Source organism: Rhopalosiphum padi, unplaced genomic scaffold (assembly GCF_020882245.1).
Source record: "Rhopalosiphum padi isolate XX-2018 unplaced genomic scaffold, ASM2088224v1 scaffold1, whole genome shotgun sequence".
Taxonomy (NCBI): Eukaryota; Metazoa; Arthropoda; class Insecta; order Hemiptera; family Aphididae; genus Rhopalosiphum; species Rhopalosiphum padi.
This window is the reverse complement of record NW_026869996.1, coordinates 4,009,858-4,081,946: the sequence shown is the minus strand read 5'-3', so window position 1 is coordinate 4,081,946 and position 72,089 is coordinate 4,009,858.

Genomic DNA, 72,089 nt, shown 5'->3' with positions numbered 1-72,089 from the left:
AACCATAAATTTCCTTAAAATTTATTCAAAAATCCATTAATTCATCAAAAAACCCCATAAAAATCAATTTAAATCCATCAAATAAATTAAATTTAACATTTTTCCTCAACAAAACCCCATAATAAATTATTAAAAACCAGAAATTTCCTTAAAATTTATTAAAAATACCATTAATTCATCAAAAAACCCCATAATAACCGATTTAAATCCATCAAATAATTTAAATTTAACATTTTTCCATACTAACCCCCATTATAAATTATTAAAAACTAGAAGTTTCCTTAAAATTTAATAAAAATCCTTAAAAATAACAATAATTCCTTAACAATCCCCGATAATAACCGATTTAAATCCAACTAATAAATTAAATTTAACATTTTTCCATAGTAACCCCCATTATAAATTATTAAAAACTAGAAGTTTCCTTAAAATTTATAAAAAAAACCATTAATTCATCAAAAAACCCCATAAAAACCGATTTAAATCCAACTAATAAATTAAATTTAACATTTTTCCATAGTAACCCCCATTATAAATTATTAAAAACTAGAAGTTTCCTTAAAATTTATAAAAAAAACCATTAATTCATCAAAAAACCCCATAAAAACCATTTTAAATCCATCAAATAAATTAAATTTAACATTTTTCCTTAACAAACCCCCATAATAAATTATTAAAAACCAGAAATTTCCTTAAAATTTATTAAAAAAACCATTATTTCATCAAAAAACCCCATAAAAACCAATTTAAATCCATCAAATAAATTAAATTTAACATTTTTCCTTAACAAAACCCCATAATAAATTATTAAAAACCAGAAATTTCCTTAAAATTTATTCAAAAAACCATTAATTCATCAAAAAACCCCATAAAAACCAATTTAAATCCATCAAATAAATTAAATTTAACATTTTTTCTCAACAAAACCCCATAATAAATTATTAAAAACCAGAAATTTCCTTAAAATTTATTAAAAATACTATTAATTCATCAAAAAACCCCATAATAACCGATGTAAATCCATCAAATAAATTAAATTTAACATTTTTCTATACTAACCCCCATAATAAATTATTAAAAAACAAGAAATTTCCTTAAAATTTATTAAAAAAACCATTATTTCATCAAAAAACCCCATAAAAACCAATTTAAATCAATCAAATAAATTAAATTTAACATTTTTCCTCAACAAAACCCCATAATAAATTATTAAAAACCAGAAATTTCCTTAAAATTTATTAAAAATACCATTAATTCATAAAAAAACCCCATAATAACCGATTTAAATCCATCAAATAAATTAAATTTAACATTTTTCATACTAACCCCCATTATAAATTATTAAAAACTAGAATTTTCCTTAAAATTTAATAAAAATCCTTAAAAATAACAATAATTCCTTAACAATCCCCCATAATGACCGATTTAAATCCAACTAATAAATTAAATTTAACATTTTTCCATAGTAACCGCCATTATAAATTATTAAAAACTAGAAGTTTCCTTAAAATTTATAAAAAAAACCATTAATTCATCAAAAAACCCCATAAAAACCAATTTAAATCCATCAAATAAATTAAATTTAACATTTTTCCTTAACAAACCCCCATAATAAATTATTAAAAACCATAAATTTCCTTAAAATTTATTCAAAAATCCATTAATTCATCAAAAAACCCCATAAAAATCAATTTAAATCCATCAAATAAATTAAATTTAACATTTTTCCTCAACAAAACCCCATAATAAATTATTAAAAACCAGAAATTTCCTTAAAATTTATTAAAAATACCATTAATTCATCAAAAAACCCCATAATAACCGATTTAAATCCATCAAATAATTTAAATTTAACATTTTTCCATACTAACCCCCATTATAAATTATTAAAAACTAGAAGTTTCCTTAAAATTTAATAAAAATCCTTAAAAATAACAATAATTCCTTAACAATCCCCGATAATAACCGATTTAAATCCAACTAATAAATTAAATTTAACATTTTTCCATAGTAACCCCCATTATAAATTATTAAAAACTAGAAGTTTCCTTAAAATTTATAAAAAAAAACCATTAATTCATCAAAAAACCCCATAAAAACCGATTTAAATCCAACTAATAAATTAAATTTAACATTTTTCCATAGTAACCCCCATTATAAATTATTAAAAACTAGAAGTTTCCTTAAAATTTATAAAAAAAAACCATTAATTCATCAAAAAACCCCATAAAAAACCATTTTAAATCCATCAAATAAATTAAATTTAACATTTTTCCTTAACAAACCCCCATAATAAATTATTAAAACCAGAAATTTCCTTAAAATTTATTAAAAATACTATTATTTCATCAAAAAACCCCATAAAAACCAATTTAAATCCATCAAATAAATTAAATTTAACATTTTTCCTTAACAAAACCCCATAATAAATTATTAAAAACCAGAAATTTCCTTAAAATTTATTCAAAAAACCATTAATTCATCAAAAAACCCCATAAAAACCAATTTAAATCCATCAAATAAATTAAATTTAACATTTTTTCTCAACAAAACCCCATAATAAATTATTAAAAACCAGAAATTTCCTTAAAATTTATTAAAAATACTATTAATTCATCAATAAACCCTATAATAACCGATTTAAATCCATCAAATAAATTAAATTTAACATTTTTCTATACTAACCCCCATAATAAATTATTAAAAAACAAGAAATTTCCTTAAAATTTATTAAAAAAACCATTATTTCATCAAAAAACCCCATAAAAACCAATTTAAATCCATCAAATAAATTAAATTTAACATTTTTCCTTAACAAAACCCCATAATAAATTATTAAAAACCAGAAATTTCCTTAAAATTTATTCAAAAAACCATTAATTCATCAAAAAACCCCATAAAAACCAATTTAAATCAATCAAATAAATTAAATTTAACATTTTTCCTCAACAAAACCCCATAATAAATTATTAAAAACCAGAAATTTCCTTAAAATTTATTAAAAATACCATTAATTCATAAAAAAACCCCATAATAACCGATTTAAATCCATCAAATAAATTAAATTTAACATTTTTCATACTAACCCCCATTATAAATTATTAAAAACTAGAATTTTCCTTAAAATTTAATAAAAATCCTTAAAAATAACAATAATTCCTTAACAATCCCCCATAATGACCGATTTAAATCCAACTAATAAATTAAATTTAACATTTTTCCATAGTAACCGCCATTATAAATTATTAAAAACTAGAAGTTTCCTTAAAATTTATAAAAAAAACCATTAATTCATCAAAAAACCCCATAAAAACCAATTTAAATCCATCAAATAAATTAAATTTAACATTTTTCCTTAACAAACCCCCATAATAAATTATTAAAAACCATAAATTTCCTTAAAATTTATTCAAAAATCCATTAATTCATCAAAAAACCCCATAAAAATCAATTTAAATCCATCAAATAAATTAAATTTAACATTTTTCCTCAACAAAACCCCATAATAAATTATTAAAAACCAGAAATTTCCTTAAAATTTATTAAAAATACCATTAATTCATCAAAAAACCCCATAATAACCGATTTAAATCCATCAAATAATTTAAATTTAACATTTTTCCATACTAACCCCCATTATAAATTATTAAAAACTAGAAGTTTCCTTAAAATTTAATAAAAATCCTTAAAAATAACAATAATTCCTTAACAATCCCCGATAATAACCGATTTAAATCCAACTAATAAATTAAATTTAACATTTTTCCATAGTAACCCCCATTATAAATTATTAAAAACTAGAAGTTTCCTTAAAATTTATAAAAAAAAACCATTAATTCATCAAAAAACCCCATAAAAACCGATTTAAATCCAACTAATAAATTAAATTTAACATTTTTCCATAGTAACCCCCATTATAAATTATTAAAAACTAGAAGTTTCCTTAAAATTTATAAAAAAAAACCATTAATTCATCAAAAAACCCCATAAAAACCATTTTAAATCCATCAAATAAATTAAATTTAACATTTTTCCTTAACAAAACCCTATACTAAATTATTAAAAACCAGAAATTTCCTTAAAATTTATTAAAAATACCATTAATTCATCAAAAAACCCCATAAAAACCAATTTAAATCCATCAAATAAATTAAATTTAACATTTTTCCTTAACAAACCCCCATAATAAATTATTAAAAACCATAAATGTCCTTAAAATTTATTCAAAAATCCATTAATTCATCAAAAAACCCCATAAAAATCAATTTAAATCCATCAAATAAATTAAATTTAACATTTTTTCTCAACAAAACCCCATAATAAATTATTAAATACCAGAAATTTCCTTAAAATTTATTAAAAATACTATTAATTCATCAAAAAACCCCATAATAACCGATTTAAATCCATCAAATAAATTAAATTTAACATTTTTCTATACTAACCCCCATAATAAATTATTAAAAAACAAGAAATTTCCTTAAAATTTATTAAAAAAACCATTATTTCATCAAAAAACCCCATAAAAACCAATTTAAATCCATCAAATAAATTAAATTTAACATTTTTCCTTAACAAAACCCCATAATAAATTATTAAAAACCAGAAATTTCCTTAAAATTTATTCAAAAAACCATTAATTCATCAAAAAACCCCATAAAAACCAATTTAAATCAATCAAATAAATTAAATTTAACATTTTTCCTCAACAAAACCCCATAATAAATTATTATAAACCAGAAATTTCCTTAAAATTTATTAAAAATACCATTAATTCATAAAAAAACCCCATAATAACCGATTTAAATCCATCAAATAAATTAAATTTAACATTTTTCATACTAACCCCCATTATAAATTATTAAAAACTAGAATTTTCCTTAAAATTTAATAAAAATCCTTAAAAATAACAATAATTCCTTAACAATCCCCCATAATGACCGATTTAAATCCAACTAATAAATTAAATTTAACATTTTTCCATAGTAACCGCCATTATAAATTATTAAAAACTAGAAGTTTCCTTAAAATTTATAAAAAAAAACCATTAATTCATCAAAAAACCCCATAAAAACCAATTTAAATCCATCAAATAAATTAAATTTAACATTTTTCCTTAACAAACCCCCATAATAAATTATTAAAAACCATAAATTTCCTTAAAATTTATTCAAAAATCCATTAATTCATCAAAAAACCCCATAAAAATCAATTTAAATCCATCAAATAAATTAAATTTAACATTTTTCCTCAACAAAACCCCATAATAAATTATTAAAAACCAGAAATTTCCTTAAAATTTATTAAAAATACCATTAATTCATCAAAAAACCCCATAATAACCGATTTAAATCCATCAAATAATTTAAATTTAACAATTTTCCATACTAACCCCCATTATAAATTATTAAAAACTAGAAGTTTCCTTAAAATTTAATAAAAATCCTTAAAAATAACAATAATTCCTTAACAATCCCCGATAATAACCGATTTAAATCCAACTAATAAATTAAATTTAACATTTTTCCATAGTAACCCCCATTATAAATTATTAAAAACTAGAAGTTTCCTTAAAATTTATAAAAAAAACCATTAATTCATCAAAAAACCCCATAAAAACCGATTTAAATCCAACTAATAAATTAAATTTAACATTTTTCCATAGTAACCCCCATTATAAATTATTAAAAACTAGAAGTTTCCTTAAAATTTTTAAAAAAAAACCATTAATTCATCAAAAAACCCCATAAAAAACCATTTTAAATCCATCAAATAAATTAAATTTAACATTTTTCCTTAACAAAACCCTATACTAAATTATTAAAAACCAGAAATTTCCTTAAAATTTATTAAAAATACCATTAATTCATCAAAAAACCCCATAAAAACCAATTTAAATCCATCAAATAAATTAAATTTAACATTTTTCCTTAACAAACCCCCATAATAAATTATTAAAAACCATAAATTTCCTTAAAATTTATTCAAAAATCCATTAATTCATCAAAAAACCCCATAAAAATCAATTTAAATCCATCAAATAAATTAAATTTAACATTTTTCCTCAACAAAACCCCATAATAAATTATTAAAAACCAGAAATTTCCTTAAAATTTATTAAAAAATCCATTATTTCGTCAAAAAACCCCATAAAAACCAATTTAAATCCATTAAATACATTAAATTTAACATTTTTCCATAGTAACCCCCATTATAAATTATTAAAAACTAGAAGTTTCCTTAAAATTTATAAAAAAAACCATTAATTCATCAAAAAAACCCCATAAAAAACCATTTTAAATCCATCAAATAAATTAAATTTAACATTATTCCTTAACATAACCCCATAATAAATTATTAAAAACCAGAAATTTCCTTAAAATTTATTAAAAAAACCATTATTTCTTAAAAAAACCCCATAAAAACCAATTTAAATCCATCAAATAAATTAAATTTAACATTTTTCCATAGTAACCCCCATTATAAATTATTAAAAACTAGAAGTTTCCTTAAAATTTATAAAAAAAAAAACCATTAATTCATCAAAAAACCCCATAAAAACCAATTTAAATCCATCAAATAAATTAAATTTACCATTTTTCCTTAACAAAACCCAATACTAAATTATTAAAAACCAGAAATTTCCTTAAAATTTATAAAAAATACCATTAATTCATCAAAAAACCCCATAAAAACCAATTTAAATCCATCAAATAAATTAAATTTAACATTTTTCCTTAACAAACCCCCAAAATAAATTATTAAAAAACCATAAATTTCCTTAAAATTTATTAAAAATACCATTAATTCATAAAAAAAAACCCCATAATAACCGATTTAAATCCATCAAATAATTGAAATTTAACATTTTTCCATAGTAACCGCCATTATAAATTATTAAAAACTAGAAGTTTCCTTAAAATTTATAAAAAAAAACCATTAATTCATCAAAAAACCCCATAATAACTGATTTAAATCCATCAAATAATTTAAATTTAACATTTTTTCCATACTAACCCCCATTATAAATTATTAAAAACTAGAAGTTTCCTTAAAATTTAATAAAAATCCTTATAAATAACAATAATTCCTTAACAATCCCCCATAATAACCGATTTAAATCCAACTAATAAATTAAATTTAACATTTTTCCATAGTAACCCCCATTATAAATTATTAAAAACTAGAAGTTTCCTTAAAATTTATAAAAAAAAACCATTATTTCTTCAAAAAACCCCATAAAAACCAATTTAAATCCATCAAATAAATTAAATTTAACATTTTTCCATACTAACCCCTATTATAAATTATTAAAAACTAGAAGTTTCCTTAAAATTTATAAAAAAAACCATTAATTCTTAAAAAAAAACCCATAAAAACCAATATAAATCCATTAAATAAATTAAATTTAACATTTTTCCTCAACAAAACCCCATAATAAATTATTAAAAACCAGAAATTTCCTTAAAATTTATTAAAAATACCATTAATTCATCAAAAAACCCCATAATAACCGATTTAAATCCATCAAATAATTTAAATTTAACATTTTTCCATACTAACCCCCCATTATAAATTATTAAAAACTAGAAGTTTCCTTAAAATTTAATAAAAATCCTTAAAAATAACAATAATTCCTTAACAATCCCCGATAATAACCGATTTAAATCCAACTAATAAATTAAATTTAACATTTTTCCATAGTAACCCCCATTATAAATTATTAAAAACTAGAAGTTTCCTTAAAATTTATAAAAAAAACCATTAATTCATCAAAAAACCCCATAAAAACCGATTTAAATCCAACTAATAAATTAAATTTAACATTTTTCCATAGTAACCCCCATTATAAATTATTAAAAACTAGAAGTTTCCTTAAAATTTATAAAAAAAAACCATTAATTCATCAAAAAACCCCATAAAAACCATTTTAAATCCATCAAATAAAAATAAATTTAACATTTTTCCTTAACAAAACCCTATACTAAATTATTAAAAACCATAAATTTCCTTAAAATTATTCAAAAATCATTAATTCATCAAAAAATCCCATAAAAACCAATTTAAATCCATCAAATAAATTAAATTTAACATTTTTCCATACTAACCCCCATTATAAATTATTAAAAACTAGAAGTTTCCTTTAAAATTTAATAAAAATCCTTAAAAATAACAATAATTCCTTAACAATCCCCCATAATAACCGATTTAAATCCAACTAATAAATTAAATTTAACATTTTTCCATAGTAACCCCCATTATAAATTATTAAAAACCAGAAATTTCCTTAAAATTTATAAAAAAAAACCATTAATTCATCAAAAAACCCCATAAAAACCAATTTAAAACCATCAAATAAATTAAATTTAACATTTTTCCTTAACAAACCCCCATAATAAATTATTAAAAACCATAAATTTCCTTAAAATTTATTCAAAAATCCATTAATTCATCAAAAAACCCCATAAAAACCAATTTAAATCCATCAAAAAAATTAAATTTAACATTTTTCCTTAACAAAACCCCATAATAAATTATTAAAAACCAGAAATTTCCTTAAAATTTATTCAAAAAACCATTAATTCATCAAAAAACCCCATAAAAACCAATTTAAATCCATCAAAAAAATTAAATTTAACATTTTTCCTTAACAAAACCCCATAATAAATTATTAAAAACCAGAAATTTCCTTAAAATTTATTAAAAAAACCATTATTTCATCAAAAAACCCCATAAAAACCAATTTAAATCCATCAAATAAATTAAATTTAACATTTTTCCTTAACAAAACCCCATAATAAATTATTAAAAACCAGAAATTTCCTTAAAATTTATTCAAAAAACCATTAATTCATCAAAAAACCCCATAAAAACCAATTTAAATCCATCAAATAAATTAAATTTAACATTTTTTCTCAACAAAACCCCATAATAAATTATTAAAAACCAGAAATTTCCTTAAAATTTATTAAAAATACTATTAATTCATCAAAAAACCCCATAATAACCGATTTAAATCCATCAAATAAATTATTTTAACATTTTTCTATACTAACCCCCATAATAAATTATTAAAAAACAAGAAATTTCCTTAAAATTTATTAAAAAAACCATTATTTCATCAAAAAACCCCATAAAAACCAATTTAAATCCATCAAATAAATTAAATTTAACATTTTTCCTTAACAAAACACCATAATAAATTATTAAAAACCAGAAATTTCCTTAAAATTTTTTCAAAAAACCATTAATTCATCAAAAAAACCCCATAAAAACCAATTTAAATCAATCAAATAAATTAAATTTAACATTTTTCCTCAACAAAACCCCATAATAAATTATTAAAAACCAGAAATTTCCTTAAAATTTATTAAAAATACCATTAATTCATAAAAAAAACCCCATAATAACCGATTTAAATCCATCAAATAAATTAAATTTAACATTTTTCCATACTAACCCCCATTATAAATTATTAAAAACTAGAATTTTCCTTAAAATTTAATAAAAATCCTTAAAAATAACAATAATTCCTTAACAATCCCCCATAATGACCGATTTAAATCCAACTAATAAATTAAATTTAACATTTTTCCATAGTAACCGCCATTATAAATTATTAAAAACTAGAAGTTTCCTTAAAATTTATAAAAAAAAACCATTAATTCATCAAAAAACCCCATAAAAACCAATTTAAATCCATCAAATAAATTAAATTTAACATTTTTCCTTAACAAACCCCCATAATAAATTATTAAAAACCATAAATTTCCTTAAAATTTATTCAAAAATCCATTAATTCATCAAAAAACCCCATAAAAATCAATTTAAATCCATCAAATAAATTAAATTTAACATTTTTCCTCAACAAAACCCCATAATAAATTATTAAAAACCAGAAATTTCCTTAAAATTTATTAAAAATACCATTAATTCATCAAAAAACCCCATAATAACCGATTTAAATCCATCAAATAATTTAAATTTAACATTTTTCCATACTAACCCCCATTATAAATTATTAAAAACTAGAAGTTTCCTTAAAATTTAATAAAAATCCTTAAAAATAACAATAATTCCTTAACAATCCCCGATAATAACCGATTTAAATCCAACTAATAAATTAAATTTAACATTTTTCCATAGTAACCCCCATTATAAATTATTAAAAACTAGAAGTTTCCTTAAAATTTATAAAAAAAACCATTAATTCATCAAAAAACCCCATAAAAACCATTTTAAATCCATCAAATAAATTAAATTTAACATTTTTCCTCAACAAAACCCCATATTAAATTATTAAAAACCAGAAATTTCCTTAAAATTTATTAAAAAAACCATTATTTCGTCAAAAAACCCCATAAAAACCAATTTAAATCCATCAAATAAATTAAATTTAACATTTTTCCTCAACAAAACCCCATAATAAATTATTAAAAACCAGAAATTTCCTTAAAATTTTTTAAAAATACCATTAATTCTTAAAAAAACCCCATAAAAACCAAGTTAAATCCATCAAATAAATTAAATTTAACATTTTTCCATACTAACCCCCATTATAAATTATTAAAAACTAGAAGTTTCCTTAAAATTTAATAAAAATCCTTAAAAATAACAATAATTCCTTAACAATCCCCCATAATGACCGATTTAAATCCAACTAATAAATTAAATTTAACATTTTTCCATAGTAACCGCCATTATAAATTATTAAAAACTAGAAGTTTCCTTAAAATTTATAAAAAAAAACCATTAATTCATCAAAAAACCCCATAAAAACCAATTTAAATCCATCAAATAAATTAAATTTAACATTTTTCCTTAACAAACCCCCATAATAAATTATTAAAAACCATAAATTTCCTTAAAATTTATTCAAAAATCCATTAATTCATCAAAAAACCCCATAATAACCGATTTAAATCCATCAAATAATTTAAATTTAACATTTTTCCATACTAACCCCCATTATAAATTATTAAAAACTAGAAGTTTCCTTAAAATTTAATAAAAATCCTTAAAAATAACAATAATTCCTTAACAATCCCCCATAATAACCGATTTAAATCCAACTAATAAATTAAATTTAACATTTTTCCATAGTAACCCCCATTATAAATTATTAAAAACTAGAAGTTTCCTTAAAATTTATAAAAAAAACCATTAATTCATCAAAAAACCCCATAAAAACCATTTTAATTCCATCAAATAAATTAAATTTAACATTTTTCCTTAACAAAACCCCATACTAAATTATTAAAAACCAGAAATTTCCATAAAATTTATTAAAAATACCATTAATTCATCAAAAAACCCCATAAAAACCAATTTAATCCATCAAATAAATTAAATTTAACATTTTTCCTTAACAAACCCCCATAATAAATTACTAAAAACCATAAATTTCCTTAAAATTTATTCAAAAATCCATTAATTCATCAAAAAACCCAATAAAAATCAATTTAAATCCATCAAATAAATTAAATTTAACATTTTTCCTTAACAAAACCCCATAATAAATTATTAAAAACCAGAAATTTCCTTAAAATTTATTAAAAATACCATTAATTCGTCAAAAAACCCTATAATAACCGATTTAAATCCATCAAATAATTTAAATTTAACATTTTTCCATAGTAACCCCCATTATAAATTATTAAAAACTAGAAGTTTCCTTAAAATTTATAAAAAAAAACCATTAATTCATCAAAAAACCCCATAAAAACCAATTTAAATCCATCAAATAAATTAAATTTAACATTTTTCCTTAACAAAACCCCATAATAAATTATTAAAAACCAGAAATTTCCTTAAAATTTATTAAAAAAACCATTATTTCTTCAAAAAACCCCATAAAAACCAATTTAAATCCATCAAATAAATTAAATTTAACATTTTTCCATAGTAACCCCCATTATAAATTATTAAAAACTAGAAGTTTCCTTAAAATTTATAAAAAAAAACCATTAATTCATCAAAAAACCCCATAAAAACCAATTTAAATCCATCAAATAAATTAAATTTACCATTTTTCCTTAACAAAACCCAATACTAAATTATTAAAAACCAGAAATTTCCTTAAAATTTATAAAAAATACCATTAATTCATCAAAAAACCCCATAAAAACCAATTTAAATCCATCAAATAAATTAAATTTAACATTTGTCCTTAACAAACCCCCATAATAAATTATTAAAAACCATAAATTTCCTTAAAATTTATTAAAAATACCATTAATTCATCAAAAAACCCCATAAAAATCAATTTAAATCCATCAAATAAATTAAATTTAACATTTTTCCTCAACAAAACCCCATAATAAATTATTAAAAACCAGAAATTTCCTTAAAATTTATTAAAAATACCATTAATTCATCAAAAAACCCCATAATAACCGATTTAAATCCATCAAATAATTTAAATTTAACATTTTTCCATACTAACCCCCATTATAAATTATTAAAAACTAGAAGTTTCCTTAAAATTTAATAAAAATCCTTAAAAATAACAATAATTCCTTAACAATCCCCCATAATAACCGATTTAAATCCAACTAATAAATTAAATTTAACATTTTTCCACAGTAACCGCCATAATAAATTATTAAAAACCATAAATTTCCTTAAAATTTATTAAAAATACCATTAATTCATAAAAAAACCCCATAATAACCGATTTAAATCCATCAAATAATTTAAATTTAACATTTTTCCATACTAACCCCCATTATAAATTATTAAAAACTAGAAGTTTCCTTAAAATTTAATAAAAATCCTTAAAAATAACAATAATTCCTTAACAATCCCCCATAATAACCGATTTAAATCCAACTAATAAATTAAATTTAACATTTTTCCACAGTAACCGCCATAATAAATTATTAAAAACCATAAATTTCCTTAAAATTTATTAAAAATACCATTAATTCATCAAAAAACCCCATAATAACCGATTTATATCCATCAAATAATTTAAATTTAACATTTTTCCATACTAACCCCCATTATAAATTATTAAAAACTAGAAGTTTCCTTAAAATTAATTAAAAATCCTTAAAAATAACAATAATTCCTTAACAATCCCCCATAATAACCGATTTAAATCCAACTAATAAATTAAATTTAACATTTTTCCATAGTAACCCCCATTATAAATTATTAAAAACTAGAAGTTTCCTTAAAATTTATATAAAAAAACCATTAATTCATCAAAAAACCCCATAAAAACCAATTTAAATCCATCAAATAAATTAAATTTAACATTTTTCCTTAACAAACCCCCATAATAAATTATTAAAAACCAGAAATTTCCTTAAAATTTATTAAAATTACCATTAATTCATCAAAAAACCCCATAATAACCGATTTAAATCATCAAATAATTTAAATTTAACATTTTTCATACTAACCCCCATTATAAATTATTAAAAACTAGACGTTTCCTTAAAATTTATTAAAAAAAACCATTAATTCATCAAAAAACCTCATAAAAACCAATTTAAATCCATCAAATAAATTAAATTTATCATTTTTCCATACTAACCCCCATTATAAATTATTAAAAACTAGAAGTTTCCTTAAAATTTAATAAAAATCCTTAAAAATAACAATTATTCCTTAACAATCCCCCATAATAACCGATTTAAATCCAACTAATAAATTAAATTTAACATTTTTCCTTAACAAACCCCCATAATAAATTATTAAAAACCATAAATTTCCTTAAAATTTATTAGAAAAACCATTACTTCATCAAAAAACCCCATAAAAACCAATTTAAATCCATCAAATAAATTAAATTTAACATTTTTTCCTTAACAAACCCCCATAATAAATTATTAAAAACCATAAATTTTCTTAAAATTTATTCAAAAAACCATAAATTCATCAAAAAACCCCATAAAAACCAATTTAAATCCATCAAATAAATTAAATTTAACATTTTTCCTTAACAAAACCCCATAATAAATTATTAAAAACCAGAAATTTCCTTAAAATTTATTAAAAATACCATTAATTTGTCAAAAAACCCTATAATAACCGATTTAAATCCATCAAATAATTTAAATTTAACATTTTTCCATAGTAACCCCCATTATAAATTATTAAAAACTAGAAGTTTCCTTAAAATTTATAAAAAAAAACCATTAATTCATCAAAAAACCCCATAAAAACCAATTTAAATCCATCAAATAAATTAAATTTAACATTTTTCCTTAACAAAACCCCATAATAAATTATTAAAAACCAGAAATTTCCTTAAAATTTATTAAAAAAACCATTATTTCTTCAAAAAACCCCATAAAAACCAATTTAAATCCATCAAATAAATTAAATTTAACATTTTTCCATAGTAACCCCCATTATAAATTATTAAAAACTAGAAGTTTCCTTAAAATTTATAAAAAAAAAAACCATTAATTCATCAAAAAACCCCATAAAAACCAATTTAAATCCATCAAATAAATTAAATTTACCATTTTTCCTTAACAAAACCCAATACTAAATTATTAAAAACCAGAAATTTCCTTAAAATTTATAAAAAATACCATTAATTCATCAAAAAACCCCATAAAAACCAATTTAAATCCATCAAATAAATTAAATTTAACATTTTTTCTTAACAAACCCCCATAATAAATTATTAAAAACCATAAATTTCCTTAAAATTTATTAAAAATACCATTAATTCATAATTAAACCCCATAATAACCGATTTAAATCCATCAAATAATTTAAATTTAACATTTTTCCATACTAACCCCCATTATAAATTATTAAAAACTAGAAGTTTCCTTAAAATTTAATAAAAATCCTTAAAAATAACAATAATTCCTTAACAATCCCCCATAATAACCGATTTAAATCCAACTAATAAATTAAATTTAACATTTTTCCACAGTAACCGCCATAATAAATTATTAAAAACCATAAATTTCCTTAAAATTTATTAAAAATACCATTAATTCATCAAAAAACCCCATAATAACCGATTTATATCCATCAAATAATTTAAATTTAACATTTTTCCATACTAACCCCCATTATAAATTATTAAAAACTAGAAGTTTCCTTAAAATTTAATAAAAATCCTTAAAAATAACAATAATTCCTTAACAATCCCCCATAATAACCGATTTAAATCCAACTAATAAATTAAATTTAACATTTTTCCATAGTAACCCCCATTATAAATTATTAAAAACTAGAAGTTTCCTTAAAATTTATAAAAAAAACCATTAATTCATCAAAAAACCCCATAAAAACCAATTTAAATCCATCAAATAAATTAAATTTAACATTTTTCCTTAACAAACCCCCATAATAAATTATTAAAAACCATAAATTTCCTTAAAATTTATTAGAAAAACCATTACTTCATCAAAAAACCCCATAAAAACCAATTTAAATCCATCAAATAAATTAAATTTAACATTTTTCCTTAACAAACCCCCATAATAAATTATTAAAAACCATAAATTTTCTTAAAATTTATTCAAAAAACCATAAATTCATCAAAAAACCCCATAAAAACCAATTTAAATCCATCAAATAAATTAAATTTAACATTTTTCCTTAACAAAACCCCATAATAAATTATTAAAAACCAGAAATTTCCTTAAAATTTATTAAAAATACCATTAATTCATCAAAAAACCCTATAATAACCGATTTAAATCCATCAAATAATTTAAATTTAACATTTTTCCATAGTAACCCCCATTATAAATTATTAAAAACTAGAAGTTTCCTTAAAATTTATAAAAAAAACCATTAATTCATCAAAAAACCCCATAAAAACCAATTTAAATCCATCAAATAAATTAAATTTAACATTTTTCCTTAACAAAACCCCATAATAAATTATTAAAAACCAGAAATTTCCTTAAAATTTATTAAAAAAAACCATTATTTCTTCAAAAAACCCCATAAAAACCAATTTAAATCCATCAAATAAATTAAATTTAACATTTTTCCATAGTAACCCTCATTATAAATTATTAAAAACTAGAAGTTTCCTTAAAATTTATAAAAAGAAAACCATTAATTCATCAAAAAACCCCATAAAAACCAATTTAAATCCATCAAATAAATTAAATTTACCATTTTTCCTTAACAAAACCCAATACTAAATTATTAAAAACCAGAAATTTCCTTAAAATTTATAAAAAAATACCATTAATTCATCAAAAAACCCCATAAAAACCAATTTAAAATCCATCAAATAAATTAAATTTAACATTTTTCCATAGTAACCGCCATTATAAATTATTAAAAACTAGAAGTTTCCTTAAAATTTATAAAAAAAACCATTAATTCATCAAAAAACCCCATAAAAAACCAATTTAAATCCATCAAATAAATTAAATTTAACATTTTTCCTTAACAAACCCCCATAATAAATTATTAAAAACCATAAATTTCCTTAAAATTTATTAAAAATACCATTAACTCATCAAAAAACCCCATAATAACCGATTTAAATCCATCAAATAATTTAAATTTAACATTTTTCCATACTAACCCCCATTATAAATTATTAAAAACTAGAAGTTTCCTTAAAATTTAATAAAAATCCTTAAAAATAACAATAATTCCTTAACAATCCCCCATAATAACCGATTTAAATCCAACTAATAAATTAAATTTAACATTTTTCCATAGTAACCCCCATTATAAATTATTAAAAACTAGAAGTTTCCTTAAAATTTATAAAAAAAACCATTAATTCATCAAAAAACCCCATAAAAACCAATTTAAATCCATCAAATAAATTAAATTTAACATCTTTCCTTAACAAACCCCCATAATAAATTATTAAAAACCATAAATTTCCTTAAAATTTATTCAAAAATCCATTAATTCATCAAAAAACCCCATAAAAATCAATTTAAATCCATCAAATAAATTAAATTTAACATTTTTCCATACTAACCCCCATTATAAATTATTAAAAACTAGAAGTTTCCTTAAAATTTATAAAAAAAACCATTAATTCATAAAAAAACCCCATAAAAACCAATTTAAATCCATCAAATAAATTAAATTTAACATTTTTCCATACTAACCCCCATTATAAATTATTAAAAACTAGAAGTTTCCTTAAAATTTAATAAAAATCCTTAAAAATAACAATAAATCCTTAACAATCCCCCATAATAACCGATTTAAATCCAACTAATAAATTAAATTTAACATTTTTCCATAGTAACCCCCATTATAAATTATTAAAAACTAGAAGTTTCCTTAAAATTTATAAAAAAAAACCATTAATTCATCAAAAAACCCCATAAAAACCATTTTAAAACCATCAAATAAATTAAATTTAACATTTTTCCTTAACAAAACCCCATACTAAATTATTAAAAACCAGAAATTTCCTTAAAATTTATTAAAAATACCATTAATTCATCAAAAAACCACATAAAAACCAATTTAAATCCATCAAATAAATTAAATTTAACATTTTTCCTTAACAAACCCCCATAATAAATTATTAAAAACCATAAATTTCCTTAAAATTTATTCAAAAATCTATTAATTCATCAAAAAACCCCATAAAAATCAATTTAAATCCATCAAATAAATTAAATTTAACATTTTTCCTTAACAAAACCCCATAATAAATTATTAAAAACCAGAAATTTCCTTAAAATTTATTAAAATTACCATTAATTCATCAAAAAACCCCATAATAACCGATTTAAATCATCAAATAATTTAAATTTAACATTTTTCATACTAACCCCCATTATAAATTATTAAAAACTAGACGTTTCCTTAAAATTTATTAAAAAAAACCATTAATTCATCAAAAAACCTCATAAAAACCAATTTAAATCCATCAAATAAATTAAATTTATCATTTTTCCATACTAACCCCCATTATAAATTATTAAAAACTAGAAGTTTCCTTAAAATTTAATAAAAATCCTTAAAAATAACAATTATTCCTTAACAATCCCCCATAATAACCGATTTAAATCCAACTAATAAATTAAATTTAACATTTTTCCTTAACAAACCCCCATAATAAATTATTAAAAACCATAAATTTCCTTAAAATTTATTAGAAAAACCATTACTTCATCAAAAAACCCCATAAAAACCAATTTAAATCCATCAAATAAATTAAATTTAACATTTTTCCTTAACAAAACCCCATAATAAATTATTAAAAACCAGAAATTTCCTTAAAATTTATTAAAAATACCATTAATTCATCAAAAAACCCTATAATAACCGATTTAAATCCATCAAATAATTTAAATTTAACATTTTTCCATAGTAACCCCCATTATAAATTATTAAAAACTAGAAGTTTCCTTAAAATTTATAAAAAAAACCATTAATTCATCAAAAAACCCCATAAAAACCAATTTAAATCCATCAAATAAATTAAATTTAACATTTTTCCTTAACAAAACCCCATAATAAATTATTAAAAACCAGAAATTTCCTTAAAATTTATTAAAAAAAACCATTATTTCTTCAAAAAACCCCATAAAAACCAATTTAAATCCATCAAATAAATTAAATTTAACATTTTTCCATAGTAACCCTCATTATAAATTATTAAAAACTAGAAGTTTCCTTAAAATTTATAAAAAGAAAACCATTAATTCATCAAAAAACCCCATAAAAACCAATTTAAATCCATCAAATAAATTAAATTTACCATTTTTCCTTAACAAAACCCAATACTAAATTATTAAAAACCAGAAATTTCCTTAAAATTTATAAAAAATACCATTAATTCATCAAAAAACCCCATAAAAACCAATTTAAATCCATCAAATAAATTAAATTTAACATTTTTCCATAGTAACCGCCATTATAAATTATTAAAAACTAGAAGTTTCCTTAAAATTTATAAAAAAAACCATTAATTCATCAAAAAACCCCATAAAAACCAATTTAAATCCATCAAATAAATTAAATTTAACATTTTTCCTTAACAAACCCCCATAATAAATTATTAAAAACCATAAATTTCCTTAAAATTTATTAAAAATACCATTAACTCATCAAAAAACCCCATAATAACCGATTTAAATCCATCAAATAATTTAAATTTAACATTTTTCCATACTAACCCCCATTATAAATTATTAAAAACTAGAAGTTTCCTTAAAATTTAATAAAAATCCTTAAAAATAACAATAATTCCTTAACAATCCCCCATAATAACCGATTTAAATCCAACTAATAAATTAAATTTAACATTTTTCCATAGTAACCCCCATTATAAATTATTAAAAACTAGAAGTTTCCTTAAAATTTATAAAAAAAACCATTAATTCATCAAAAAACCCCATAAAAACCAATTTAAATCCATCAAATAAATTAAATTTAACATCTTTACTTAACAAACCCCCATAATAAATTATTAAAAACCATAAATTTCCTTAAAATTTATTCAAAAATCCATTAATTCATCAAAAAACCCCATAAAAATCAATTTAAATCCATCAAATAAATTAAATTTAACATTTTTCCATACTAACCCCCATTATAAATTATTAAAAACTAGAAGTTTCCTTAAAATTTATAAAAAAAACCATTAATTCATCAAAAAACCCCATAAAAACCATTTTAAAACCATCAAATAAATTAAATTTAACATTTTTCCTTAACAAAACCCCATACTAAATTATTAAAAACCAGAAATTTCCTTAAAATTTATTAAAAATACCATTAATTCATCAAAAAACCACATAAAAACCAATTTAAATCCATCAAATAAATTAAATTTAACATTTTTCCTTAACAAACCCCCATAATAAATTATTAAAAACCATAAATTTCCTTAAAATTTATTCAAAAATCTATTAATTCATCAAAAAACCCCATAAAAATCAATTTAAATCCATCAAATAAATTAAATTTAACATTTTTCCTTAACAAAACCCCATAATAAATTATTAAAAACCAGAAATTTCCTTAAAATTTATTAAAATTACCATTAATTCATCAAAAAACCCCATAATAACCGATTTAAATCATCAAATAATTTAAATTTAACATTTTTCATACTAACCCCCATTATAAATTATTAAAAACTAGACGTTTCCTTAAAATTTATTAAAAAAAACCATTAATTCATCAAAAAACCTCATAAAAACCAATTTAAATCCATCAAATAAATTAAATTTATTATTTTTCCATACTAACCCCCATTATAAATTATTAAAAACTAGAAGTTTCCTTAAAATTTAATAAAAATCCTTAAAAATAACAATTATTCCTTAACAATCCCCCCATAATAACCGATTTAAATCCAACTAATAAATTAAATTTAACATTTTTCCTTAACAAACCCCCATAATAAATTATTAAAAACCATAAATTTCCTTAAAATTTATTAGAAAAACCATTACTTCATCAAAAAACCCCATAAAAACCAATTTAAATCCATCAAATAAATTAAATTTAACATTTTTCCTTAACAAACCCCCATAATAAATTATTAAAAACCAGAAATTTCCTTAAAATTTATTAAAAATACCATTAATTCATCAAAAAACCCTATAATAACCGATTTAAATCCATCAAATAATTTAAATTTAACATTTTTCCATAGTAACCCCCATTATAAATTATTAAAAACTAGAAGTTTCCTTAAAATTTATAAAAAAAACCATTAATTCATCAAAAAACCCCATAAAAACCAATTTAAATCCATCAAATAAATTAAATTTAACATTTTTCCTTAACAAAACCCCATAATAAATTATTAAAAACCAGAAATTTCCTTAAAATTTATTAAAAAAACCATTATTTCTTCAAAAAACCTCATAAAAACCAATTTAAATCCATCAAATAAATTAAATTTAACATTTTTCCATAGTAACCCTCATTATAAATTATTAAAAACTAGAAGTTTCCTTAAAATTTATAAAAAGAAAACCATTAATTCATCAAAAAACCCCATAAAAACCAATTTAAATCCATCAAATAAATTAAATTTACCATTTTTCCTTAACAAAACCCAATACTAAATTATTAAAAACCAGAAATTTCCTTAAAATTTATAAAAAATACCATTAATTCATCAAAAAAACCCCATAAAAACCAATTTAAATCCATCAAATAAATTAAATTTAACATTTTTCCATAGTAACCGCCATTATAAATTATTAAAAACTAGAAGTTTCCTTAAAATTTATAAAAAAAACCATTAATTCATCAAAAAACCCCATAAAAACCAATTTAAATCCATCAAATAAATTAAATTTAACATTTTTCCTTAACAAACCCCCATAATAAATTATTAAAAACCATAAATTTCCTTAAAATTTATTAAAAATACCATTAACTCATCAAAAAACCCCATAATAACCGATTTAAATCCATCAAATAATTTAAATTTAACATTTTTCCATACTAACCCCCATTATAAATTATTAAAAACTAGAAGTTTCCTTAAAATTTAATAAAAATCCTTAAAAATAACAATAATTCCTTAACAATCCCCCATAATAACCGATTTAAATCCAACTAATAAATTAAATTTAACATTTTTCCATAGTAACCCCCATTATAAATTATTAAAAACTAGAAGTTTCCTTAAAATTTATAAAAAAAACCATTAATTCATCAAAAAACCCCATAAAAACCAATTTAAATCCATCAAATAAATTAAATTTAACATCTTTCCTTAACAAACCCCCATAATAAATTATTAAAAACCATAAATTTCCTTAAAATTTATTCAAAAATCCATTAATTCATCAAAAAACCCCATAAAAATCAATTTAAATCCATCAAATAAATTAAATTTAACATTTTTCCATACTAACCCCCATTATAAATTATTAAAAACTAGAAGTTTCCTTAAAATTTATAAAAAAAAACCATTAATTCATCAAAAAACCCCATAAAAACCAATTTAAATCCATCAAATAAATTAAATTTAACATTTTTCCATACTAACCCCCATTATAAATTATTAAAAACTAGAAGTTTCCTTAAAATTTAATAAAAATCCTTAAAAATAACAATAAATCCTTAACAATCCCCCATAATAACCGATTTAAATCCAACTAATAAATTAAATTTAACATTTTTCCATAGTAACCCCCATTATAAATTATTAAAAACTAGAAGTTTCCTTAAAATTTATAAAAAAAACCATTAATTCATCAAAAAACCCCATAAAAACCATTTTAAAACCATCAAATAAATTAAATTTAACATTTTTCCTTAACAAAACCCCATACTAAATTATTAAAAACCAGAAATTTCCTTAAAATTTATTAAAAATACCATTAATTCATCAAAAAACCACATAAAAACCAATTTAAATCCATCAAATAAATTAAATTTAACATTTTTCCTTTACAAACCCCCATAATAAATTATTAAAAACCATAAATTTCCTTAAAATTTATTCAAAAATCTATTAATTCATCAAAAAACCCCATAAAAATCAATTTAAATCCATCAAATAAATTAAATTTAACATTTTTCCTTAACAAAACCCCATAATAAATTATTAAAAACCAGAAATTTCCTTAAAATTTATTAAAAATACCATTAATTCATCAAAAAACCCTATAATAACCGATTTAAATCCATCAAATAATTTAAATTTAACATTTTTCCAATAGTAACCCCCATTATAAATTATTAAAAACTAGAAGTTTCCTTAAAATTTATAAAAAAAACCATTAATTCATCAAAAAACCCCATAAAAACCAATTTAAATCCATCAAATAAATTAAATTTAACATTTTTCCTTAACAAAACCCCATAATAAATTATTAAAAACCAGAAATTTCCTTAAAATTTATTAAAAAAACCATTATTTCTTCAAAAAACCCCATAAAAACCAATTTAAATCCATCAAATAAATTAAATTTAACATTTTTCCTTAACAAAACCCAATACTAAATTATTAAAAACTAGAAGTTTCCTTAAAATTTATAAAAAAAAACCATTAATTCATCAAAAAACCCCATAAAAACCAATTTAAATCCATCAAATAAATTAAATTTAACATTTTTCCTTAACAAAACCCAATACTTAATTATTAAAAACCAGAAATTTCCTTAAAATTTATAAAAAAATACCATTAATTCATCAAAAAACCCCATAAAAACCAATTTAAACCCATCAAATAAATTAAATTTAACATTTTTCCTTAACAAACCCCCATAATAAATTATTAAAAACCATAAATTTCCTTAAAATTTATTAAAAATACCATTAATTCATAAAAAAACCCCATAATAACCGATTTAAATCCATCAAATAATTTAAATTTAACATTTTTCCATACTAACCCCCATTATAAATTATTAAAAACTAGAAGTTTCCTTAAAATTTAATAAAAATCCTTAAAAATAACAATAATTCCTTAACAATCCCCCATAATAACCGATTTAAATCCAACTAATAAATTAAATTTAACATTTTTCCATAGTAACCGCCATTATAAATTATTAAAAACTAGAAGTTTCCTTAAAATTTATAAAAAAAACCATTATTTCTTCAAAAAACCCCATAAAAACCAATTTAAATCCATCAAATAAATTAAATTTAACATTTTTCCATAGTAACCCCCATTATAAATTATTAAAAACTAGAAGTTTCCTTAAAATTTATAAAAAAAACCATTAATTTATCAAAAAACCCCATAAAAACCAATTTAAATCCATCAAATAAATTAAATTTAACATTTTTCCTTAACAAAACCCAATACTAAATTATTAAAAACCAGAAATTTCCTTAAAATTTATAAAAAATACCATTAATTCATCAAAAAAACCCCATAAAAACCAATTTAAATCCATCAAATAAATTAAATTTAACATTTTTCCTTAACAAACCCCCATAATAAATTATTAAAAACCATAAATTTCCTTAAAATTTATTAAAAATACCATTAATTCATAAAAAAAACCCCATAATAACCGATTTAAATCCATCAAATAATTTAAATTTAACATTTTTCCATACTAACCCCCATTATAAATTATTAAAAACTAGATGTTTCCTTAAAATTTATAAAAAAAACCATTAATTCATCAAAAAACCCCATAAAAACCAATTTAAATCCATCAAATAAATTAAATTTAACATTTTTCCTTAACAAACCCCCATAATAAATTATTAAAAACCATAAATTTCCTTAAAATTTATTCAAAAATCCATTAATTCATCAAAAAAACCCCATAAAAATCAATTTAAATCCATCAAATAAATTAAATTTAACATTTTTCCTCAACAAAACCCCATAATAAATTATTAAAAACCAGAAATTTCCTTAAAATTTATTAAAAATACCATTAATTCATCAAAAAACCCCATAATAACCGATTTAAATCCATCAAATAATTTAAATTTAACATTTTTCCATACTAACCCCCATTATAAATTATTAAAAACTAGAAGTTTCCTTAAAATTTAATAAAAATCCTTAAAAATAACAATAATTCCTTAACAATCCCCCATAATAACCGATTTAAATCCAACTAATAAATTAAATTTAACATTTTTCCATAGTAACCCCCATTATAAATTATTAAAAACTAGAAGTTTCCTTAAAATTTATAAAAAAAACCATTAATTCATCAAATAACCCCATAAAAACCATTTTAAATCCATCAAATAAATTAAATTTAACATTTTTCCTTAACAAAACCCCATACTAAATTATTAAAAACCAGAAATTTCCTTAAAATTTATTAAAAATACCATTAATTCATCAAAAAACCCCATAATAACCGATTTAAATCCATCAAATAATTTAAATTTAACATTTTTCCATACTAACCCCCATTATAAATTATTAAAAACTAGAAGTTTCCTTAAAATTTAATAAAAATCCTTAAAAATAACAATAATTCCTTAACAATCCCCCATAATAACCGATTTAAATCCAACTAATAAATTAAATTTAACATTTTTCCATAGTAACCCCCATTATAAATTATTAAAAACTAGAAGTTTCCTTAAAATTTATAAAAAAAAACCATTAATTCATCAAAAAACCCCATAAAAACCAATTTAAATCCATCAAATAAATTAAATTTAACATCTTTCCTTAACAAACCCCCATAATAAATTATTAAAAACCATAAATTTCCTTAAAATTTATTCAAAAATCCATTAATTCATCAAAAAACCCCATAAAAATCAATTTAAATCCATCAAATAAATTAAATTTAACATTTTTCCATACTAACCCCCATTATAAATTATTAAAAACTAGAAGTTTCCTTAAAATTTATAAAAAAAACCATTAATTCATCAAAAAACCCCATAAAAACCAATTTAAATCCATCAAATAAATTAAATTTAACATTTTTCCATACTAACCCCCATTATAAATTATTAAAAACTAGAAGTTTCCTTAAAATTTAATAAAAATCCTTAAAAATAACAATAAATCCTTAACAATCCCCCATAATAACCGATTTAAATCCAACTAATAAATTAAATTTAACATTTTTCCATAGTAACCCCCATTATAAATTATTAAAAACTAGAAGTTTCCTTAAAATTTATAAAAAAAACCATTAATTCATCAAAAAACCCCATAAAAACCATTTTAAAACCATCAAATAAATTAAATTTAACATTTTTCCTTAACAAAACCCCATACTAAATTATTAAAAACCAGAAATTTCCTTAAAATTTATTAAAAATACCATTAATTCATCAAAAAACCACATAAAAACCAATTTAAATCCATCAAATAAATTAAATTTAACATTTTTCCTTTACAAACCCCCATAATAAATTATTAAAAACCATAAATTTCCTTAAAATTTATTCAAAAATCTATTAATTCATCAAAAAACCCCATAAAAATCAATTTAAATCCATCAAATAAATTAAATTTAACATTTTTCCTTAACAAAACCCCATAATAAATTATTAAAAACCAGAAATTTCCTTAAAATTTATTAAAAATACCATTAATTCATCAAAAAACCCTATAATAACCGATTTAAATCCATCAAATAATTTAAATTTAACATTTTTCCATAGTAACCCCCATTATAAATTATTAAAAACTAGAAGTTTCCTTAAAATTTATAAAAAAAACCATTAATTCATCAAAAAACCCCATAAAAACCAATTTAAATCCATCAAATAAATTAAATTTAACATTTTTCCTTAACAAAACCCCATAATAAATTATTAAAAACCAGAAATTTCCTTAAAATTTATTAAAAAAAACCATTATTTCTTCAAAAAACCCCATAAAAACCAATTTAAATCCATCAAATAAATTAAATTTAACATTTTTCCTTAACAAAACCCAATACTAAATTATTAAAAACTAGAAGTTTCCTTAAAATTTATAAAAAAAAACCATTAATTCATCAAAAAACCCCATAAAAACCAATTTAAATCCATCAAATAAATTAAATTTAACATTTTTCCTTAACAAAACCCAATACTAAATTATTAAAAACCAGAAATTTCCTTAAAATTTATAAAAAAATACCATTAATTCATCAAAAAACCCCATAAAAACCAATTTAAATCCATCAAATAAATTAAATTTAACATTTTTCCTTAACAAACCCCCATAATAAATTATTAAAAACCATAAATTTCCTTAAAATTTATTAAAAATACCATTAATTCATAAAAAAACCCCATAATAACCGATTTAAATCCATCAAATAATTTAAATTTAACATTTTTCCATACTAACCCCCATTATAAATTATTAAAAACTAGAAGTTTCCTTAAAATTTAATAAAAATCCTTAAAAATAACAATAATTCCTTAACAATCCCCCATAATAACCGATTTAAATCCAACTAATAAATTAAATTTAACATTTTTCCATAGTAACCGCCATTATAAATTATTAAAAACTAGAAGTTTCCTTAAAATTTATAAAAAAAACCATTATTTCTTCAAAAAACCCCATAAAAACCAATTTAAATCCATCAAATAAATTAAATTTAACATTTTTCCATAGTAACCCCCATTATAAATTATTAAAAACTAGAAGTTTCCTTAAAATTTATAAAAAAAAACCATTAATTTATCAAAAAACCCCATAAAAACCAATTTAAATCCATCAAATAAATTAAATTTAACATTTTTCCTTAACAAAACCCAATACTAAATTATTAAAAACCAGAAATTTCCTTAAAATTTATAAAAAATACCATTAATTCATCAAAAAAACCCCATAAAAACCAATTTAAATCCATCAAATAAATTAAATTTAACATTTTTCCTTAACAAAACCCCATTATAAATTATTAAAAACTAGAAGTTTCCTTAAAATTTAATAAAAATCCTTAAAAATAACAATAATTCCTTAACAATCCCCCATAATAACCGATTTAAAATCCAACTAATAAATTAAATTTAACATTTTTTCCATAGTAACCCCCCATTATAAATTATTAAAAACTAGAAGTTTCCTTAAAAATTTATAAAAAAAAACCATTAATTCATCAAATAACCCCATAAAAACCATTTTAAATCCATCAAATAAATTAAATTTAACATTTTTTCCTTAACAAAACCCCATACTAAATTATTAAAAACCAGAAATTTCCTTAAAATTTATTAAAAAATACCATTAATTCATCAAAAAAACCCCATAATAAACCGATTTAAATCCATCAAATAATTTAAATTTAACATTTTTCCATACTAACCCCCATTATAAATTATTAAAAACTAGAAGTTTCCTTAAAATTTAATAAAAATCCTTAAAAATAACAATAATTCCTTAACAATCCCCCATAATAACCGATTTAAATCCAACTAATAAATTAAATTTAACATTTTTCCATAGTAACCCCCATTATAAATTATTAAAAACTAGAAGTTTCCTTAAAATTTATAAAAAAAACCATTAATTCATCAAAAAACCCCAAAAAAAAAACCATTTTAAATCCATCAAATAAATTAAATTTAACATTTTTCCTTAACAAACCCCCATAATAAATTATTAAAAACCATAAATTTCCTTAAAATTTAATAAAAAATCCTTAAAAATAACAATTATTCCATAACAAATCCCCCATAATAACCAATTTAAATCCATCAAATAAATTAAATTTAACATTTTTCCTTAACAAACCCCCATAATAAATTATTAAAAACCAGAAATTTCCTTAAAATTTATTAAAAATACCATTAATTCATCAAAAAACCCCATAATAACCGATTTAAATCCATCAAATAATTTAAATTTAACATTTTTCCATACTAACCCCCATTATAAATTATTAAAAACTAGAAGTTTCCTTAAAATTTAATAAAAATCCTTAAAAATAACAATAATTCCTTAACAATCCCCCATAATAACCGATTTAAATCCAACTAATAAATTAAATTTAACATTTTTCCATAGTAACCCCCATTATAAATTATTAAAAACTAGAAGTTTCCTTAAAATTTATAAAAAAAAACCATTAATTCATCAAAAAACCCCAAAAAAACCATTTTAAATCCATCAAATAAATTAAATTTAACATTTTTCCTTAACAAAACCCCATAATAAATTATTAAAAACCATAAATTTCCTTAAAATTTATTCAAAAATCCATTAATTCATCAAAAAACCCCATAAAAATCAATTTAAATCCATCAAATAAATTAAATTTAACATTTTTCCTCAACAAAACCCCATAATAAATTATTAAAAACCAGAAATTTCCTTAAAATTTATTAAAAAATCCATTATTTCGTCAAAAAACCCCATAAAAACCAATTTAAATCCATCAAATACATTAAATTTAACATTTTTCCATAGTAACCCCCATTATAAATTATTAAAAACTAGAAGTTTCCTTAAAATTTATAAAAAAAAACCATTAATTCATCAAAAAAACCCCATAAAAACCATTTTAAATCCATCAAATAAATTAAATTTAACATTATTCCTTAACAAAACCCCATAATAAATTATTAAAAACCAGAAATTTCCTTAAAATTTATTAAAAATACCATTAATTCATCAAAAAACCCCATAAAAACCAATTTAAATCCATCAAATAAATTAAATTTAACATTTTTCCTTAACAAACCCCCATAATAAATTATTAAAAACCATAAATTTCCTTAAAATTTAATAAAAATCCTTAAAAATAACAATTATTCCATAACAATCCCCCATAATAACCAATTTAAATCCATCAAATAAATTAAATTTAACATTTTTCCTTAACAAACCCCCATAATAAATTATTAAAAACCAGAAATATCCTTAAAATTTATTAAAATTACCATTAATTCATCAAAAAACCCTATAATAACCGATTTAAATCCATCAAATAAATTAAATTTAACATTTTTCCTTAACAAACCCCCATAATAAATTATTAAAAACCAGAAATTTACTTAAAATTTATTAAAATTACCATTAATTCATCAAAAAACCCCATAATAACCGATTTAAATCATCAAATAATTTAAATTTAACATTTTTCATACTAACCCCCATTATAAATTATTAAAAACTAGACGTTTCCTTAAAATTTATTAAAAAAAACCATTAATTCATCAAAAAACCTCATAAAAACCAATTTAAATCCATCAAATAAATTAAATTTATCATTTTTCCATACTAACCCCCATTATAAATTATTAAAAACTAGAAGTTTCCTTAAAATTTAATAAAAATCCTTAAAAATAACAATTATTCCTTAACAATCCCCCATAATAACCGATTTAAATCCAACTAATAAATTAAATTTAACATTTTTCCTTAACAAACCCCCATAATAAATTATTAAAAACTAAATTTTCCTTAAAATTTATTAGAAAAAACCATTACTTCATCAAAAAACCCCATAAAAACCAATTTAAATCCATCAAATAAATTAAATTTAACATTTTTCCTTAACAAACCCCCATTATAAATTATTAAAAACCAGAAATTTCCTTAAAATTTATTAAAAATACCATTAATTCATCAAAAAAACCCTATAATAACCGATTTAAATCCATCAAATAATTTAAATTTAACATTTTTCCATAGTAACCCCCATTATAAATTATTAAAAACTAGAAGTTTCCTTAAAATTTATAAAAAAAAAACCATTAATTCATCAAAAAAACCCCATAAAAACCGATTTAAATCCAACTAATAAATTAAATTTAACATTTTTCCATAGTAACCCCCATTATAAATTATTAAAAACTAGAAGTTTCCTTAAAATTTATTAAAAAAAACCATTATTTCATCAAAAAAACCCCATAAAAACCAATTTAAATCCATCAAATAAATTAAATTTAACATTTTTCCTTAACAAAACCCCATAATAAATTATTAAAAACCAGAAATTTCCTTAAAATTTATTAAAAATACCATTAATTCATCAAAAAAACCCTATAATAACCGATTTAAATCCATCAAATAATTTAAATTTAACATTTTTCCATAGTAACCCCCATTATAAATTATTAAAAACTAGAAATTTCCTTAAAATTTATAAAAAATACCATTAATTCATCAAAAAACCCCATAAAAACCAATTTAAATCCATCAAATAAATTAAATTTAACATTTTTCCTTAACAAAACCCCATTATAAATTATTAAAAACTAGAAGTTTCCTTAAAATTTAATAAAAATCCTTAAAAATAACAATAATTCCTTAACAATCCCCCATAATAACCGATTTAAATCCAACTAATAAATTAAATTTAACATTTTTCCATAGTAACCCCCATTATAAATTATTAAAAACTAGAAGTTTCCTTAAAATTTATAAAAAAAAACCATTAATTCATCAAATAACCCCATAAAAACCATTTTAAATCCATCAAATAAATTAAATTTAACATTTTTCCTTAACAAAACCCCATACTAAATTATTAAAAACCAGAAATTTCCTTAAAATTTATTAAAAATACCATTAATTCATCAAAAAACCCCATAATAACCGATTTAAATCCATCAAATAATTTAAATTTAACATTTTTCCATACTAACCCCCCATTATAAATTATTAAAAACTAGAAGTTTCCTTAAAATTTAATAAAAATCCTTAAAAATAACAATAATTCCTTAACAATCCCCCATAATAACCGATTTAAATCCAACTAATAAATTAAATTTAACATTTTTCCATAGTAACCCCCATTATAAATTATTAAAAACTAGAAGTTTCCTTAAAATTTATAAAAAAAAACCATTAATTCATCAAAAAACCCCAAAAAAAAACCATTTTAAATCCATCAAATAAATTAAATTTAACATTTTTCCTTAACAAACCCCCATAATAAATTATTAAAAACCATAAATTTCCTTAAAATTTAATAAAAATCCTTAAAAATAACAATTATTCCATAACAATCCCCCATAATAACCAATTTAAATCCATCAAATAAATTAAATTTAACATTTTTCCTTAACAAACCCCCATAATAAATTATTAAAAACCAGAAATTTCCTTAAAATTTATTAAAAATACCATTAATTCATCAAAAAACCCCATAATAACCGATTTAAATCCATCAAATAATTTAAATTTAACATTTTTCCATAGTAACCCCCATTATAAATTATTAAAAACTAGAAGTTTCCTTAAAATTTATAAAAAAAACCATTAATTCATCAAAAAACCCCAAAAAAAAACCATTTTAAATCCATCAAATAAATTAAATTTAACATTTTTCCTTAACAAAACCCCATAATAAATTATTAAAAACCATAAATTTCCTTAAAATTTATTCAAAAATCCATTAATTCATCAAAAAAACCCCATAAAAATCAATTTAAATCCATCAAATAAATTAAATTTAACATTTTTCCTCAACAAAACCCCATAATAAATTATTAAAAACCAGAAATTTCCTTAAAATTTATTAAAAAATCCATTATTTCGTCAAAAAACCCCATAAAAACCAATTTAAATCCATCAAATACATTAAATTTAACATTTTTCCATAGTAACCCCCCATTATAAATTATTAAAAACTAGAAGTTTCCTTAAAATTTATAAAAAAAAAACCATTAATTCATCAAAAAACCCCATAAAAACCATTTTAAATCCATCAAATAAATTAAATTTAACATTATTCCTTAACAAAACCCCATAATAAATTATTAAAAACCAGAAATTTCCTTAAAATTTATTAAAAATACCATTAATTCATCAAAAAACCCCATAAAAACCAATTTAAATCCATCAAATAAATTAAATTTAACATTTTTCCTTAACAAACCCCCATAATAAATTATTAAAAACCATAAATTTCCTTAAAATTTAATAAAAATCCTTAAAAATAACAATTATTCCATAACAATCCCCCATAATAACCAATTTAAATCCATCAAATAAATTAAATTTAACATTTTTCCTTAACAAACCCCCATAATAAATTATTAAAAACCAGAAATATCCTTAAAATTTATTAAAATTACCATTAATTCATCAAAAAACCCTATAATAACCGATTTAAATCCATCAAATAAATTAAATTTAACATTTTTCCTTAACAAACCCCCATAATAAATTATTAAAAACCAGAAATTTACTTAAAATTTATTAAAATTACCATTAATTCATCAAAAAACCCCATAATAACCGATTTAAATCATCAAATAATTTAAATTTAACATTTTTCATACTAACCCCCATTATAAATTATTAAAAACTAGACGTTTCCTTAAAATTTATTAAAAAAAAACCATTAATTCATCAAAAAACCTCATAAAAACCAATTTAAATCCATCAAATAAATTAAATTTATCATTTTTCCATACTAACCCCCATTATAAATTATTAAAAACTAGAAGTTTCCTTAAAATTTAATAAAAATCCTTAAAAATAACAATTATTCCTTAACAATCCCCCATAATAACCGATTTAAATCCAACTAATAAATTAAATTTAACATTTTTCCTTAACAAACCCCCATAATAAATTATTAAAAACCATAAATTTCCTTAAAATTTATTAGAAAAACCATTACTTCATCAAAAAAACCCCATAAAAACCAATTTAAATCCATCAAATAAATTAAATTTAACATTTTTCCTTAACAAACCCCCATAATAAATTATTAAAAACCATAAATTTTCTTAAAATTTATTCAAAAAACCATAAATTCATCAAAAAAACCCCATAAAAACCAATTTAAATCCATCAAATAAATTAAATTTAACATTTTTCCTTAACAAAACCCCATAATAAATTATTAAAAACCAGAAATTTCCTTAAAATTTATTAAAAATACCATTAATTCATCAAAAAACCCTATAATAACCGATTTAAATCCATCAAATAATTTAAATTTAACATTTTTCCATAGTAACCCCCCATTATAAATTATTAAAAACTAGAAGTTTCCTTAAAATTTATAAAAAAAACCATTAATTCATCAAAAAACCCCATAAAAACCGATTTAAATCCAACTAATAAATTAAATTTAACATTTTTCCATAGTAACCCCCATTATAAATTATTAAAAACTAGAAGTTTCCTTAAAATTTATTAAAAAAACCATTATTTCATCAAAAAACCCCATAAAAACCAATTTAAATCCATCAAATAAATTAAATTTAACATTTTTCCTTAACAAAACCCCATAATAAATTATTAAAAACCAGAAATTTCCTTAAAATTTAAAAAAAAAACCATTAATTCATCAAAAAACCCCATAAAAACCAATTTAAATCAATCAAATAAATTAAATTTAACATTTTTCCTCAACAAAACCCCATAATAAATTATTAAAAACCAGAAATTTCCTTAAAGTTTATTAAAAATACCATTAATTCATAAAAAAAACCCCATAATAACCGATTTAAATCCATCAAATAATTTAAATTTAACATTTTTCCATACTAACCCCCATTATAAATTATTAAAAACTAGAAGTTTCCTTAAAATTTAATAAAAATCCTTAAAAATAACAATAATTCCTTAACAATCCCCGATAATAACCGATTTAAATCCAACTAATAAATTAAATTTAACATTTTTCCATAGTAACCCCCATTATAAATTATTAAAAACTAGAAGTTTCCTTAAAATTTATAAAAAAAAACCATTAATTCATCAAAAAAACCCCATAAAAACCGATTTAAATCCAACTAATAAATTAAATTTAACATTTTTCCATAGTAACCCCCCATTATAAATTATTAAAAACTAGAAGTTTCCTTAAAATTTATAAAAAAAAACCATTAATTCATCAAAAAACCCCATAAAAAACCATTTTAAATCCATCAAATAAATTAAATTTAACATTTTTCCTTAACAAACCCCCATAATAAATTATTAAAAACCAGAAATTTAAAAATAACAATAATTCCTTAACAATCCCCCATAATAACCGATTTAAATCCAACTAATAAATTAAATTTAACATTTTTCCATAGTAACCCCCATTATAAATTATTAAAAACTAGAAGTTTCCTTAAAATTTATAAAAAAAAACCATTAATTCATCAAAAAACCCCATAAAAACCAATTTAAATCCATCAAATAAATTAAATTTAACATTTTTCCTTAACAAACCCCCATAATAAATTATTAAAAACCAGAAATATCCTTAAAATTTATTAAAATTACCATTAATTCATCAAAAAAACCCCATAATAACCGATTTAAATCATCAAATAATTTAAATTTAACATTTTTCATACTAACCCCCATTATAAATTATTAAAAACTAGACGTTTCCTTAAAATTTATTAAAAAAAAACCATTAATTCATCAAAAAACCTCATAAAAACCAATTTAAATCCATCAAATAAATTAAATTTATCATTTTTCCATACTAACCCCCATTATAAATTATTAAAAACTAGAAGTTTCCTTAAAATTTAATAAAAATCCTTAAAAATAACAATTATTCCTTAACAATCCCCCATAATAACCGATTTAAATCCAACTAATAAATTAAATTTAACATTTTTCCTTAACAAACCCCCATAATAAATTATTAAAAACCATAAATTTCCTTAAAATTTATTAGAAAAACCATTACTTCATCAAAAAACCCCATAAAAACCAATTTAAATCCATCAAATAAATTAAATTTAACATTTTTCCTTAACAAACCCCCATAATAAATTATTAAAAACCATAAATTTTCTTAAAATTTATTCAAAAAACCATAAATTCATCAAAAAACCCCATAAAAACCAATTTAAATCCATCAAATAAATTAAATTTAACATTTTTCCTTAACAAAACCCCATAATAAATTATTAAAAACCAGAAATTTCCTTAAAATTTATTAAAAATACCATTAATTCATCAAAAAACCCTATAATAACCGATTTAAATCCATCAAATAATTTAAATTTAACATTTTTCCATAGTAACCCCCATTATAAATTATTAAAAACTAGAAGTTTCCTTAAAATTTATAAAAAAAAACCATTAATTCATCAAAAAACCCCATAAAAACCAATTTAAATCCATCAAATAAATTAAATTTAACATTTTTCCTTAACAAAACCCCATAATAAATTATTAAAAACCAGAAATTTCCTTAAAATTTATTAAAAAAAACCATTATTTCTTCAAAAAAACCCCATAAAAACCAATTTAAATCCATCAAATAAATTAAATTTAACATTTTTCCATAGTAACCCTCATTATAAATTATTAAAAACTAGAAGTTTCCTTAAAATTTATAAAAAAAAACCATTAATTCATCAAAAAACCCCATAAAAACCAATTTAAATCCATCAAATAAATTAAATTTACCATTTTTCCTTAACAAAACCCAATACTAAATTATTAAAAACCAGAAATTTCCTTAAAATTTATAAAAAATACCATTAATTCATCAAAAAAACCCCATAAAAAACCAATTTAAATCCATCAAATAAATTAAATTTAACATTTTTCCATAGTAACCCGCCATTATAAATTATTAAAAACTAGAAGTTTCCTTAAAATTTATAAAAAAAAACCATTAATTCATCAAAAAAACCCCATAAAAACCAATTTAAATCCATCAAATAAATTAAATTTAACATTTTTCCTTAACAAACCCCCATAATAAATTATTAAAAACCATAAATTTCCTTAAAATTTATTAAAAATACCATTAACTCATCAAAAAACCCCATAATAACCGATTTAAATCCATCAAATAATTTAAATTTAACATTTTTCCATACTAACCCCCATTATAAATTATTAAAAACTAGAAGTTTCCTTAAAATTTAATAAAAATCCTTAAAAATAACAATAATTCCTTAACAATCCCCCATAATAACCGATTTAAATCCAACTAATAAATTAAATTTAACATTTTTCCATAGTAACCCCCCATTATAAATTATTAAAAACTAGAAGTTTCCTTAAAATTTAATAAAAATCCTTAAAAATAACAATAAATCCTTAACAATCCCCCATAATAACCGATTTAAATCCAACTAATAAATTAAATTTAACATTTTTCCATAGTAACCCCCATTATAAATTATTAAAAACTAGAAGTTTCCTTAAAATTTATAAAAAAAAACCATTAATTCATCAAAAAACCCCATAAAAACCATTTTAAAACCATCATATAAATTAAATTTAACATTTTTCCTTAACAAAACCCCATACTAAATTATTAAAAACCAGAAATTTCCTTAAAATTTATTAAAAATACCATTAATTCATCAAAAAAACCACATAAAAACCAATTTAAATCCATCAAATAAATTAAATTTAACATTTTTCCTTAACAAACCCCCATAATAAATTATTAAAAACCATAAATTTCCTTAAAATTTATTCAAAAATCTATTAATTCATCAAAAAACCCCATAAAAATCAATTTAAATCCATCAAATAAATTAAATTTAACATTTTTCCTTAACAAAACCCCATAATAAATTATTAAAAACCAGAAATTTCCTTAAAATTTATTAAAAATACCATTAATTCATCAAAAAACCCTATAATAACCGATTTAAATCCATCAAATAATTTAAATTTAACATTTTTCCATAGTAACCCCCATTATAAATTATTAAAAACTAGAAGTTTCCTTAAAATTTATAAAAAAAAACCATTAATTCATCAAAAAACCCCATAAAAACCAATTTAAATCCATCAAATAAATTAAATTTAACATTTTTCCTTAACAAAACCCCATAATAAATTATTAAAAACCAGAAATTTCCTTAAAATTTATTAAAAAAACCATTATTTCTTCAAAAAACCCCATAAAAACCAATTTAAATCCATCAAATAAATTAAATTTAACATTTTTCCATAGTAACCCTCATTATAAATTATTAAAAACTAGAAGTTTCCTTAAAATTTATAAAAAAAAAACCATTAATTCATCAAAAAACCCCATAAAAACCAATTTAAATCCATCAAATAAATTAAATTTACCATTTTTCCTTAACAAAACCCAATACTAAATTATTAAAAACCAGAAATTTCCTTAAAATTTATAAAAAATACCATTAATTCATCAAAAAAACCCCATAAAAACCAATTTAAATCCATCAAATAAATTAAATTTAACATTTTTCCATAGTAACCGCCATTATAAATTATTAAAAACTAGAAGTTTCCTTAAAATTTATAAAAAAAACCATTAATTCATCAAAAAACCCCATAAAAACCAATTTAAATCCATCAAATAAATTAAATTTAACATTTTTCCTTAACAAACCCCCATAATAAATTATTAAAAACCATAAATTTCCTTAAAATTTATTAAAAATACCATTAACTCATCAAAAAACCCCATAATAACCGATTTAAATCCATCAAATAATTTAAATTTAACATTTTTCCATACTAACCCCCATTATAAATTATTAAAAACTAGAAGTTTCCTTAAAATTTAATAAAAATCCTTAAAAATAACAATAATTCCTTAACAATCCCCCATAATAACCGATTTAAATCCAACTAATAAATTAAATTTAACATTTTTCCATAGTAACCCCCCATTATAAATTATTAAAAACTAGAAGTTTCCTTAAAATTTAATAAAAATCCTTAAAAATAACAATAAATCCTTAACAATCCCCCATAATAACCGATTTAAATCCAACTAATAAATTAAATTTAACATTTTTCCATAGTAACCCCCCATTATAAATTATTAAAAACTAGAAGTTTCCTTAAAATTTATAAAAAAAAACCATTAATTCATCAAAAAACCCCATAAAAACCATTTTAAAACCATCATATAAATTAAATTTAACATTTTTCCTTAACAAAACCCCATACTAAATTATTAAAAACCAGAAATTTCCTTAAAATTTATTAAAAATACCATTAATTCATCAAAAAACCACATAAAAACCAATTTAAATCCATCAAATAAATTAAATTTAACATTTTTCCTTAACAAACCCCCATAATAAATTATTAAAAACCATAAATTTCCTTAAAATTTATTCAAAAATCTATTAATTCATCAAAAAACCCCATAAAAATCAATTTAAATCCATCAAATAAATTAAATTTAACATTTTTCCTTAACAAAACCCCATAATAAATTATTAAAAACCAGAAATTTCCTTAAAATTTATTAAAAATACCATTAATTCATCAAAAAACCCTATAATAACCGATTTAAATCCATCAAATAATTTAAATTTAACATTTTTCCATAGTAACCCCCATTATAAATTATTAAAAACCAGAAATTTCCTTAAAATTTATTAAAAAAAACCATTATTTCTTCAAAAAAACCCCATAAAAACCAATTTAAATCCATCAAATAAATTAAATTTAACATTTTTCCTTAACAAAACCCAATACTAAATTATTAAAAACTAGAAGTTTCCTTAAAATTTATAAAAAAAAAACCATTAATTCATCAAAAAACCCCATAAAAACCAATTTAAATCCATCAAATAAATTAAATTTAACATTTTTCCTTAACAAAACCCAATACTAAATTATTAAAAACCAGAAATTTCCTTAAAATTTATAAAAAAATACCATTAATTCATCAAAAAAACCCCATAAAAACCAATTTAAATCCATCAAATAAATTAAATTTAACATTTTTCCTTAACAAACCCCCATAATAAATTATTAAAAACCATAAATTTCCTTAAAATTTATTAAAAATACCATTAATTCATAAAAAAAACCCCATAATAACCGATTTAAATCCATCAAATAATTTAAATTTAACATTTTTCCATACTAACCCCCATTATAAATTATTAAAAACTAGAAGTTTCCTTAAAATTTAATAAAAATCCTTAAAAATAACAATAATTCCTTAACAATCCCCCATAATAACCGATTTAAATCCAACTAATAAATTAAATTTAACATTTTTCCATAGTAACCGCCATTATAAATTATTAAAAACTAGAAGTTTCCTTAAAATTTATAAAAAAAACCATTATTTCTTCAAAAAACCCCATAAAAACCAATTTAAATCCATCAAATAAATTAAATTTAACATTTTTCCATAGTAACCCCCATTATAAATTATTAAAAACTAGAAGTTTCCTTAAAATTTATAAAAAAAAACCATTAATTTATCAAAAAACCCCATAAAAACCAATTTAAATCCATCAAATAAATTAAATTTAACATTTTTCCTTAACAAAACCCAATACTAAATTATTAAAAACCAGAAATTTCCTTAAAATTTATAAAAAATACCATTAATTCATCAAAAAAACCCCATAAAAACCAATTTAAATCCATCAAATAAATTAAATTTAACATTTTTCCTTAACAAACCCCCATAATAAATTATTAAAAACCATAAATTTCCTTAAAATTTATTAAAAATACCATTAAATTCATAAAAAAAACCCCATAATAACCGATTTAAATCCATCAAATAATTTAAATTTAACATTTTTCCATACTAACCCCCATTATAAATTATTAAAAACTAGAAGTTTCCTTAAAATTTATAAAAAAAAACCATTAATTCATCAAAAAAACCCCATAAAAACCAATTTAAATCCATCAAATAAATTAAATTTAACATTTTTCCTTAACAAACCCCCATAATAAATTATTAAAAACCATAAATTTCCTTAAAATTTATTCAAAAATCCATTAATTCATCAAAAAACCCCATAAAAATCAATTTAAATCCATCAAATAAATTAAATTTAACATTTTTCCTCAACAAAACCCCATAATAAATTATTAAAAACCAGAAATTTCCTTAAAATGTATTAAAAATACCATTAATTCATCAAAAAACCCCATAATAACCGATTTAAATCCATCAAATAATTTAAATTTAACATTTTTCCATACTAACCCCCATTATAAATTATTAAAAACTAGAAGTTTCCTTAAAATTTAATAAAAATCCTTAAAAATAACAATAATTCCTTAACAATCCCCCATAATAACCGATTTAAATCCAACTAATAAATTAAATTTAACATTTTTCCATAGTAACCCCCATTATAAATTATTAAAAACTAGAAGTTTCCTTAAAATTTATAAAAAAAAACCATTAATTCATCAAATAACCCCATAAAAACCATTTTAAATCCATCAAATAAATTAAATTTAACATTTTTCCTTAACAAAACCCCATACTAAATTATTAAAAACCAGAAATTTCCTTAAAATTTATTAAAAATACCATTAATTCATCAAAAAACCCCATAATAACCGATTTAAATCCATCAAATAATTTAAATTTAACATTTTTCCATACTAACCCCCATTATAAATTATTAAAAACTAGAAGTTTCCTTAAAATTTAATAAAAATCCTTAAAAATAACAATAATTCCTTAACAATCCCCCATAATAACCGATTTAAATCCAACTAATAAATTAAATTTAACATTTTTCCATAGTAACCCCCATTATAAATTATTAAAAACTAGAAGTTTCCTTAAAATTTATAAAAAAAAACCATTAATTCATCAAAAAACCCCAAAAAAAACCATTTTAAATCCATCAAATAAATTAAATTTAACATTTTTCCTTAACAAACCCCCATAATAAATTATTAAAAACCATAAATTTCCTTAAAATTTAATAAAAATCCTTAAAAATAACAATTATTCCATAACAATCCCCCATAATAACCAATTTAAATCCATCAAATAAATTAAATTTAACATTTTTCCTTAACAAACCCCCATAATAAATTATTAAAAACCAGAAATATCCTTAAAATTTATTAAAATTACCATTAATTCATCAAAAAACCCTATAATAACCGATTTAAATCCATCAAATAAATTAAATTTAACATTTTTCCTTAACAAACCCCCATAATAAATTATTAAAAACCAGAAATTTACTTAAAATTTATTAAAATTACCATTAATTCATCAAAAAACCCCATAATAACCGATTTAAATCATCAAATAATTTAAATTTAACATTTTTCATACTAACCCCCATTATAAATTATTAAAAACTAGACGTTTCCTTAAAATTTATTAAAAAAAAACCATTAATTCATCAAAAAACCTCATAAAAACCAATTTAAATCCATCAAATAAATTAAATTTATCATTTTTCCATACTAACCCCCCATTATAAATTATTAAAAACTAGAAGTTTCCTTAAAATTTAATAAAAATCCTTAAAAATAACAATTATTCCTTAACAATCCCCCATAATAACCGATTTAAATCCAACTAATAAATTAAATTTAACATTTTTCCTTAACAAACCCCCATAATAAATTATTAAAAACCATAAATTTCCTTAAAATTTATTAGAAAAACCATTACTTCATCAAAAAACCCCATAAAAACCAATTTAAATCCATCAAATAAATTAAATTTAACATTTTTCCTTAACAAACCCCCATAATAAATTATTAAAAACCATAAATTTTCTTAAAATTTATTCAAAAAACCATAAATTCATCAAAAAACCCCATAAAAACCAATTTAAATCCATCAAATAAATTAAATTTAACATTTTTCCTTAACAAAACCCCATAATAAATTATTAAAAACCAGAAATTTCCTTAAAATTTATTAAAAATACCATTAATTCATCAAAAAACCCTATAATAACCGATTTAAATCCATCAAATAATTTAAATTTAACATTTTTCCATAGTAACCCCCATTATAAATTATTAAAAACTAGAAGTTTCCTTAAAATTTATAAAAAAAAACCATTAATTCATCAAAAAACCCCATAAAAACCGATTTAAATCCAACTAATAAATTAAATTTAACATTTTTCCATAGTAACCCCCATTATAAATTATTAAAAACTAGAAGTTTCCTTAAAATTTATTAAAATCTTAACAAAACCCCATAATAAATTATTAAAAACCAGAAATTTCCTTAAAATTTATTCAAAAAACCATTAATTCATCAAAAAACCCCAATAAAAAACCAATTTAAATCAATCAAATAAATTAAATTTAACATTTTTCCTCAACAAAACCCCATAATAAATTATTAAAAACCAGAAATTTCCTTAAAATTTAATAAAAATCCTTAAAAATAACAATAATTCCTTAACAATCCCCCATAATAACCGATTTAAATCCATCAAATAATTTAAATTTAACATTTTTCCATACTAACCCCCATTATAAATTATTAAAAACTAGAAGTTTTCCTTAAAATTTAATAAAAATCCTTAAAAATAACAATAATTCCTTAACAATCCCCCATAATAACCGATTTAAAATCCATCAAATAATTTAAATTTAACATTTTTCCATACTAACCCCCATTATAAATTATTAAAAACTAGAAGTTTCCTTAAAATTTAATAAAAATCCTTAAAAAATAACAATAATTCCTTAACAATCCCCGATAATAACCGATTTAAATCCAACTAATAAATTAAATTTAACATTTTTTCCATAGTAACCCCCATTATAAATTATTAAAAACTAGAAGTTTCCTTAAAATTTATAAAAAAAAACCATTAATTCATCAAAAAACCCCATAAAAACCGATTTAAATCCAACTAATAAATTAAATTTAACATTTTTCCATAGTAACCCCCATTATAAATTATTAAAAACTAGAAGTTTCCTTAAAATTTATAAAAAAAAAAAAAACCATTAATTCATCAAAAAACCCCATAAAAACCATTTTAAAATCCATCAAATAAATTAAATTTAACATTTTTCCTTAACAAACCCCCATAATAAATTATTAAAAACCAGAAATTTAAAAATAACAATAATTCCTTAACAATCCCCCCATAATAACCGATTTAAATCCAACTAATAAATTAAATTTAACATTTTTCCATAGTAACCCCCATTATAAATTATTAAAAACTAGAAGTTTCCTTAAAATTTATAAAAAAAAACCATTAATTCATCAAAAAACCCCATAAAAACCAATTTAAATCCATCAAATAAATTAAATTTAACATTTTTCCTTAACAAACCCCCATAATAAATTATTAAAAACCAGAAATATCCTTAAAATTTATTAAAATTACCATTAATTCATCAAAAAACCCCATAATAAACCGATTTAAATCATCAAATAATTTAAATTTAACATTTTTCATACTAACCCCCCATTATAAATTATTAAAAACTAGACGTTTCCTTAAAATTTATTAAAAAAAAACCATTAATTCATCAAAAACCTCATAAAAAACCAATTTAAATCCATCAAATAAATTAAATTTATCATTTTTTCCATACTAACCCCCCATTATAAATTATTAAAAAACTAGAAGTTTCCTTAAAATTTAATAAAAATCCTTAAAAATAACAATTATTCCTTAACAATCCCCCATAATAACCGATTTAAATCCAACTAATAAATTAAATTTAACATTTTTCCTTAACAAACCCCCATAATAAATTATTAAAAACCATAAATTTCCTTAAAATTTATTAGAAAAAACCATTACTTCATCAAAAAAACCCCATAAAAACCAATTTAAATCCATCAAATAAATTAAATTTAACATTTTTCCTTAACAAACCCCCCATAATAAATTATTAAAAACCATAAATTTTCTTAAAATTTATTCAAAAAAACCATAAATTCATCAAAAAACCCCATAAAAAACAATTTAAATCCATCAAATAAATTAAATTTAACATTTTTCCTTAACAAAACCCCATAATAAATTATTAAAAAACCAGAAATTTCCTTAAAATTTATTAAAAATACCATTAATTCATCAAAAAAACCCTATAATAACCGATTTTAAATCCATCAAAATAATTTAAATTTAACATTTTTCCATAGTAACCCCCATTATAAATTATTAAAAACTAGAAGTTTTCCTTAAAATTTATAAAAAAAAAACCATTAATTCATCAAAAAAACCCCATAAAAAACCAATTTAAATCCATCAAATAAATTAAATTTAACATTTTTCCATAGTAACCCCCATTATAAATTATTAAAAACTAGAAGTTTCCTTAAAATTTATAAAAAAAAAACCATTAATTCATCAAAAAACCCCATAAAAAACCATTTTAAAATCCATCAAATAAATTAAATTTAACATTTTTCCTTAACAAACCCCCATAATAAATTATTAAAAACCAGAAATTTAAAAATAACAATAATTCCTTAACAATCCCCCATAATAACCGATTTAAATCCATCAAATAATTTAAATTTTAACATTTTTCCATACTAACCCCCATTATAAATTATTAAAAACTAGAAAGTTTCCTTAAAATTAATAAAAATCCTTAAAAATAACAATAATTCCTTAACAATCCCCCATAATAACCGATTTAAATCCAACTAATAAATTAAATTTAACATTTTTCCTTAACAAAACCCCATAATAAAATTATTAAAAACCAGAAATTTCCTTAAAATTTATTAAAAAAAACCATTATTTCTTCAAAAAACCCCATAAAAACCAATTTAAATCCATCAAATAAATTAAATTTAACATTTTTTCCTTAACAAAACCCAATACTAAATTATTAAAAACTAGAAGTTTCCTTAAAATTTATAAAAAAAAACCATTAATTCATCAAAAAAACCCCATAAAAACCAATTTAAATCCATCAAATAAATTAAATTTAACATTTTTCCTTAACAAAACCCAATACTAAATTATTAAAAACCAGAAATTTCCTTAAAATTTATAAAAAAATACCATTAATTCATCAAAAAAACCCCATAAAAACCGATTTAAATCCAACTAATAAATTAAATTTAACATTTTTCCATACTAACCCCCATTATAAATTATTAAAAACTAGAAGTTTTCCTTAAAATTTAATAAAAATCCTTAAAAATAACAATAATTCCTTAACAATCCCCGATAATAACCGATTTAAATCCAACTAATAAATTAAATTTAACATTTTTCCATAGTAACCCCCATTATAAATTATTAAAAACTAGAAGTTTCCTTAAAATTTATAAAAAAAAACCATTAATTCATCAAAAAACCCCATAAAAAACCGATTTAAATCCAACTAATAAATTAAATTTAACATTTTTCCATAGTAACCCCCATTATAAATTATTAAAAACTAGAAGTTTCCTTAAAATTTAATAAAAAAAAAACCATTAATTCATCAAAAAAACCCCATAAAAACCATTTTAAAATCCATCAAATAAATTAAATTTAACATTTTTCCATAGTAACCCCCATTATAAATTATTAAAAACTAGAAGTTTCCTTAAAATTTATTAAAAAAACCATTATTTCATCAAAAAAAACCCCATAAAAACCAATTTAAATCCATCAAATAAATTAAATTTAACATTTTTCCTTAACAAAAACCCCATAATAAATTATTAAAAACCAGAAATTTCCTTAAAATTTAAAAAGAAAAAAAACCATTAGATTCATCAAAAAAAAACCCCATAAAAACCAATTTAAATCAATCAAATAAATTAAATTTAACATTTTTCCTCAACAAAACCCCATAATAAATTATTAAAAACCAGAAATTTCCTTAAAGTTTATTAAAAATACCATTAATTCATAAAAAAAACCCCATAATAACCGATTTAAAATCCATCAAATAATTTAAATTTAACATTTTTCCATACTAACCCCCATTATAAATTATTAAAAACTAGAAGTTTCCTTAAAATTTAATAAAAATCCCTAAAAATAACAATAATTCCTTAACAATCCCCGATAATAACCGATTTAAATCCAACTAATAAATTAAATTTAACATTTTTCCATAGTAACCCCCATTATAAATTATTAAAAACTAGAAGTTTCCTTAAAATTTATAAAAAAAACCATTAATTCATCAAAAAAACCCCATAAAAACCGATTTAAATCCAACTAATAAATTAAATTTAACATTTTTCCATAGTAACCCCCCATTATAAATTATTAAAAACTAGAAGTTTCCTTAAAATTTATAAAAAAAAACCATTAATTCATCAAAAAACCCCATAAAAAACCATTTTAAATCCATCAAATAAATTAAATTTAACATTTTTCCTTAACAATAACCCCCATAATAAATTATTAAAAACCAGAAATTTAAAAATAACAATAATTCCTTAACAATCCCCCATAATAAACCGATTTAAATCCAACTAATAAATTAAAATTTAACATTTTTCCATAGTAACCCCCATTATAAATTATTAAAAACTAGAAGTTTCCTTAAAATTTATAAAAAAAAAACCATTAATTCATCAAAAAACCCCATAAAAACCAATTTAAATCCATCAAATAAATTAAATTTAACATTTTTCCTTAACAAACCCCCATAATAAATTATTAAAAAACCAGAAATATCCTTAAAATTTATTAAAATTACCATTAATTCATCAAAAAAAACCCCATAATAACCGATTTAAAATCATCAAATAATTTAAATTTAACATTTTTCATACTAACCCCCATTATAAATTATTAAAAACTAGACGTTTCCTTAAATATTTATTAAAAAAAAACCATTAATTCATCAAAAAACCTCATAAAAAACCAATTTAAATCCATCAAATAAATTAAATTTATCATTTTTCCATACTAACCCCCCATTATAAATTATTAAAAACTAGAAGTTTCCTTAAAATTTAATAAAAATCCTTAAAAATAACAATTATTCCTTAACAATCCCCCATAATAACCGATTTAAATCCAACTAATAAATTAAATTTAACATTTTTCCTTAACAAACCCCCATAATAAATTATTAAAAACCATAAATTTCCTAAAATTTATTAGAAAAACCATTACTTCATCAAAAAAAAACCCCATAAAAACCATTTAAATCCATCAAATAAATTAAATTTAACATTTTTCCTTAACAAACCCCCATAATAAATTATTAAAAACCATAAATTTTCTTAAAATTTATTCAAAAAACCATAAATTCATCAAAAAACCCCATAAAAACCAATTTAAATCCATCAAATAAATTAAATTTAACATTTTTCCTTAACAAAACCCCATAATAAATTATTAAAAAACCAGAAATTTCCTTAAAATTTATTAAAAAATACCATTAATTCATCAAAAAAACCCTATAATAACCGATTTAAATCCATCAAATAATTTAAATTTAACATTTTTCCATAGTAACCCCCCATTATAAATTATTAAAAACTAGAAGTTTCCTTAAAATTTATAAAAAAAACCATTAATTCATCAAAAAAAACCCCATAAAAACCAATTTAAATCCATCAAATAAATTAAATTTAACATTTTTCCTTAACAAAACCCCATAATAAATTATTTAAAACCAGAAATTTCCTTAAAATTTATTAAAAATACCATTAATTCATCAAAAAACCCCATAATAACCGATTTAAAATCCATCAAATAATTTAAATTTAACATTTTTCCATACTAACCCCCCCATTATAAATTATTAAAAACTAGAAGTTTCCTTAAAATTTAATAAAAATCCTTAAAAATAACAATAATTCCTTAACAATCCCCCATAATAAACCGATTTAAATCCAACTAATAAATTAAATTTAACATTTTTCCATAGTAACCCCCATTATAAATTATTAAAAACTAGAAGTTTCCTTAAAATTTATAAAAAAAAACCATTAATTCATCAAAAAAACCCCCAAAAAAACCATTTTAAATCCATCAAATAATTAATTTAACATTTTTCCTTAACAAACCCCCATAATAAATTATTAAAAACCATAAATTTCCTTAAAATTTAATAAAAAATCCTTAAAAATAACAATTATTCCATAACAATCCCCCATAATAACCAATTTAAATCCATCAAATAAATTAAATTTAACAATTTTTCCTTAACAAACCCCCATAATAAATTATTAAAAAACCAGAAATATCCTTAAAATTTATTAAAATTACCATTAATTCATCAAAAAACCCTATAATAACCGATTTAAATCCATCAAATAAATTAAATTTAACATTTTTCCTTAACAAACCCCCATAATAAATTATTAAAAACCAGAAATTTACTTAAAATTTATTAAAATTACCATTAATTCATCAAAAAAACCCCATAATAACGATTTAAATCATCAAATAATTTAAATTTAACATTTTTCATACTAACCCCCATTATAAATTATTAAAAACTAGACGTTTCCTTAAAATTTATTAAAAAAAACCATTAATTCATCAAAAAACCTCATAAAAACCAATTTTAAATCCATCAAATAAATTAAATTTATCATTTTTCCATACTAACCCCCATTATAAATTATTAAAAACTAGAAGTTTCCTTAAAATTTATTAAAAATACCATTAATTCATAAAAAAAAACCCCATAATAACCGATTTAAATCCATCAAATAATTTAAATTTAACATTTTTCCTTAACAAAACCCCATAATAAATTATTAAAAACCAGAAATTTCCTTAAAATTTATTCAAAAAACCATTAATTCATCAAAAAACCCCATAAAAACCAATTTAAATCAATCAAATAAATTAAATTTAACATTTTTCCTCAACAAAACCCCATAATAAATTATTAAAAACCAGAAATTTCCTTAAAATTTATTAAAAATACCATTAATTCATAAAAAAAAACCCCATAATAACCGATTTAAATCCATCAAATAAATTTAAATTTAACATTTTTCCATACTAACCCCCATTATAAATTATTAAAAACTAGAAGTTTCCTTAAAATTTAATAAAAATCCTTAAAAATAACAATAATTCCTTAACAATCCCCGATAATAACCGATTTAAATCCAACTAATAAATTAAATTTAACATTTTTCCATAGTAACCCCCATTATAAATTATTAAAAACTAGAAGTTTCCTTAAAATTTATAAAAAAAAACCATTAATTCATCAAAAAAACCCCATAAAAACCGATTTAAATCCAACTAATAAATTAAATTTAACATTTTTCCATAGTAACCCCCCATTATAAATTATTAAAAACTAGAAGTTTCCTTAAAATTTATAAAAAAAAACCATTAATTCATCAAAAAAACCCCATAAAAACCATTTTAAAATCCATCAAATAAATTAAATTTAACATTTTTCCTTAACAAACCCCCATAATAAATTATTAAAAACCAGAAATTTAAAAATAACAATAATTCCTTAACAATCCCCCATAATAACCGATTTAAATCCAACTAATAAATTAAATTTAACATTTTTCCATAGTAACCCCCCATTATAAATTATTAAAAACTAGAAGTTTCCTTAAAATTTATAAAAAAAAACCATTAATTCATCAAAAAACCCCATAAAAAACCGATTTAAATCCAACTAATAAATTAAATTTAACATTTTTCCATAGTAACCCCCCATTATAAATTATTAAAAACTAGAAGTTTCCTTAAAATTTATAAAAAAAAACCATTAATTCATCAAAAAACCCCATAAAAACCATTTTAAATCCATCAAATAAATTAAATTTAACATTTTTCCATAGTAACCCCCCATTATAAATTATTAAAAACTAGAAGTTTCCTTAAAATTTATTAAAAAAAACCATTATTTCATCAAAAAACCCCATAAAAACCAATTTAAATCCATCAAATAAATTAAATTTAACATTTTTCCTTAACAAAACCCCATAATAAATTATTAAAAACCAGAAATTTCCTTAAAATTTAAAAAAAAAAACCATTAATTCATCAAAAAAACCCCATAAAAACCAATTTAAATCAATCAAATAAATTAAATTTAACATTTTTCCTCAACAAAACCCCATAATAAATTATTAAAAACCAGAAATTTCCTTAAAGTTTATTAAAAATACCATTAATTCATAAAAAAACCCCATAATAACCGATTTAAATCCATCAAATAATTTAAATTTAACATTTTTCCATACTAACCCCCATTATAAATTATTAAAAACTAGAAGTTTCCTTAAAATTTAATAAAAATCCTTAAAAATAACAATAATTCCTTAACAATCCCCGATAATAACCGATTTAAATCCAACTAATAAATTAAATTTAACATTTTTCCATAGTAACCCCCATTATAAATTATTAAAAACTAGAAGTTTCCTTAAAATTTATAAAAAAAAACCATTACTTCATCAAAAAAACCCCATAAAAAACCGATTTAAATCCAACTAATAAATTAAATTTAACATTTTTCCATAGTAACCCCCATTATAAATTATTAAAAACTAGAAGTTTCCTTAAAATTTATTAAAATTACCATTAATTCATCAAAAAACCCCATAATAACCGATTTAAATCATCAAATAATTTAAATTTAACATTTTTCATACTAACCCCCATTATAAATTATTAAAAACTAGACGTTTCCTTAAAATTTATTAAAAAAAACCATTAATTCATCAAAAAAACCTCATAAAAAACCAATTTAAATCCATCAAATAAATTAAATTTATCATTTTTCCATACTAACCCCCATTATAAATTATTAAAAACTAGAAGTTTCCTTAAAATTTAATAAAAATCCTTAAAAATAACAATTATTCCTTAACAATCCCCCATAATAACCGATTTAAATCCAACTAATAAATTAAATTTAACATTTTTCCTTAACAAACCCCCATAATAAATTATTAAAAACCATAAATTTCCTTAAAATTTATTAGAAAAACCATTACTTCATCAAAAAACCCCATAAAAACCAATTTAAATCCATCAAATAAATTAAATTTAACATTTTTCCTTAACAAACCCCCATAATAAATTATTAAAAACCATAAATTTTCTTAAAATTTATTCAAAAAACCATAAATTCATCAAAAAACCCCATAAAAACCAATTTAAATCCATCAAATAAATTAAATTTAACATTTTTCCTTAACAAAACCCCATAATAAATTATTAAAAACCAGAAATTTCCTTAAAATTTATTAAAAATACCATTAATTCATCAAAAAAACCCTATAATAACCGATTTAAATCCATCAAATAATTTAAATTTAACATTTTTCCATAGTAACCCCCATTATAAATTATTAAAAACTAGAAGTTTCCTTAAAATTTATAAAAAAAACCATTAATTCATCAAAAAAACCCCATAAAAACCAATTTAAATCCATCAAATAAATTAAATTTAACATTTTTCCATAGTAACCCCCATTATAAATTATTAAAAACTAGAAGTTTCCTTAAAATTTATAAAAAAAACCATTAATTCATCAAAAAAACCCCATAAAAACCATTTTAAATCCATCAAATAAATTAAATTTAACATTTTTCCTTAACAAACCCCCATAATAAATTATTAAAAACCAGAAATTTAAAAATAACAATAATTCCTTAACAATCCCCCATAATAACCGATTTAAATCCATCAAATAATTTAAATTTAACATTTTTCCATACTAACCCCCATTATAAATTATTAAAAACTAGAAGTTTCCTTAAAATTTAATAAAAATCCTTAAAAATAACAATAATTCCTTAACAATCCCCCATAATAACCGATTTAAATCCAACTAATAAATTAAATTTAACATTTTTCCTTAACAAAACCCCATAATAAATTATTAAAAACCAGAAATTTCCTTAAAATTTATTAAAAAAAACCATTATTTCTTCAAAAAAACCCCATAAAAACCAATTTAAATCCATCAAATAAATTAAATTTAACATTTTTCCTTAACAAAACCCAATACTAAATTATTAAAAACTAGAAGTTTCCTTAAAATTTATAAAAAAAAACCATTAATTCATCAAAAAACCCCATAAAAACCAATTTAAATCCATCAAATAAATTAAATTTAACATTTTTCCTTAACAAAACCCAATACTAAATTATTAAAAACCAGAAATTTCCTTAAAATTTATAAAAAAAATACCATTAATTCATCAAAAAACCCCATAAAAACCGATTTAAATCCAACTAATAAATTAAATTTAACATTTTTCCATACTAACCCCCATTATAAATTATTAAAAACTAGAAGTTTCCTTAAAATTTAATAAAAATCCTTAAAAATAACAATAATTCCTTAACAATCCCCGATAATAACCGATTTAAATCCAACTAATAAATTAAATTTAACATTTTTCCATAGTAACCCCCATTATAAATTATTAAAAACTAGAAGTTTCCTTAAAATTTATAAAAAAAAACCATTAATTCATCAAAAAACCCCATAAAAACCGATTTAAATCCAACTAATAAATTAAATTTAACATTTTTCCATAGTAACCCCCCATTATAAATTATTAAAAACTAGAAGTTTCCTTAAAATTTATAAAAAAAACCATTAATTCATCAAAAAACCCCATAAAAAACCATTTTAAATCCATCAAATAAATTAAATTTAACATTTTTCCATAGTAACCCCCATTATAAATTATTAAAAACTAGAAGTTTCCTTAAAATTTATTAAAAAAACCATTATTTCATCAAAAAACCCCATAAAAACCAATTTAAATCCATCAAATAAATTAAATTTAACATTTTTCCTTAACAAAACCCCATAATAAATTATTAAAAACCAGAAATTTCCTTAAAATTTAAAAAAAAAAACCATTAATTCATCAAAAAACCCCATAAAAACCAATTTAAATCAATCAAATAAATTAAATTTAACATTTTTCCTCAACAAAACCCCATAATAAATTATTAAAAACCAGAAATTTCCTTAAAGTTTATTAAAAATACCATTAATTCATAAAAAAAACCCCATAATAACCGATTTAAATCCATCAAATAATTTAAATTTAACATTTTTCCATACTAACCCCCATTATAAATTATTAAAAACTAGAAGTTTCCTTAAAATTTAATAAAAATCCTTAAAAATAACAATAATTCCTTAACAATCCCCGATAATAACCGATTTAAATCCAACTAATAAATTAAATTTAACATTTTTCCATAGTAACCCCCATTATAAATTATTAAAAACTAGAAGTTTCCTTAAAATTTATAAAAAAAACCATTAATTCATCAAAAAACCCCATAAAAACCGATTTAAATCCAACTAATAAATTAAATTTAACATTTTTCCATAGTAACCCCCATTATAAATTATTAAAAACTAGAAGTTTCCTTAAAATTTATAAAAAAAAACCATTAATTCATCAAAAAACCCCATAAAAAACCATTTTAAATCCATCAAATAAATTAAATTTAACATTTTTCCTTAACAAACCCCCATAATAAATTATTAAAAACCAGAAATTTAAAAATAACAATAATTCCTTAACAATCCCCCATAATAACCGATTTAAATCCAACTAATAAATTAAATTTAACATTTTTCCATAGTAACCCCCATTATAAATTATTAAAAACTAGAAGTTTCCTTAAAATTTATAAAAAAAAACCATTAATTCATCAAAAAACCCCATAAAAACCAATTTAAATCCATCAAATAAATTAAATTTAACATTTTTCCTTAACAAAACCCCCATAATAAATTATTAAAAACCAGAAATATCCTTAAAATTTATTAAAATTACCATTAATTCATCAAAAAACCCCATAATAACCGATTTAAATCATCAAATAATTTAAATTTAACATTTTTCATACTAACCCCCATTATAAATTATTAAAAACTAGACGTTTCCTTAAAATTTATTAAAAAAAAAACCATTAATTCATCAAAAAACCTCATAAAAACCAATTTAAATCCATCAAATAAATTAAATTTATCATTTTTCCATACTAACCCCCATTATAAATTATTAAAAACTAGAAGTTTCCTTAAAATTTAATAAAAATCCTTAAAAATAACAATTATTCCTTAACAATCCCCCATAATAACCGATTTAAATCCAACTAATAAATTAAATTTAACATTTTTCCTTAACAAACCCCCATAATAAATTATTAAAAACCATAAATTTCCTTAAAATTTATTAGAAAAACCATTACTTCATCAAAAAACCCCATAAAAACCAATTTAAATCCATCAAATAAATTAAATTTAACATTTTTCCTTAACAAACCCCCATAATAAATTATTAAAAACCATAAATTTTCTTAAAATTTATTCAAAAAACCATAAATTCATCAAAAAACCCCATAAAAACCAATTTAAATCCATCAAATAAATTAAATTTAACATTTTTCCTTAACAAAACCCCATAATAAATTATTAAAAACCAGAAATTTCCTTAAAATTTATTAAAAATACCATTAATTCATCAAAAAAACCCTATAATAACCGATTTAAATCCATCAAATAATTTAAATTTAACATTTTTCCATAGTAACCCCCATTATAAATTATTAAAAACTAGAAGTTTCCTTAAAATTTATAAAAAAAAACCATTAATTCATCAAAAAACCCCATAAAAACCAATTTAAATCCATCAAATAAATTAAATTTAACATTTTTCCTTAACAAAACCCCATAATAAATTATTAAAAACCAGAAATTTCCTTAAAATTTATTAAAAAAACCATTATTTCTTCAAAAAACCCCATAAAAACCAATTTAAATCCATCAAATAAATTAAATTTAACATTTTTCCATAGTAACCCTCATTATAAATTATTAAAAACTAGAAGTTTCCTTAAAATTTATAAAAAAAAAACCATTAATTCATCAAAAAACCCCATAAAAACCAATTTAAATCCATCAAATAAATTAAATTTACCATTTTTCCTTAACAAAACCCAATACTAAATTATTAAAAACCAGAAATTTCCTTAAAATTTATAAAAAATACCATTAATTCATCAAAAAACCCCATAAAAACCAATTTAAATCCATCAAATAAATTAAATTTAACATTTTTCCATAGTAACCGCCATTATAAATTATTAAAAACTAGAAGTTTCCTTAAAATTTATAAAAAAAAACCATTAATTCATCAAAAAACCCCATAAAAACCAATTTAAATCCATCAAATAAATTAAATTTAACATTTTTCCTTAACAAACCCCCATAATAAATTATTAAAAACCATAAATTTCCTTAAAATTTATTAAAAATACCATTAACTCATCAAAAAACCCCATAATAACCGATTTAAATCCATCAAATAATTTAAATTTAACATTTTTCCATACTAACCCCCATTATAAATTATTAAAAACTAGAAGTTTCCTTAAAATTTAATAAAAATCCTTAAAAATAACAATAATTCCTTAACAATCCCCCATAATAACCGATTTAAATCCAACTAATAAATTAAATTTAACATTTTTCCATAGTAACCCCCATTATAAATTATTAAAAACTAGAAGTTTCCTTAAAATTTAATAAAAATCCTTAAAAATAACAATAAATCCTTAACAATCCCCCATAATAACCGATTTAAATCCAACTAATAAATTAAATTTAACATTTTTTCCATAGTAACCCCCCATTATAAATTATTAAAAACTAGAAGTTTCCTTAAAATTTATTAAAAAAAACCATTATTTCATCAAAAAAACCCCATAAAAACCAATTTAAATCCATCAAATAAATTAAATTTAACATTTTTCCTTAACAAAACCCCATAATAAATTATTAAAAACCAGAAATTTCCTTAAAATTTAAAAAAAAAAACCATTAATTCATCAAAAAACCCCATAAAAACCAATTTAAATCAATCAAATAAATTAAATTTAACATTTTTCCTCAACAAAACCCCATAATAAATTATTAAAAACCAGAAATTTCCTTAAAATTTATTAAAAATACCATTAATTCATAAAAAAACCCCATAATAACCGATTTAAATCCATCAAATAATTTAAATTTAACATTTTTCCATACTAACCCCCATTATAAATTATTAAAAACTAGAAGTTTCCTTAAAATTTAATAAAAATCCTTAAAAATAACAATAATTCCTTAACAATCCCCGATAATAACCGATTTAAATCCAACTAATAAATTAAATTTAACATTTTTCCATAGTAACCCCCCATTATAAATTATTAAAAACTAGAAGTTTCCTTAAAATTTATAAAAAAAAACCATTAATTCATCAAAAAACCCCATAAAAACCGATTTAAATCCAACTAATAAATTAAATTTAACATTTTTCCATAGTAACCCCCATTATAAATTATTAAAAACTAGAAGTTTCCTTAAAATTTATAAAAAAAAACCATTAATTCATCAAAAAAACCCCATAAAAAACCATTTTAAATCCATCAAATAAATTAAATTTAACATTTTTCCTTAACAAACCCCCATAATAAATTATTAAAAACCAGAAATTTAAAAATAACAATAATTCCTTAACAATCCCCCATAATAACCGATTTAAATCCAACTAATAAATTAAATTTAACATTTTTCCATAGTAACCCCCATTATAAATTATTAAAAACTAGAAGTTTCCTTAAAATTTATAAAAAAAAAACCATTAATTCATCAAAAAACCCCATAAAAACCAATTTAAATCCATCAAATAAATTAAATTTAACATTTTTCCTTAACAAACCCCCATAATAAATTATTAAAAACCAGAAATATCCTTAAAATTTATTAAAATTACCATTAATTCATCAAAAAACCCCATAATAACCGATTTAAATCATCAAATAATTTAAATTTAACATTTTTCATACTAACCCCCATTATAAATTATTAAAAACTAGACGTTTCCTTAAAATTTATTAAAAAAAAACCATTAATTCATCAAAAAACCTCATAAAAACCAATTTAAATCCATCAAATAAATTAAATTTATCATTTTTCCATACTAACCCCCATTATAAATTATTAAAAACTAGAAGTTTCCTTAAAATTTAATAAAAATCCTTAAAAATAACAATTATTCCTTAACAATCCCCCATAATAACCGATTTAAATCCAACTAATAAATTAAATTTAACATTTTTCCTTAACAAACCCCCATAATAAATTATTAAAAACCATAAATTTCCTTAAAATTTATTAGAAAAACCATTACTTCATCAAAAAAACCCCATAAAAACCAATTTAAATCCATCAAATAAATTAAATTTAACATTTTTCCTTAACAAACCCCCATAATAAATTATTAAAAACCATAAATTTTCTTAAAATTTATTCAAAAAAACCATAAATTCATCAAAAAACCCCATAAAAACCAATTTAAATCCATCAAATAAATTAAATTTAACATTTTTCCTTAACAAAACCCCATAATAAATTATTAAAAACCAGAAATTTCCTTAAAATTTATTAAAAATACCATTAATTCATCAAAAAACCCTATAATAACCGATTTAAATCCATCAAATAATTTAAATTTAACATTTTTCCATAGTAACCCCCCATTATAAATTATTAAAAACTAGAAGTTTCCTTAAAATTTATAAAAAAAAACCATTAATTCATCAAAAAAACCCCATAAAAACCAATTTAAATCCATCAAATAAATTAAATTTAACATTTTTCCATAGTAACCCCCATTATAAATTATTAAAAACTAGAAGTTTCCTTAAAATTTATAAAAAAAAACCATTAATTCATCAAAAAACCCCATAAAAACCATTTTAAATCCATCAAATAAATTAAATTTAACATTTTTCCTTAACAAACCCCCATAATAAATTATTAAAAACCAGAAATTTAAAAATAACAATAATTCCTTAACAATCCCCCATAATAACCGATTTAAATCCATCAAATAATTTAAATTTAACATTTTTCCATACTAACCCCCATTATAAATTATTAAAAACTAGAAGTTTCCTTAAAATTTAATAAAAATCCTTAAAAATAACAATAATTCCTTAACAATCCCCCATAATAACCGATTTAAATCCAACTAATAAATTAAATTTAACATTTTTCCTTAACAAAACCCCATAATAAATTATTAAAAACCAGAAATTTCCTTAAAATTTATTAAAAAAACCATTATTTCTTCAAAAAAACCCCATAAAAAACCAATTTAAATCCATCAAATAAATTAAATTTAACATTTTTCCTTAACAAAACCCAATTACTAAATTATTAAAAACTAGAAGTTTCCTTAAAATTTATAAAAAAAAACCATTAATTCATCAAAAAACCCCATAAAAACCAATTTAAATCCATCAAATAAATTAAATTTAACATTTTTCCTTAACAAAACCCAATACTAAATTATTAAAAACCAGAAATTTCCTTAAAAATTTATAAAAAAATACCATTAATTCATCAAAAAACCCCATAAAAACCGATTTAAATCCAACTAATAAATTAAATTTAACATTTTTCCATACTAACCCCCATTATAAATTATTAAAAACTAGAAGTTTCCTTAAAATTTAATAAAAATCCTTAAAAATAACAATAATTCCTTAACAATCCCCGATAATAACCGATTTAAATCCAACTAATAAATTAAATTTAACATTTTTCCATAGTAACCCCCATTATAAATTATTAAAAACTAGAAGTTTCCTTAAAATTTATAAAAAAAAACCATTAATTCATCAAAAAAACCCCATAAAAAACCGATTTAAATCCAACTAATAAATTAATTTTAACATTTTTCCATAGTAACCCCCATTATAAATTATTAAAAACTAGAAGTTTCCTTAAAATTTATAAAAAAAAACCATTAATTCATCAAAAAACCCCATAAAAACCATTTTAAATCCATCAAATAAATTAAATTTAACATTTTTCCATAGTAACCCCCCATTATAAATTATTAAAAACTAGAAGTTTCCTTAAAATTTATTAAAAAAAACCATTATTTCATCAAAAAACCCCATAAAAACCAATTTAAATCCATCAAATAAATTAAATTTAACATTTTTCCTTAACAAAACCCCATAATAAATTATTAAAAACCAGAAATTTCCTTAAAATTTAAAAAAAAAACCATTAATTCATCAAAAAACCCCATAAAAACCAATTTAAATCAATCAAATAAATTAAATTTAACATTTTTCCTCAACAAAACCCCATAATAAATTATTAAAAACCAGAAATTTCCTTAAAGTTTATTAAAAATACCATTAATTCATAAAAAAACCCCATAATAACCGATTTAAATCCATCAAATAATTAAATTTAACATTTTTCCATACTAACCCCCATTATAAATTATTAAAAACTAGAAGTTTCCTTAAAATTTAATAAAAATCCTTAAAAATAACAATAATTCCTTAACAATCCCCGATAATAACCGATTTAAATCCAACTAATAAATTAAATTTAACATTTTTCCATAGTAACCCCCATTATAAATTATTAAAAACTAGAAGTTTCCTTAAAATTTATAAAAAAAAACCATTAATTCATCAAAAAACCCCATAAAAAACCGATTTAAATCCAACTAATAAATTAAATTTAACATTTTTCCATAGTAACCCCCCATTATAAATTATTAAAAACTAGAAGTTTCCTTAAAATTTATAAAAAAAACCATTAATTCATCAAAAAAACCCCATAAAAAACCATTTTAAATCCATCAAATAAATTAAATTTAACATTTTTCCTTAACAAACCCCCATAATAAATTATTAAAAACCAGAAATTTAAAAATAACAATAATTCCTTAACAATCCCCCATAATAACCGATTTAAATCCAACTAATAAATTAAATTTAACATTTTTCCATAGTAACCCCCATTATAAATTATTAAAAACTAGAAGTTTCCTTAAAATTTATAAAAAAAACCATTAATTCATCAAAAAACCCCATAAAAACCAATTTAAATCCATCAAATAAATTAAATTTAACATTTTTCCTTAACAAACCCCCATAATAAATTATTAAAAACCAGAAATATCCTTAAAATTTATTAAAATTACCATTAATTCATCAAAAAACCCCATAATAACCGATTTAAATCATCAAATAATTTAAATTTAACATTTTTCATACTAACCCCCCATTATAAATTATTAAAAACTAGACGTTTCCTTAAAATTTATTAAAAAAAACCATTAATTCATCAAAAAACCTCATAAAAACCAATTTAAATCCATCAAATAAATTAAATTTATCATTTTTCCATACTAACCCCCATTATAAATTATTAAAAACTAGAAGTTTCCTTAAAATTTAATAAAAATCCTTAAAAATAACAATTATTCCTTAACAATCCCCCATAATAACCGATTTAAATCCAACTAATAAATTAAATTTAACATTTTTTCCTTAACAAACCCCCATAATAAATTATTAAAAACCATAAATTTCCTTAAAATTTATTAGAAAAACCATTACTTCATCAAAAAACCCCATAAAAACCAATTTAAATCCATCAAATAAATTAAATTTAACATTTTTCCTTAACAAACCCCCATAATAAATTATTAAAAACCATAAATTTTCTTAAAATTTATTCAAAAAACCATAAATTCATCAAAAAAACCCCATAAAAACCAATTTAAATCCATCAAATAAATTAAATTTAACATTTTTCCTTAACAAAACCCCATAATAAATTATTAAAAACCAGAAATTTCCTTAAAATTTATTAAAAATACCATTAATTCATCAAAAAACCCTATAATAACCGATTTAAATCCATCAAATAATTTAAATTTAACATTTTTCCATAGTAACCCCCATTATAAATTATTAAAAACTAGAAGTTTCCTTAAAATTTATAAAAAAAAACCATTAATTCATCAAAAAACCCCATAAAAACCAATTTAAATCCATCAAATAAATTAAATTTAACATTTTTCCTTAACAAAACCCCATAATAAATTATTAAAAACCAGAAATTTCCTTAAAATTTATTAAAAAAACCATTATTTCTTCAAAAAACCCCATAAAAACCAATTTAAATCCATCAAATAAATTAAATTTAACATTTTTCCATAGTAACCCTCATTATAAATTATTAAAAACTAGAAGTTTCCTTAAAATTTATAAAAAAAAAACCATTAATTCATCAAAAAACCCCATAAAAACCAATTTAAATCCATCAAATAAATTAAATTTACCATTTTTCCTTAACAAAACCCAATACTAAATTATTAAAAACCAGAAATTTCCTTAAAATTTATAAAAAATACCATTAATTCATCAAAAAAACCCCATAAAAACCAATTTAAATCCATCAAATAAATTAAATTTAACATTTTTCCATAGTAACCGCCATTATAAATTATTAAAAACTAGAAGTTTCCTTAAAATTTATAAAAAAAACCATTAATTCATCAAAAAACCCCATAAAAACCAATTTAAATCCATCAAATAAATTAAATTTAACATTTTTCCTTAACAAACCCCCATAATAAATTATTAAAAACCATAAATTTCCTTAAAATTTATTAAAAATACCATTAACTCATCAAAAAACCCCATAATAACCGATTTAAATCCATCAAATAATTTAAATTTAACATTTTTCCATAGTAACCCCCATTATAAATTATTAAAAACTAGAAGTTTCCTTAAAATTTAATAAAAATCCTTAAAAATAACAATAAATCCTTAACAATCCCCCATAATAACCGATTTAAATCCAACTAATAAATTAAATTTAACATTTTTCCATAGTAACCCCCATTATAAATTATTAAAAACTAGAAGTTTCCTTAAAATTTATAAAAAAAAAACCATTAATTCATCAAAAAACCCCATAAAAACCAATTTAAATCCATCAAATAAATTAAATTTAACATTTTTCCTTAACAAAACCCAATACTAAATTATTAAAAACCAGAAATTTCCTTAAAATTTATAAAAAAATACCATTAATTCATCAAAAAAACCCCATAAAAACCAATTTAAATCCATCAAATAAATTAAATTTAACATTTTTCCTTAACAAACCCCCATAATAAATTATTAAAAACCATAAATTTCCTTAAAATTTATTAAAAATACCATTAATTCATAAAAAAAACCCCATAATAACCGATTTAAATCCATCAAATAATTTAAATTTAACATTTTTTCCATACTAACCCCCATTATAAATTATTAAAAACTAGAAGTTTCCTTAAAATTTAATAAAAATCCTTAAAAATAACAATAATTCCTTAACAATCCCCCATAATAACCGATTTAAATCCAACTAATAAATTAAATTTAACATTTTTCCATAGTAACCGCCATTATAAATTATTAAAAACTAGAAGTTTCCTTAAAATTTATAAAAAAAACCATTATTTCTTCAAAAAACCCCATAAAAACCAATTTAAATCCATCAAATAAATTAAATTTAACATTTTTCCATAGTAACCCCCATTATAAATTATTAAAAACTAGAAGTTTCCTTAAAATTTATAAAAAAAAACCATTAATTTATCAAAAAACCCCATAAAAAACCAATTTAAATCCATCAAATAAATTAAATTTAACATTTTTCCTTAACAAAACCCAATACTAAATTATTAAAAACCAGAAATTTCCTTAAAATTTATAAAAAATACCATTAATTCATCAAAAAAACCCCATAAAAACCAATTTAAATCCATCAAATAAATTAAATTTAACATTTTTCCTTAACAAACCCCCATAATAAATTATTAAAAACCATAAATTTCCTTAAAATTTATTAAAAATACCATTAATTCATAAAAAAAAACCCCATAATAACCGATTTAAATCCATCAAATAATTTAAATTTAACATTTTTCCATACTAACCCCCATTATAAATTATTAAAAACTAGAAGTTTCCTTAAAATTTATAAAAAAAAACCATTAATTCATCAAAAAACCCCATAAAAACCAATTTAAATCCATCAAATAAATTAAATTTAACATTTTTCCTTAACAAACCCCCATAATAAATTATTAAAAACTAGAAGTTTCCTTAAAATTTATAAAAAAAACCATTAATTCATCAAATAACCCCATAAAAACCATTTTAAATCCATCAAATAAATTAAATTTAACATTTTTCCTTAACAAAACCCCATACTAAATTATTAAAAACCAGAAATTTCCTTAAAATTTATTAAAAATACCATTAATTCATCAAAAAAACCCCATAATAACCGATTTAAATCCATCAAATAATTTAAATTTAACATTTTTCTATACTAACCCCCATTATAAATTATTAAAAACTAGAAGTTTCCTTAAAATTTAATAAAAATCCTTAAAAATAACAATAATTCCTTAACAATCCCCCATAATAACCGATTTAAATCCAACTAATAAATTAAATTTAACATTTTTCCATAGTAACCCCCATTATAAATTATTAAAAACTAGAAGTTTCCTTAAAATTTATAAAAAAAACCATTAATTCATCAAAAAACCCCAAAAAAAACCATTTTAAATCCATCAAATAAATTAAATTTAACATTTTTCCTTAACAAACCCCCATAATAAATTATTAAAAACCATAAATTTCCTTAAAATTTAATAAAAATCCTTAAAAATAACAATTATTCCATAACAATCCCCCATAATAACCAATTTAAATCCATCAAATAAATTAAATTTAACATTTTTCCTTAACAAACCCCCATAATAAATTATTAAAAACCAGAAATATCCTTAAAATTTATTAAAATTACCATTAATTCATCAAAAAAACCCTATAATAACCGATTTAAATCCATCAAATAAATTAAATTTAACATTTTTCCTTAACAAACCCCCATAATAAATTATTAAAAACCAGAAATTTACTTAAAATTTATTAAAATTACCATTAATTCATCAAAAAAACCCCATAATAACCGATTTAAATCATCAAATAATTTAAATTTAACATTTTTCATACTAACCCCCCATTATAAATTATTAAAAACTAGACGTTTCCTTAAAATTTATTAAAAAAAACCATTAATTCATCAAAAAACCTCATAAAAAACCAATTTAAATCCATCAAATAAATTAAATTTATCATTTTTCCATACTAACCCCCATTATAAATTATTAAAAACTAGAAGTTTCCTTAAAATTTAATAAAAATCCTTAAAAATAACAATTATTCCTTAACAATCCCCCATAATAACCGATTTAAATCCAACTAATAAATTAAATTTAACATTTTTCCTTAACAAACCCCCATAATAAATTATTAAAAACCATAAATTTCCTTAAAATTTATTAGAAAAACCATTACTTCATCAAAAAACCCCATAAAAACCAATTTAAATCCATCAAATAAATTAAATTTAACATTTTTCCTTAACAAACCCCCATAATAAATTATTAAAAACCATAAATTTTCTTAAAATTTATTCAAAAAACCATAAATTCATCAAAAAACCCCATAAAAACCAATTTAAATCCATCAAATAAATTAAATTTAACATTTTTCCTTAACAAAACCCCATAATAAATTATTAAAAACCAGAAATTTCCTTAAAATTTATTAAAAATACCATTAATTCATCAAAAAACCCTATAATAACCGATTTAAATCCATCAAATAATTTAAATTTAACATTTTTCCATAGTAACCCCCATTATAAATTATTAAAAACTAGAAGTTTCCTTAAAATTTATAAAAAAAAACCATTAATTCATCAAAAAACCCCATAAAAACCGATTTAAATCCAACTAATAAATTAAATTTAACATTTTTCCATAGTAACCCCCCATTATAAATTATTAAAAACTAGAAGTTTCCTTAAAATTTATTAAAAAAAACCATTATTTCATCAAAAAACCCCATAAAAACCAATTTAAATCCATCAAATAAATTAAATTTAACATTTTTCCTTAACAAAACCCCATAATAAATTATTAAAAACCAGAAATTTCCTTAAAATTTATTCAAAAAACCATTAATTCATCAAAAAACCCCATAAAAACCAATTTAAATCAATCAAATAAATTAAATTTAACATTTTTCCTCAACAAAACCCCATAATAAATTATTAAAAACCAGAAATTTCCTTAAAATTTATTAAAAATACCATTAATTCATAAAAAAACCCCATAATAACCGATTTAAATCCATCAAATAATTTAAATTTAACATTTTTCCATACTAACCCCCATTATAAATTATTAAAAACTAGAAGTTTCCTTAAAATTTAATAAAAATCCTTAAAAATAACAATAATTCCTTAACAATCCCCGATAATAACCGATTTAAATCCAACTAATAAATTAAATTTAACATTTTTCCATAGTAACCCCCATTATAAATTATTAAAAACTAGAAGTTTCCTTAAAATTTATAAAAAAAAACCATTAATTCATCAAAAAACCCCATAAAAACCGATTTAAATCCAACTAATAAATTAAATTTAACATTTTTCCATAGTAACCCCCCATTATAAATTATTAAAAACTAGAAGTTTCCTTAAAATTTATAAAAAAAAACCATTAATTCATCAAAAAACCCCATAAAAACCATTTTAAATCCATCAAATAAATTAAATTTAACATTTTTCCTTAACAAACCCCCATAATAAATTATTAAAAACCAGAAATTTAAAAATAACAATAATTCCTTAACAATCCCCCATAATAACCGATTTAAATCCAACTAATAAATTAAATTTAACATTTTTCCATAGTAACCCCCCATTATAAATTATTAAAAACTAGAAGTTTCCTTAAAATTTATAAAAAAAAAACCATTAATTCATCAAAAAACCCCATAAAAACCAATTTAAATCCATCAAATAAATTAAATTTAACATTTTTCCTTAACAAACCCCCATAATAAATTATTAAAAACCAGAAATATCCTTAAAATTTATTAAAATTACCATTAATTCATCAAAAAACCCCATAATAACCGATTTAAATCATCAAATAATTTAAATTTAACATTTTTCATACTAACCCCCATTATAAATTATTAAAAACTAGACGTTTCCTTAAAATTTATTAAAAAAAAAACCATTAATTCATCAAAAAACCTCATAAAAACCAATTTAAATCCATCAAATAAATTAAATTTATCATTTTTCCATACTAACCCCCATTATAAATTATTAAAAACTAGAAGTTTCCTTAAAATTTAATAAAAATCCTTAAAAATAACAATTATTCCTTAACAATCCCCCATAATAACCGATTTAAATCCAACTAATAAATTAAATTTAACATTTTTCCTTAACAAACCCCCATAATAAATTATTAAAAACCATAAATTTCCTTAAAATTTATTAGAAAAACCATTACTTCATCAAAAAACCCCATAAAAAACCAATTTAAATCCATCAAATAAATTAAATTTAACATTTTTCCTTAACAAACCCCCATAATAAATTATTAAAAACCATAAATTTTCTTAAAATTTATTCAAAAAACCATAAATTCATCAAAAAACCCCATAAAAACCAATTTAAATCCATCAAATAAATTAAATTTAACATTTTTCCTTAACAAAACCCCATAATAAATTATTAAAAACCAGAAATTTCCTTAAAATTTATTAAAAATACCATTAATTCATCAAAAAAACCCTATAATAACCGATTTAAATCCATCAAATAATTTAAATTTAACATTTTTCCATAGTAACCCCCATTATAAATTATTAAAAACTAGAAGTTTCCTTAAAATTTATAAAAAAAAACCATTAATTCATCAAAAAACCCCATAAAAACCAATTTAAATCCATCAAATAAATTAAATTTAACATTTTTCCATAGTAACCCCCATTATAAATTATTAAAAACTAGAAGTTTCCTTAAAATTTATAAAAAAAAACCATTAATTCATCAAAAAACCCCATAAAAACCATTTTAAATCCATCAAATAAATTAAATTTAACATTTTTCCTTAACAAACCCCCATAATAAATTATTAAAAACCATAAATTTCCTTAAAATTTAATAAAAATCCTTAAAAATAACAATTATTCCATAACAATCCCCCATAATAACCAATTTAAATCCATCAAATAAATTAAATTTAACATTTTTCCTTAACAAACCCCCATAATAAATTATTAAAAACCAGAAATATCCTTAAAATTTATTAAAATTACCATTAATTCATCAAAAAAACCCTATAATAACCGATTTAAATCCATCAAATAAATTAAATTTAACATTTTTCCTTAACAAACCCCCATAATAAATTATTAAAAACCAGAAATTTACTTAAAATTTATTAAAATTACCATTAATTCATCAAAAAACCCCATAATAACCGATTTAAATCATCAAATAATTTAAATTTAACATTTTTCATACTAACCCCCATTATAAATTATTAAAAACTAGACGTTTCCTTAAAATTTATTAAAAAAAAACCATTAATTCATCAAAAAACCTCATAAAAACCAATTTAAATCCATCAAATAAATTAAATTTATCATTTTTCCATACTAACCCCCATTATAAATTATTAAAAACTAGAAGTTTCCTTAAAATTTAATAAAAATCCTTAAAAATAACAATTATTCCTTAACAATCCCCCATAATAACCGATTTAAATCCAACTAATAAATTAAATTTAACATTTTTCCTTAACAAACCCCCATAATAAATTATTAAAAACCATAAATTTCCTTAAAATTTATTAGAAAAACCATTACTTCATCAAAAAACCCCATAAAAACCAATTTAAATCCATCAAATAAATTAAATTTAACATTTTTCCTTAACAAACCCCCATAATAAATTATTAAAAACCATAAATTTTCTTAAAATTTATTCAAAAAACCATAAATTCATCAAAAAAACCCCATAAAAACCAATTTAAATCCATCAAATAAATTAAATTTAACATTTTTCCTTAACAAAACCCCATAATAAATTATTAAAAACCAGAAATTTCCTTAAAATTTATTAAAAATACCATTAATTCATCAAAAAAACCCTATAATAACCGATTTAAATCCATCAAATAATTTAAATTTAACATTTTTCCATAGTAACCCCCATTATAAATTATTAAAAACTAGAAGTTTCCTTAAAATTTATAAAAAAAAACCATTAATTCATCAAAAAACCCCATAAAAACCGATTTAAATCCAACTAATAAATTAAATTTAACATTTTTCCATAGTAACCCCCATTATAAATTATTAAAAACTAGAAGTTTCCTTAAAATTTATTAAAAAAAACCATTATTTCATCAAAAAACCCCATAAAAACCAATTTAAATCCATCAAATAAATTAAATTTAACATTTTTCCTTAACAAAACCCCATAATAAATTATTAAAAACCAGAAATTTCCTTAAAATTTATTCAAAAAACCATTAATTCATCAAAAAACCCCATAAAAAACCAATTTAAATCAATCAAATAAATTAAATTTAACATTTTTCCTCAACAAAACCCCATAATAAATTATTAAAAACCAGAAATTTCCTTAAAATTTATTAAAAATACCATTAATTCATAAAAAAAACCCCATAATAACCGATTTAAATCCATCAAATAATTTAAATTTAACATTTTTCCATACTAACCCCCATTATAAATTATTAAAAACTAGAAGTTTCCTTAAAATTTAATAAAAATCCTTAAAAATAACAATAATTCCTTAACAATCCCCGATAATAACCGATTTAAATCCAACTAATAAATTAAATTTAACATTTTTCCATAGTAACCCCCATTATAAATTATTAAAAACTAGAAGTTTCCTTAAAATTTATAAAAAAAAACCATTAATTCATCAAAAAAACCCCATAAAAACCGATTTAAATCCAACTAATAAATTAAATTTAACATTTTTCCATAGTAACCCCCCATTATAAATTATTAAAAACTAGAAGTTTCCTTAAAATTTATAAAAAAAAACCATTAATTCATCAAAAAACCCCATAAAAAACCATTTTAAATCCATCAAATAAATTAAATTTAACATTTTTCCTTAACAAACCCCCATAATAAATTATTAAAAACCAGAAATTTAAAAATAACAATAATTCCTTAACAATCCCCCATAATAACCGATTTAAATCCAACTAATAAATTAAATTTAACATTTTTCCATAGTAACCCCCATTATAAATTATTAAAAACTAGAAGTTTCCTTAAAATTTATAAAAAAAAACCATTAATTCATCAAAAAACCCCATAAAAACCAATTTAAATCCATCAAATAAATTAAATTTAACATTTTTCCTTAACAAACCCCCATAATAAATTATTAAAAACCAGAAATATCCTTAAAATTTATTAAAATTACCATTAATTCATCAAAAAAACCCCATAATAACCGATTTAAATCATCAAATAATTTAAATTTAACATTTTTCATACTAACCCCCATTATAAATTATTAAAAACTAGACGTTTCCTTAAAATTTATTAAAAAAAAACCATTAATTCATCAAAAAACCTCATAAAAAACCAATTTAAATCCATCAAATAAATTAAATTTATCATTTTTCCATACTAACCCCCATTATAAATTATTAAAAACTAGAAGTTTCCTTAAAATTTAATAAAAATCCTTAAAAATAACAATTATTCCTTAACAATCCCCCATAATAACCGATTTAAATCCAACTAATAAATTAAATTTAACATTTTTCCTTAACAAACCCCCATAATAAATTATTAAAAACCATAAATTTTCTTAAAATTTATTCAAAAAACCATAAATTCATCAAAAAACCCCATAAAAACCAATTTAAATCCATCAAATAAATTAAATTTAACATTTTTCCTTAACAAAACCCCATAATAAATTATTAAAAACCAGAAATTTCCTTAAAATTTATTAAAAATACCATTAATTCATCAAAAAAACCCTATAATAACCGATTTAAATCCATCAAATAATTTAAATTTAACATTTTTCCATAGTAACCCCCATTATAAATTATTAAAAACTAGAAGTTTCCTTAAAATTTATAAAAAAAAACCATTAATTCATCAAAAAAACCCCATAAAAACCAATTTAAATCCATCAAATAAATTAAATTTAACATTTTTCCATAGTAACCCCCATTATAAATTATTAAAAAACTAGAAGTTTCCTTAAAATTTATAAAAAAAAAACCATTAATTCATCAAAAAACCCCATAAAAACCATTTTAAATCCATCAAATAAATTAAATTTAACATTTTTCCTTAACAAACCCCCATAATAAATTATTAAAAACCAGAAATTTAAAAATAACAATAATTCCTTAACAATCCCCCATAATAACCGATTTAAATCCATCAAATAATTTAAATTTAACATTTTTCCATACTAACCCCCATTATAAATTATTAAAAACTAGAAGTTTCCTTAAAATTTAATAAAAATCCTTAAAAATAACAATAATTCCTTAACAATCCCCCATAATAACCGATTTAAATCCAACTAATAAATTAAATTTAACATTTTTCCATAGTAACCCCCATTATAAATTATTAAAAACTAGAAGTTTCCTTAAAATTTATAAAAAAAACCATTAATTCATCAAAAAACCCCAAAAAAAAACCATTTTAAATCCATCAAATAAATTAAATTTAACATTTTTCCTTAACAAACCCCCATAATAAATTATTAAAAACCATAAATTTCCTTAAAATTTAATAAAAATCCTTAAAAATAACAATTATTCCATAACAATCCCCCATAATAACCAATTTAAATCCATCAAATAAATTAAATTTAACATTTTTCCTTAACAAACCCCCATAATAAATTATTAAAAACCAGAAATATCCTTAAAATTTATTAAAATTACCATTAATTCATCAAAAAAACCCTATAATAACCGATTTAAATCCATCAAATAAATTAAATTTAACATTTTTCCTTAACAAACCCCCATAATAAATTATTAAAAACCAGAAATTTACTTAAAATTTATTAAAATTACCATTAATTCATCAAAAAACCCCATAATAACCGATTTAAATCATCAAATAATTTAAATTTAACATTTTTCATACTAACCCCCATTATAAATTATTAAAAACTAGACGTTTCCTTAAAATTTATTAAAAAAAAACCATTAATTCATCAAAAAACCTCATAAAAACCAATTTAAATCCATCAAATAAATTAAATTTATCATTTTTCCATACTAACCCCCATTATAAATTATTAAAAACTAGAAGTTTCCTTAAAATTTAATAAAAATCCTTAAAAATAACAATAATTCCTTAACAATCCCCGATAATAACCGATTTAAATCCAACTAATAAATTAAATTTAACATTTTTCCATAGTAACCCCCATTATAAATTATTAAAAACTAGAAGTTTCCTTAAAATTTATAAAAAAAACCATTAATTCATCAAAAAAACCCCATAAAAACCGATTTAAATCCAACTAATAAATTAAATTTAACATTTTTCCATAGTAACCCCCATTATAAATTATTAAAAACTAGAAGTTTCCTTAAAATTTATAAAAAAAAAACCATTAATTCATCAAAAAACCCCATAAAAACCATTTTAAATCCATCAAATAAATTAAATTTAACATTTTTCCTTAACAAACCCCCATAATAAATTATTAAAAACCAGAAATTTAAAAATAACAATAATTCCTTAACAATCCCCCATAATAACCGATTTAAATCCAACTAATAAATTAAATTTAACATTTTTCCATAGTAACCCCCATTATAAATTATTAAAAACTAGAAGTTTCCTTAAAATTTATAAAAAAAAACCATTAATTCATCAAAAAACCCCATAAAAACCAATTTAAATCCAACTAATAAATTAAATTTAACATTTTTCCTTAACAAACCCCCATAATAAATTATTAAAAACCATAAATTTCCTTAAAATTTATTAGAAAAACCATTACTTCATCAAAAAAACCCCATAAAAACCAATTTAAATCCATCAAATAAATTAAATTTAACATTTTTCCTTAACAAACCCCCATAATAAATTATTAAAAACCATAAATTTTCTTAAAATTTATTCAAAAAACCATAAATTCATCAAAAAAACCCCATAAAAACCAATTTAAATCCATCAAATAAATTAAATTTAACATTTTTCCTTAACAAAACCCCATAATAAATTATTAAAAACCAGAAATTTCCTTAAAATTTATTAAAAATACCATTAATTCATCAAAAAACCCTATAATAACCGATTTAAATCCATCAAATAATTTAAATTTAACATTTTTCCATAGTAACCCCCATTATAAATTATTAAAAACTAGAAGTTTCCTTAAAATTTATAAAAAAAAACCATTAATTCATCA